We start from the raw sequence: 72,089 nt of genomic DNA, 5'->3' as shown, positions 1-72,089 counted from the left end.
ACTCCACTATTTAAATACCCTACCATCTAACCCTACACTAAACCCCACCACCCTACTCCACTATTTAAATACCCTACCATCTAACTCTACACTAAACCCCCCCACCCTACTCCACTATTTAAATACCCTACCATCTAACCCTACACTAAACCCCACCACCCTACTCCACTATTTAAATACCCTACCATCTAACCCTACACTAAACCCCACCACCCTACTCCACTATTTAAATACCCTACCATCTACCATCTAACCCTACACTAAACCCCACCACCCTACTCCACTATTTAAATACCCTACCATCTAACTCTACACTAAACCCCACCACCTTACTCCACTATTTAAATACTCTACCATCTACCATCTAACCCTACACTAAACCCCACCACCCTACTCCACTATTTAAATACCCTACCATCTAACCCTACACTAAACACCCCCACCCTACTCCACTATTTAAATACCCTACAATCTACCATCTAACCCTACACTAAACACCCCCACCCTACTCCACTATTTAAATACCCTACAATCTACCATCTAACTCTACACTCATTAACAACCCCCCACCCTACTCCACTATTTATATACCCTAACATCTACCATCTAACTCTACACTCATTAACAACCCACCACTCTAATCCACTATTTAAATACCCTACCATCTAACCCTACACTAAACCCCCCCACCCTACTCCACTATTTATAACCATCTAGTCGTACCTCAGGCCAACAGCCTGAAAAGACAGGACACCACCACCGCTCAACACACAGGCCTCTCCCATCTCCTGACGTCAAATCTCGTCCTCCCAAGTACCTCTCTGCAGCTGCCACCAGAACCTCTATTCTCTGTGACTTACGATCCCTCCCTGCAGTACAGTTGATAGCTATATATATATATATATAGATATATAGATATATATATAGATATATATATATAGATAGATAGAGCTATAAATATCTATCCATCTATTTATAGCTATATATATATATATATATATACAGTGGGGCAAAAAAGTATTTAGTCAGCCACCAATTGTGCAAGTTCTCCCACTTAAAAAGATGGGAGAGGCCTGTAATTTTCATCATCGGTACACTTCAACTATGACAGACAAAATGAGAAAAAAAATCCAGAAAATCACATTGTAGGATTTTTAATGAATTTATTTGCAAATTATGGTGGAGAATAAGTATACATTATAAAAGTCCAATCTTACTGAAACATATATATATATATATCACTTGTTGGTTTATCCCTCTGTACTGGTACAGATCTACTTCTCTTGACCCATCTTCCTCTACTTTCTCCACTGCCTCAACATATGACAACTTTGGGACGTCTCTGATCCTGGAAACCTCAACCTGTCTCTCTCTCACACGGGACGTCTCTGACCCTGGAAACCTCAACCTGTCTCTCTCTCTCACACGGGACGTCTCTGACCCTGGAAACCTCAACCTGTCTCTCTCTCTCACACGGGACGTCTCTGATCCTGGAAACCTCAACCTGTCTCTCTCTCTCTCACGGGACGTCTCTGATCCTGGAAACCTCAACCTGTCTCTCTCTCTCACACGGGACGTCTCTGATCCTGGAAACCTCAACCTGTCTCTCTCTCTCTCACGGGACGTCTCTGATCCTGGAAACCTCAACCTGTCTCTCTCTCACACGGGACGTCTCTGATCCTGGAAACCTCAACCTGTCTCTCTCTCTCACACGGGACGTCTCTGATCCTGGAAACCTCAACCTGTCTCTCTCTCTCACACGGGACGTCTCTGACCCTGGAAACCTCAACCTGTCTCTCTCTCACACGGGACGTCTCTGATCCTGGAAACCTCAACCTGTCTCTCTCTCTCTCTCTCTCTCTCTCTCACGGGACGTCTCTGATCCTGGAAACCTCAACCTGTCTCTCTCTCTCTCTCTCTCTCTCTCTCACACGGGACGTCTCTGATCCTGGAAACCTCAACCTGTCTCTCTCTCACACGGGACGTCTCTGACCCTGGAAACCTCAATCTGTCTCTCTCTCACACGGGACGTCTCTGACCCTGGAAACCTCAACCTGCCTCTCTCTCTCTCTCTCACACGGGACGTCTCTGATCCTGGAAACCTCAACCTGCCTCTCTCTCTCTCTCACACGGGACGTCTCTGACCCTGGAAACCTCAACCTGCCTCTCTCTCTCTCTCACACGGGACGTCTCTGACCCTGGAAACCTCAACCTGTCTCTCTCTCACACGGGACGTCTCTGATCCTGGAAACCTCAACCTGTCTCTCTCTCTCTCTCTCTCTCTCACGGGACGTCTCTGACCCTGGAAACCTCAACCTGTCTCTCTCTCTCTCTCTCACACGGGACGTCTCTGACCCTGGAAACCTCAACCTGTCTCTCTCTCTCTCACACGGGACGTCTCTGATCCTGGAAACCTCAACCTGTCTCTCTCTCTCTCACACGGGACGTCTCTGATCCTGGAAACCTCAACCTGTCTCTCTCTCTCTCTCACACGGGACGTCTCTGACCCTGGAAACCTCAACCTGTCTCTCTCTCACACGGGACGTCTCTGATCCTGGAAACCTCAACCTGTCTCTCTCTCTCTCTCACTCTCACGGGACGTCTCTGACCCTGGAAACCTCAACCTGTCTCTCTCTCTCTCTCTCACACGGGACGTCTCTGACCCTGGAAACCTCAACCTGTCTCTCTCTCACACGGGACGTCTCTGATCCTGGAAACCTCAACCTGTCTCTCTCTCTCTCTCTCTCTCACGGGACGTCTCTGACCCTGGAAACCTCAACCTGTCTCTCTCTCTCTCTCTCTCACACGGGACGTCTCTGACCCTGGAAACCTCAACCTGTCTCTCTCTCTCTCTCACACGGGACGTCTCTGACCCTGGAAACCTCAACCTGTCTCTCTCTCTCACGGGACGTCTCTGACCCTGGAAACCTCAACCTGTCTCTCTCTCTCACGGGACGTCTCTGATCCTGGAAACCTCAACCTGTCTCTCTCTCTCACGGGACGTCTCTGACAGTCATGTCTCTGGTTCTTATACTAGGTCGAGGAATTTTATTTTATTTAAACCTTTATTTGAACTAGGCAAGTCAGTTAAGAACAAATTCTTATTTACAATGACGGTGAATGTGTTCTTAACTGACTTGCCTAGTTCAAATAAAGGTTTAAATAAAATAAAATTCTGAGTCCCTCTAGCCTCTCTGAGTCCCTCTAGCCTCTCTGAGCCTCTCTATCCTCTCTGAGCCTCTATCCTCTCTGAGTCCCTCTATCCTCTCTGAGTCCCTCTATCCTCTCTGAGTCCCTCTAGCCTCTCTGAGTCCCTCTAGCCTCTCTGAGCCTCTCTATCCTCTCTGAGTCCCTCTATCCTCTCTGAGTCCCTCTATCCTCTGAGCCTCTCTATCCTCTCTGAGTCCCTCTATCCTCTCTGAGTCCCTCTATCCTCTCTGAGTCCCTCTATCCTCTCTGAGTCCCTCTATCCTCTCTGAGTCCCTCTATCCTCTCTGAGTCCCTCTATCCTCTCTGAGCCCCTCTATCCTCTCTGAGCCCCTCTATCCTCTCTGAGACCCTCTATCCTCTCTGAGCCCCTCTATCCTCTCTGAGCCCCTCTATCCTCTCTGAGCCCCTCTATCCTCTCTGAGCCCCTCTATCCTCTCTGAGCCCCTCTATCCTCTCTGAGTCCCTCTATCCTCTCTGAGTCCCCTCTATCCTCTCTGAGCCCCTCTATCCTCTCTGAGCCCCTCTATCCTCTCTGAGCCCCTCTATCCTCTGTGAGCCTCTCAAGCCTCTCTCTGTACCTGGCATCCACCAAATACTGCATTGTGTTCTTCCCCCACAATTACAGCACTTAACCTTCCCATGCTTCCTCATTCACTGTAACCACGTGTTCCTCCACACTTGGCACATCTTTTCATTTCCTTTCCACTGAGCAGCTACACGTCCCATTCTTTAGCATTTAAAACGCTGCAGTGCATTATGGGACAAATTCTCTTGAACATTGAAAGCTAAGGAATCCTTTCTGTTGAGGCAAAAAAAAAAACTCAGCTTTCACTGACAGGTTTTCACTTCCTTGTGACCTTCGTTCGTACCGATCAATCTGTTGGTTTCCGTCACTCGGCTTCCCTTCACATTGGTCTTTAATATCACACATCACGGCTGTGATTGGGTGTCCCCTAGGGTGGCGCGCAATTGGCCCAGCGTCGTCCTGGTTTGGCACGGGGGGGCAAGGCCGTCATTGTAAATAAGAATTTGTTCTTAACTGACTTGCCTAGTTTAAATAAAGGTTTAAATAAAATAAAAATCCTCTACCTAGTATAAGAACCAGAGACAGGACTGTTAACGTGTTGACTCTCTCCTCTACCTAGTATAAGAACCAGAGACATGACTGTTGACTCTCTCCTCTACCTAGTATAAGAACCAGAGACATGACTGTTGACTCTCTCCTCTACCTAGTATAAGAACCAGAGACATGACTGTTGACTCTCTCCTCTACCTAGTATAAGAACCAGAGACATGACTGTTAACGTGTTGACTCTCTCCTCTACCTAGTATAAGAACCAGAGACATGACTGTTGACTCTCTCCTCTACCTAGTATAAGAACCAGAGACATGACTGTTAACTCTCTCCTCTACCTAGTATAAGAACCAGAGACATGACTGTTGACTCTCTCTCTCTACCTAGTATAAGAACTAGGGACATGACTGTTGACTCTCTCCTCTACCTAGTATAAGAACCAGAGACATGACTGTTAACGTGTTGACTCTCTCCTCTACCTAGTATAAGAACCAGAGACATGACTGTTACTCTCTCCTCTACCTAGTATAAGAACCAGAGACATGACTGTTGACTCTCTCCTCTACCCAGTATAAGAACCAGAGACATGGCTGTTGACTCTCTCCTCTACCTAGTATAAGAACCAGAGACATGACTGTTACTCTCTCCTCTACCCAGTATAAGAACCAGAGACATGGCTGACTCTCTCCTCTACCTAGTATAAGAACCAGAGACATGACTGTTGACTCTCTCCTCTACCTAGTATAAGAACCAGAGACATGACTGTTGACTCTCTCCTCTACCTAGTATAAGAACCAGAGACATGACTGTTGACTCTCTCCTCTACCTAGTATAAGAACCAGAGACATGACTGTTGACTCTCTCCTCTACCTAGTATAAGAACCAGAGACATGACTGTTGACTCTCTCCTCTACCTAGTATAAGAACCAGAGACATGACTGTTAACGTGTTGACTCTCTCCTCTACCTAGTATAAGAACCAGAGACATGACTGTTGACTCTCTCCTCTACCTAGTATAAGAACCAGAGACATGACTGTTGACTCTCTCCTCTACCTAGTATAAGAACCAGAGACAGGACTGTTGACTCTCTCCTCTACCTAGTATAAGAACCAGAGACATGACTGTTGACTCTCTCCTCTACCTAGTATAAGAACCAGAGACATGACTGTTGACTCTCTCCTCTACCTAGTATAAGAACCAGAGACATGACTGTGTTGACTCTCTCCTCTACCTAGTATAAGAACCAGAGACATGACTGTTGACTCTCTCCTCTACCTAGTATAAGAACCAGAGACAGGACTGTTGACTCTCTCCTCTACCTAGTATAAGAACCAGAGACATGACTGTTAACGTGTTGACTCTCTCCTCTACCTAGTATAAGAACCAGAGACATGACTGTTGACTCTCTCCTCTACCTAGTATAAGAACCAGAGACAGGACTGTTGACTCTCTCCTCTACCTAGTATAAGAACCAGAGACATGACTGTTAACTGTTGACTCTCTCCTCTACCTAGTATAAGAACCAGAGACATGACTGTTGACTCTCTCCTCTACCTAGTATAAGAACCAGAGACATGACTGTTGACTCTCTCCTCTACCTAGTATAAGAACCAGAGACATGACTGTGTTGACTCTCTCCTCTACCTAGTATAAGAACCAGAGACATGACTGTTGACTCTCTCCTCTACCTAGTATAAGAACCAGAGACAGGACTGTTGACTCTCTCCTCTACCTAGTATAAGAACCAGAGACATGACTGTTAACATGTTGACTCTCTCCTCTACCTAGTATAAGAACCAGAGACATGACTGTTGACTCTCTCCTCTACCTAGTATAAGAACCAGAGACATGACTGTTGACTCTCTCTCTACCTAGTATAAGAACCAGGGACATGACTGTTAACGTGTTGACTCTCTCCTCTACCTAGTATAAGAACCAGAGACAGGACTGTTGACTCTCTCCTCTACCTAGTATAAGAACCAGAGACATGACTGTTGACTCTCTCCTCTACCTAGTATAAGAATAAGAACCAGAGACAGGACTGTTAACGTGTTGACTCTCTCCTCTACCTAGTATAAGAACCAGAGACATGACTGTTGACTCTCTCCTCTACCTAGTATAAGAACCAGAGACATGACTGTTGACTCTCTCCTCTACCTAGTATAAGAACCAGAGACATGACTGTTAACGTGACTCTCTCCTCTACCTAGTATAAGAACCAGAGACAGGACTGTTGACTCTCTCCTCTACCTAGTATAAGAACCAGAGACATGACTGTTGACTCTCTCCTCTACCTAGTATAAGAATAAGAACCAGAGACAGGACTGTTAACGTGTTGACTCTCTCCTCTACCTAGTATAAGAACCAGAGACATGGCTGTTAACGTGTTGACTCTCTCCTCTACCTAGTATAAGAACCAGAGACATGACTGTTGACTCTCTCCTCTACCTAGTATAAGAACCAGAGACATGACTGTTGACTCTCTCCTCTACCTAGTATAAGAACCAGAGACATGACTGTTAACGTGTTGACTCTCTCCTCTACCTAGTATAAGAACCAGAGACATGACTGTTGACTCTCTCCTCTACCTAGTATAAGAACCAGAGACATGACTGTTGACTCTCTCCTCTACCTAGTATAAGAACCAGGGACATGACTGTTGACTCTCTCCTCTACCTAGTATAAGAACCAGAGACAGGACTGTTAACTCTCTCCTCTACCTAGTATAAGAACCAGGGACATGACTGTTGACTCTCTCCTCTACCTAGTATAAGAACCAGGGACATGACTGTTGACTCTCTCCTCTACCTAGTATAAGAACCAGGGACATGACTGTTGACTCTCTCCTCTACCTAGTATAAGAACCAGGGACATGACTGTTGACTCTCTCCTCTACCTAGTATAAGAACCAGGGACATGACTGTTGACTCTCTCCTCTACCTAGTATAAGAACCAGGGACATGACTGTTGACTCTCTCCTCTACCTAGTATAAGAACCAGGGACATGACTGTTGACTCTCTCCTCTACCTAGTATAAGAACCAGGGACATGACTGTTGACTCTCTCCTCTACCTAGTATAAGAACCAGAGACAGGACTGTTGACTCTCTCCTCTACCTAGTATAAGAACCAGAGACAGGACTGTTGACTCTCTCCTCTACCTAGTATAAGAACCAGAGACAGGACTGTTGACTCTCTCCTCTACCTAGTATAAGAACCAGGGACATGACTGTTAACATGTTGACTCTCTCTCTACCTAGTATAAGAACCAGAGACATGACTGTTGACTCTCTCCTCTACCTAGTATAAGAACCAGAGACATGACTGTTAACATGTTGACTCTCCTCTACCTAGTATAAGAACCAGGGACATGACTGTTGACTCTCTCCTCTACCTAGTATAAGAACCAGAGACATGACTGTTGACTCTCTCCTCTACCTAGTATAAGAACCAGAGACATGACTGTTAACATGACTCTCCTCTACCTAGTATAAGAACCAGGGACATGACTGTTGACTCTCTCCTCTACCTAGTATAAGAACCAGAGACATGACTGTTAACGTGTTGACTCTCTCCTCTACCTAGTATAAGAACCAGAGACATGACTGTTGACTCTCTCCTCTACCTAGTATAAGAACCAGAGACATGACTGTTAACGTGTTGACTCTCTCCTCTACCTAGTATAAGAACCAGAGACAGGACTGTTGACTCTCTCCTCTACCTAGTATAAGAACCAGAGACATGACTGTTGACTCTCTCCTCTACCTAGTATAAGAACCAGGGACATGACTGTTGACTCTCTCCTCTACCTAGTATAAGAACCAGAGACATGACTGTTGACTCTCTCCTCTACCTAGTATAAGAACCAGGGACATGACTGTTAACGTGTTGACTCTCTCCTCTACCTAGTATAAGAACCAGAGACATGGCTGTTAACGTGTTGACTCTACCTAGTATAAGAACCAGGATGGATGCTCGTATTAGTGTCTGTGGTATTTATAGTAGCTAATAGTTATCTTTGATTAAAAGGCTACAGACCCGCGATAACAGACCCGCTATAACAGAACCAGTAGACCCGGTATAACAGACCCGCTATAACAGACCCACTATAATAGACCCACTATAACAGACCCTCTATAACAGAACCAGTAGACCCACTATAACAGAACCTGTAGACCCACTATAACAGAACTTGTAGACCGGCTATAATAGACCCTCTATAACAGAACCAGTAGACCCGCGATAACAGACCCACTATAACAGACCCAGTAGACCCGCTATAACAGACCCAGTAGACCCACTATAACAGACCCGCTATAACAGAACCAGTAGACCCGCGCTAACAGACCCGCTATAACAGACCCAGTAGACCCTCTATAACAGACCCAGTAGACCCTCTATAACAGAACCAGTAGACCCTCTATAACAGACCCAGTAGATCCTCTATAACAGAACCTGTAGACCCGCTATAACAGACCCAGTAGACCCTCTATAACAGACCCAGTAGACCCTCTATAACAGACCCAGTAGACCCGCTATAACAGACCCGCTATAACAGACCCAGTAGACCCTCTATAACAGACCCGCTATACCAGAACCAGTAGACCTGCTATAACAGAACCGCTATAACAGACCCAGTAGACCCGCTATAACAGACCAAGTAGACCCGCTATAACAGACCCGCTATAACAGACCAAGTAGACCCTCTATAACAGAACCAGTAGACTCGCTATAACAGAACCAGTAGACCCGCTATAACAGACCAAGTAGACCCACTATAACAGACCCGCTATAACAGACCCAGTAGACCCGCTATAACAGACCAAGTAGACCCACTATAACAGACCCGCTATAACAAAACCAGTAGACCCACTATAACAGACCCGTTATAACAGAACCAGTAGACCCGCTATAACAGACCCACTATAACAGACCCAGTAGACCCTCTATAACAGACTCGCTATAACAGAACCAGTAGACCCGCTATAACAAAACCAGCAGACACGCTATAACAGACCCGCTATAACAGAACCAGTAGACCCACTATAACAGACCCGTTATAACAGAACCAGTAGACCCACTATAACAGACCCGTTATAACATAACCAGTAGACCCACTATAACAGACCCGTTATAACAGAACCAGTAGACCCGGGATAACAGACCCGCTATAACAGAACCAGTAGACCCGCTATAACAGACCCGCTATAACAGAACCAGTAGACACGCTATAACAGACCCGTTATAACAGAACCAGTAGACACGCTATAACAGAACCAGTAGACCCGCTATAACAGACCCGCTATAACAAAACCAGTAGACCCGCTATAACAGACCCGCTATAACAGAACAAGTAGACCCGCTATAACAGAACCAGTAGACCCTCTATAACGGAACCTGTAGACCTGCTATAACAGACCCAGTAGACCCGCTATAACAGAACCTATTGAAGTACCATACTAGTTATGGTGTGTTTTGACATGGTGTGTGTGTGTGTGTGTGTGTGTGTGTGTGTGTGTGTGTGTGTGTGTGTGTGTGTGTGTGTGTGTGTGTGTGTGTGTGTGTGTGTGTGTGTCTGTGTGTGTGTGTGTGTGTGTGTGTTTCCCAGGAGGGCTTCGACAAGGCCCTGGAGGAGGCAGGAGATAAGCTGGTGGTGGTGGACTTCACAGCCACGTGGTGCGGCCCCTGTCAGAGCATCGCTCCTTTCTTCAAGGTGACCTTCTAATCCACCTTGTATTTCAATAGGAGATACTTACTGCACTTTCTACTGGGTGTTGGTTTCTACTGGGTGTTGGGGTGTTGGTCCGTTTTGGAACGGGATGTGGAGGAACGGGATGTGGAGTTAAAATTATCTGACCTCATTTCCCTCTTCTTCTCTAAATCCTCCTTTCTCTTCATCTCTCCTCCGGTCTTCCTCCCCTCTTCTCTCGATCCTCATCCTCTGTGCCTGTCTCTGTCTCTCTCTCTCTCTCTCTCTCTCTCTGTGTCTCTCTCTCTCTGTCTCTCTCTGTCTCTCTCTCTCTCTCTCTCTCTGTCTCTGTCTCTCTCTGTCTCTCTCTCTCTCTCTCTCTCTCTCTCTCTCTCTGTCTCTCTCTCTCTGTCTCTCTCTCTGTCTCTCTCTCTCTCTCTCTCTCTCTCTCTCTCTCTCTCTCTCTCTCTCTCTCTCTCTCTCTCTCTGTCTCTCGGTCTCTCTGTCTCTCTCTCTGTCTCCAGGGTCTGTCTGAGAATTATCAGAGTGTGGTCTTCCTGAAGGTTGACGTGGACGACGCACCGGTGAGCAACAGATCTGGGATCAGCCATCTGCCCATGATCCAGCCTTTATCCATACAGCAACATTATTAATAGATCTGGGATCAGCCATCTGCCCTTAATCACAGCCTTTACAGCAACACTGGTCTGATGTAACCAACTTGTCTCTGTCCTTTCTCTCTCTTTTTCTCTGTTGCTCTTGGTCCTCTGTCCCTTCCTTCTCTCTCTCCTCCCTCGCTCTCCTTCCATCTCTGTCCCTCTGTCTCTCTCTCTCTCGTTCTGTTTCTCTCTCTCCTCCCTCTCTGTCCTTGTCTCTGTCTCCCCCTCCTCCCTCTCTGTCCTTGTCTCTGTCTCCCCCTCCTCCCTCTCTGTCTCCCCCTCCTCCCTCTCTGTCTCCCCCTCCTCCCTTTCTCCAGGATGTGGCCAGTTTCTGTGACATCAAGTGTATGCCAACATTCCACTTCTACAAGAACCAGAAGAAGGTAGGAGGAGTCTGCTGGTAGTCTTAAAGAGACAGTTCCCAATTTTAACTGGAAGGTAGGAGTCTGCTGGTAGTAAGGTAGGAGGAGTCTGCTGGTAGTAAGGTAGGAGTCTGCTGGTAGTAAGGTAGGAGGAGTCTGCTGGTAGTAAGGTAGGAGGAGTCTGCTGGTAGTAAGGTAGGAGGAGTCTGCTGGTAGTCTTAAAGAGACAGTTCCTAATTTTAACTAGAAGGTAGGAGGAGTCTGCTGGTAGTAAGGTAGGAGGAGTCTGTTGGTAGTCTTAAAGAGACAGTTCCTAATTTTAACTAGAAGGTAGGAGGAGTCTGATGGTAGTAAGGTAGGAGGAGTCTGCTGGTAGTAAGGTAGGAGGAGTCTGCTGGTAGTCTTAAAGAGACAGTTCCTAATTTTAACTGGAAGAAGGTAGGAAGGAGTCTGCTGGTAGTCTTAAAGAGACAGTTCCTAATTTTAGGAAGAAGGTAGGAAGGAGTCTGCTGGTAGTCTTAAATAGACAGTTCCTAATTTTAACTAGAAGAAGGTAGGAGTCTGCTGGTAGTAAGGTAGGAGGAGTCTGCTGGTAGTAAGGTAGGAGGAGTCTGCTGGTAGTCTTAAAGAGACAGTTCCTAATTTTAACTAGAAGGTAGGAGGAGTCTGATGGTAGTACGGCAGGAGGAGTCTGCTGGTAGTAAGGTAGGAGGAGTCTGCTGGTAGTCTTAAAGAGACAGTTCCTAATTTTAACTAGAAGGTAGGAGGAGTCAGATGGTAGTCTTAAAGAGACAGATCCTAATTCTAACTAGAAGGTAGGAGGAGTGTGCTGGTAGTCTTAAAGAGAGTGCCTAATTTAAACCAGAAGAAGGTAGGAGGAGTCTGCTGGCAGTCTTAAAGAGACAGTTCCTAATTTTAACTAGAAGGTAGGTAGGAAGGAGTCTGCTGGTAGTCTTAAAGAGACAGTTCCTAATTTTAACTGGAAGAAGGTAGGAGGAGTCTGCTGGTAGTAAGGTAGGAGGAGTCTGCTGGTAGTCTTAAAGAGACAGTTCCTAATTTTAACTGGAAGAAGGTAGGAGGAGTCTGCTGGTAGTCTTAAAGAGACAGTTCCTAATTTTAACTAGAAGGTAGGAGGAGTCTGATGGTAGTCTTAAAGGACAGGAAGGTAGGAGTCTGCTGGTAGTAAGGTAGGAGGAGTCTGCTGGTAGTCTTAAAGAGACAGTTCCTAATTTTAACTAGAAGGTAGGAGGAGTCAGATGGTAGTCTTAAAGAGACAGATCCTAATTCTAACTAGAAGGTAGGAGGAGTGTGCTGGTAGTCTTAAAGAGAGTGCCTAATTTAAACCAGAAGAAGGTAGGAGGAGTCTGCTGGTAGTCTTAAAGAGACAGTTCCTCATTTTAACTAGAAGGTAGGAGAAGTCTGCTGGTAGTAAGGTAGGAGGAGTCTGCTGGTAGTAAGGTAGGAGGAGTCTGCTGGTAGTCTTAAAGAGACAGTTCCTAATTTTAACTGGAAGAAGGTAGGAACGAGTCTGCTGGTAGTCTTAGAGACAGTTCCTCATTTTAACTAGAAGGTAGGAGGAGTCTGCTGGTAGTAAGGTAGGAGGAGTCTGCTGGTAGTAAGGTAGGAGGAGTCTGCTGGTAGTCTTAAAGAGACAGTTCCTAATTTTAACTGGAAGAAGGTAGGAAGGAGTCTGCTGGTAGTCTTAAAGAGACAGTTCCTAATTTAAACCAGAAGGTAGGAGGAGTCTGCTGGCAGTCTTAAAGAGACAGTCAGCAGTTCCTAATCTTAAACCACGTTGTGACACATTCTGCTGTAAGAAGCTCTATTTAAACTGAGACTCGGAGATATGAGGTTGAGCTACGGGACAGGAAACGGCAGAGAAGTTTCCTGGCGCTTCAAATCTCTTCGTTTGTTGTGGAAACGGACCCCATATTCCCATACTGTTTGTTTACTTCGTGCATCGCTGACTCTACTTATACATACAATTGGTTGATTCATTGGTTGATTCATTGGTTGATTCTTTGGTTGATTCTTTGGTTGATTCATTGGTTGATTCATTGGTTGATTCATTGGTTGATTCATTGGTTGATTCTTTGGTTGATTCTTTGGTTGATTCATTGGTTGATTCATTGGTTGATTCATTGGTTGATTCATTTATTTGTTGGTTGTTTGATTTGATGAATAACTGATTTGATTCATTGATTGGTTAGGTGGTTGATTGATAAATGTATTTGTTGAATAACTGATTTGATTCATTGATTGGTTAGGTGGTTGATTCATTTAGTTGCTGATTGGTTGATTTGTTGAATAACTGATTTGATTGGTTGTTGTGTTCCAGGTGGAGGAGTTCTCAGGGTCCAATCAGGCCAAACTGGAGGAGCTGGTCAACACTCACAAATAAACACACACCCGTCTGTCTCCTCTCCTCTCTCTCACCTGTCTGAGGACAGTTGTCTCCTCTCCAGCTCTCCTCTGTCTCAATTCACCTGAGGACGCCCCAAAGCCTTCCACCCTCTCCTCAACTGATTTGACAGGATGCCTGAATGCCTTCCACCCAATCCTCCCTAGAATATGCCTTTCACCTTCCTCTGTTATCACCGGTTTCTCTCTCTCCCCATCTCCCTCCTTTCTCCCCCCGTCTCTCTCTCTCTCCCCCCGTCTCCCTCCTTTCTCCCCCCCCACTCTCTCTCTCTCCCCCCTGTCTCCCTCTCTCTCCCCCCGTCTCTCTCTCTCTCCCCCCCCCCGTCTCTCTCTCTCCCCCCGTCTCCCTCTCTCTCCCCCCGTCTCCCTCTCTCTCTCCCCCCCTCTCCCTCTCTCTCTCCCCCCCCTGTCTCTCTCTCTCACCCCCTGTCTCCCTCTCTCTCTCCCCCTGTCTCCCTCTCTCTCTCTCTCTCTCTCTCCCCCCCGTCTCCCTCTCTCTCTCTCCCCCCCCCGTCTCCCTCTCTCTCTCTCCCCCCGTCTCCCTCTCCCTCTCTCTCTCTCTCCCCCCCCCATCTCCCTCTCTCTCTCTCCCCCCCGTCTCCCTCTCTCTCTCTCTCTCCCCCCCTCCCTCTCCCTCTCTCTCTCTCCCCCCGTCTCCCTCTCCCTCTCTCTCTCTCTCCCCCATCTCCCTCTCTCTCTCTCCCCCCCCGTCTCCCTCTCTCTCTCTCTCCCCCCCTGTCTCCCTCTCTCTCTCTCTCCCCCTGTCTCCCCCTCTCTCTCTCTCCCCCTGTCTCCCTCTCTCTCTCTCTCCCCCTGTCTCCCTCTCTCTCTCTCCCCCCCTGTCTCCCTCTCTCTCTCTCTCCCCCCTGTCTCCCTCTCTCTCTCTCTCCCCCCAAAATGTCTCCCTCTCTCTCTCTCTCCCCCTGTCTCCCTCTCTCTCTCTCCCCCCTGTCTCCCTCTCTCTCTCTCTCCCCCCTCTCCCTCTCCCTCTGTCTCCCTCTCTCTCTCTCCCCCTGTCTCCCTCTCCCCCTGTCTCCCTCTCTCTCTCTCTCTCTCTCCCCCCCTGTCTCCCTCTCTCTCTCTCTCCTCTCTCCCCCTGTCTCCCTCTCTCTCTCTCTCTCCCCCCTGTCTCCCTCTCTCTCTCTCTCCTCTCCCCTGTCTCCCTCTCTCTCTCTCTCTCTCCCCCTGTCTCCCTCTCTCTCTCTCTCCCCCCTGTCTCCCTCTCTCTCTCTCCCCCCTGTCTCCCTCTCTCTCTCTCTCCCCCTGTCTCTCTCTCTCTCCCCCTGTCTCCCTCTCTCTCTCTTTCCCCCTGTCTCTCTCTCTCCTTCCGGTCTCTCTCTCCCCCCGGTCTCCCTCTCTCCCACCCCGGTTTCTCTCTCCCCGTCTCTCCCCCCATCTCCCCATCTCTCTCCCCCATCTCCCTCTCTCCCACCCCGGTTTCTCTCTCCCCGTCTCTCTCCTACCCAGGGATGGATCAATAATGTATAATAATAAACCATTTGTATTAAAATGCTTTTTCTCTTTCCTTAAACTTATATTTTCATGAATGTACATCGTGCTATAAATGTATAATTCGTCTGTTTTAAAAAAAAAATTTGCCAAATCATTATGGGTTACATTCTACTATGTTATTACCACAGATACAGATATGACCGTCTAGAGTCCTTCTGCCTAACTGATTGTTGTTGTCACACTGCCCTCTGCTGGTAGCACTGCAAAACATCACTCAATCAAATCAAGAATATAATTATTTATTTTTAATCATGGTTTTGCAAAATAGAATGTAGATTTTTACTTACTTGAATGAATCTGATGAATGTGAAGCCTGCGTGTAACGGGTATGAAATGGCTAGCTAGTTAGCGGGGCGGGGCGCTAATAGCGTTTCAATCGGTGACGTCACTCTGAAACCTGTACCTAGTTGTTAGTTTCCGGTCCTCTCTCCTCCTCGCGTCAACCTTGGCCACATCGACAACAGCCACCGTTCGAAGCAGCCGTTACGCATCGCTCCACAAACGCCGCGGGCGGAGCAACAACTACAAGGTCTCGGAGCGAGGGACGTCACTGATTTTGAAACGCTGTTTAGCGTGCACCACCCGCTAACTAGCTAGCCTTTTCATACCAGTTACATTACAGTATAAACTTACAAAGATTTTAAAACTTGTTTTCAATTGAACCTTTATTTAACTAGTCAGTTAAAAACAAAGTCTTTAACGGGGAACAGTGGGTTAACTGTCTTGTTCAGGGTACTTGTCCGCTCGGGATTCGACCCAGCAACCTTTCGGTTACTGACCCAACACACACTAGCCACTAGGCAACCAAGCCTCACCGTTCATACACAGTTCATATGAGGAAATCAGTCAATTTAAATAAATTCATTAGACCCCTAATCTGTGTGAAATGGAACAGAACTGTGGTACACGCCGATCCAGAGCATCCCAAACATGCTCGATGGGTGACATGTCTGGTGAGTACGCGGGCCATGGAAGAACTGGGACGTTTTCAGCTTCCGGGAATTCTGTCCAGATCCTTGTGACATGGGGCTGTGCATTATCAGTGTGAAACATGAGGTGATGGATCTCGTCACGGTGTCTCTGTGTGTTCAAATTGCCATCGATAAACGCAATTGTGTTTGTTGTCCGTAGGTTATGCTCAGTGGTGTAAAAATCCTTAAAAGTACTAAAGTTGTTTTTTGGGGGTATCTTTACTTTAACTATATTTTTTACAACTTTTACTTCACGACATTACTAAAGAAAATAATGTACTTTTTTACTCCATACATTTTTCCTGACATCCAAAAAGGACTCGTCGCATTACAACGGGACAGGAAAATGGTCTAATTCACACACTTATCAAGAGAACATCCCTGGTCATCCCTACTGCCTCTGATCTGGAGGACTCACTAAACAGAGAACATCCCTGGTCATCCCTACTGCCTCTGATCTGGAGGACTCACTAAACAGAGAACATCCCTGGTCATCCCTACTGCCTCTGATCTGGAGGACTCACTAAACAGAGAACATCCCTGGTCATCCCTACTGCCTCTGATCTGGAGGACTCACTAAACAGAGAACATCCCTGGTCATCCCTACTGCCTCTGATCTGGAGGACTCACTAAACAGAGAACATCCCTGGTCATCCCTACTGCCTCTGATCTGGAGGACTCACTAAACAGAGAACATCCCTGGTCATCCCTACTGCCTCTGATCTGGAGGACTCACTAAACAGAGAACATCCCTGGTCATCCCTACTGCCTCTGATCTGGAGGACTCACTAAACAGAGAACATCCCTGGTCATCCCTACTGCCTCTGATCTGGAGGACTCACTAAACAGAGAACATCCCTGGTCATCCCTACTGCCTCTGATCTGGAGGACTCACTAAACAGAGAACATCCCTGGTCATCCCTACTGCCTCTGATCTGGAGGACTCACTAAACAGAGAACATCCCTGGTCATCCCTACTGCCTCTGATCTGGAGGACTCACTAAACAGAGAACATCCCTGGTCATCCCTACTGCCTCTGATCTGGAGGACTCACTAAACAGAGAACATCCCTGGTCATCCCTACTGCCTCTGATCTGGAGGACTCACTAAACAGAGAACATCCCTGGTCATCCCTACTGCCTCTGATCTGGAGGACTCACTAAACAGAGAACATCCCTGGTCATCCCTACTGCCTCTGATCTGGAGGACTCACTAAACAGAGAACATCCCTGGTCATCCCTACTGCCTCTGATCTGGAGGACTCACTAAACAGAGAACATCCCTGGTCATCCCTACTGCCTCTGATCTGGAGGACTCACTAAACAGAGAACATCCCTGGTCATCCCTACTGCCTCTGATCTGGAGGACTCACTAAACAGAGAACATCCCTGGTCATCCCTACTGCCTCTGATCTGGAGGACTCACTAAACAGAGAACATCCCTGGTCATCCCTACTGCCTCTGATCTGGAGGACTCACTAAACAGAGAACATCCCTGGTCATCCCTACTGCTCTGATCTGGAGGACTCACTAAACAGAGAACATCCCTGGTCATCTGCCTCTGACTGGAGGACAGCACTTGGTGAACATCCTGGTCATCACTAATGACAGCCTTGGTGTTCCTGTTCAGGACACTAAACAGACATCCTTGGTGTTCCTGTTCAACACTAATGACAGCCTTGGTGTTCCTGTTCAACACTGATGACAGCCTTGGTGTTCCTGTTCATCACTACAGCCTTGGTGTTCCTGTTCAACACTAGATGAACACTCCTTGGTGTTCCTGTTCAACACTAATGACAGCCTTGGTGTTCCTGTTCAAACTAATGACATCCCTTGGTGTTCCTGTTCAACACTAATGACAGCCTTGGTGTTCCTGTTCAACACTGATGACAGCCTTGGTGTTCCTGTTCAACACTGATGACAGCCTTGGTGTTCCTGTTCAACACTAATGACAGCCTTGGTGTTCCTGTTCAACACTAATGACAGCCTTGGTGTTCCTGTTCAACACTAGATGACATCCTTGGTGTTCCTGTTCAACACTAATGACAGCCTTGGTGTTCCTGTTCAACACTCAGCCTTGTTTCCTGTTCAACACTGATGACAGCCTTGGTGTTCCTGTTCAACACTGATGACAGCCTTGGTGTTCCTGTTCAACACTAATGACAGCCTTGGTGTTCCTGTTCAACACTAATGACAGCCTTGGTGTTCCTGTTTAATACTAATGACAGCCTTGGTGTTCCTGTTCAACACTAATGACAGCCTTGGTGTTCCTGTTCAACACTAATGACAGCCTTGGTGTTCCTGTTCAACACTAATGACAGCCTTGGTGTTCCTGTTCAACACTAATGACAGCCTTGGTGTTCCTGTTCAACACTGATGACAGCCTTGGTGTTCCTGTTCAACACTAATGACAGCCTTGGTGTTCCTGTTCAACACTGATGACAGCCTTGGTGTTCCTGTTCAACACTAATGACAGCCTTGGTGTTCCTGTTCAACACTAATGACAGCCTTGTTCCTGTTCCTGACAGCCTTGGTTCAATGACAGCCTTGGTGTTCCTGTTCACAGCCTTGGTGTTCCTGTTCAACACTAATGACAGCCTTGGTGTTCCTGTTCAACACTGATGACAGCCTTGGTGTTCCTGTTCAACACTAATGACAGCCTTGGTGTTCCTGTTCAACACTAATGACAGCCTTGGTGTTCCTGTTCAACACTAATGACAGCCTTGGTGTTCCTGTTCAACACTAATGACAGCCTTGGTGTTCCTGTTCAACACTAATGACAGCCTTGGTGTTCCTGTTCAACACTAATGACAGCCTTGGTGTTCCTGTTCAACACTAATGACAGCCTTGGTGTTCCTGTTCAACACTGATGACAGCCTTGGTGTTCCTGTTCAACACTAATGACAGCCTTGGTGTTCCTGTTCAACACTAATGACAGCCTTGGTGTTCCTGTTCAACACTGATGACAGCCTTCCAGATGAGCTAAATGCCTTCTATGCTCGCGTCGAGGCTAGCAACATTGAACCATTCATAAGAGCACCAGCTGTTCCGGCTGGTGTAAGACCATTTTAAACAGGTTTACAACATTTGCAAAGCCACTGGGCCAGATGGATTACCAGGACGTGTAGTTAGGGCATGTGCAGACCAGTGTCTTCACTGACATGTATCAACCTCCCCCCTGACCCAGTCTGTAATACCTACATGTCTCAACCTGACCCAGTCTGTAATACCTACATGTATCAACCTCCCCCTGACCCAGTCTGTAATACCTACATGTATCAACCTCCCTCTGACCCAGTCTGTAATACCTACATGTCTCAACCTAACCCAGTCTGTAATACATACATGTCTCAACCTCCATGTCTCAACCTGACCCAGTCTGTAATACCTACATGTATCAACCTCCCAACCTGACCCAGTCTGTAATACCTACATGTCTCATGTCTCAATGTCTCTGAACCCCCCTGACCCAGTCTGTAATACCTACATGTCTCCCAGTCTGTAATACCTCCCCCTGACCCAGTCTGTAATACCTACATGTCTCAACCTCCCCTGACCCAGTCTGTAATACCTACATGTCTCAACCTGACCCAGTCTGTAATACCTACATGTCTCAACCTGACCCAGTCTGTAATACCTACATGTCTCAACCTCCCCTGACCCAGTCTGTAATACCTACATGTCTCAACCTGACCCAGTCTGTAATACCTACATGTCTCAACCTGACATGTCTCAACCCCTGACCCAGTCTGTAATACCTGTCTCATGTCTCAATGTCCTGACCCAGTCTGTAATACCTACATGTAAACCTGACCCAGTCTGTAATACCTACATGTCTCAACCTGACCCAGTCTGTAATACCTACATGTCTCAACCTGACCCAGTCTGTAATACCTACATGTCTCAACCTGACCCAGTCTGTAATACCTACATGTCTCAACCTCCCCTGACCCAGTCTGTAATACCTACATGTCTCAACCTGACCCAGTCTGTAATACCTACATGTCTCAACCTGACCCAGTCTGTAATACCTACATGTCTCAACCTGTAATACCTACATGACCCAGTCTGTAATACCTACATGTCTCAACCTCCCCTGACCCAGTCTGTAATACCTACATGTAATCAATGTCCAACCCCCTGACCCAGTCTGTAATACCTACATGTCTGTAATACCTCAACCTCCCCTGACCCAGTCTGTAATACCTACATGTCTCAACCTGACCCAGTCTGTAATACCTACATGTCTCAACCTGACCCAGTCTGTAATACCTACATGTCTCAACCTGACCCAGTCTGTAATACCTACATGTCTCAACCTCCCCTGACCCAGTCTGTACCCAGTCTGTAATACCTACATGTCTCAACCTGACCCAGTCTGTAATACCTACATGTCTCAACCTGACCCAGTCTGTAAGTCTGTAATACCTACATGTCTCAACCTGACCCAGTCTGTAATACCTACATGTCTCAACCTGTCTCAACCCCCAGTCTGTAATACCTACATGTCTCAACCTGACCCAGTCTGTAATACCTACATGTCTCAACCTGACCCAGTCTGTAATACCTACATGTCTCAACCTGACCCAGTCTGTAATACCCATGTCTCAACCTGACCCAGTCTGTAATACCTACATGTCTCAACCTCCCCTGACCCAGTCTGTAATACCTACATGTCTCAACCTGACCCAGTCTGTAATACCTACATGTCTCAACCTGACCCAGTCTGTAATACCTACATGTCTCAACCTGACCCAGTCTGTAATACCTACATGTACCTACCCAGTCTGTAATACCTACATGTCTCAACCTGACCCAGTCTGTAATACCTACATGTCTCAACCTGACCCAGTCTGTAATACCTACATGTCTCAACCTCCCCCCAGTCTGTAATACCAGTCTGTAATACCTACATGTCTCAACCTCCCATGTCTCAACCTGACCCAGTCTGTAATACCTACATGTCTCAACCTGACCCAGTCTGTAATACCTACATGTCTCAACCTGACCCAGTCTGTAATACCTACATGTCAACCTCAACCTCCAACCTCCCCTGACCCAGTCTGACCCATGTCTGTCTGTAATACCTACATGTCTCAACCTCACCCAGTCTGTAATACTACATGTCTCAACCTGACCCAGTCTGTAATACCTACATGTCTCAACCTGACCCAGTCTGTAATGTCTCACCTGAGTCTGTAATACCTACATGTCTCAACCTGACCCAGTCTGTAATACCTACATGTCTCAACCATGTCTCAACCTGACCCAGTCTGTAATACCTACATGTCTCAACCCCAGTCTGTAATACCTACATGACCCAGTCTGTAATACCTACATGTCTCAACCTCCCAGTCTGTAACCTACCCCTGACCCAGTCTGTAATACCTACATGTATCAACCTCCCCCTGACCCAGTCTGTAATACCTACATGTCTCAACCTCCCCCTGACCCAGTCTGTAATACCTACATGTCTCAACCTGACCCAGTCTGTAATACCTACATGTCTCAACCTGACCCAGTCTGTAATACCTACATGTCTCAACCTGACCCAGTCTGTAATACCTACATGTCTCAACCTCCCCCTGACCCAGTCTGTAATACCTACATGTCTCAACCTGACCCAGTCTGTAATACCTACATGTCTCAACCTCCCTGACCCAGTCTGACCCAGTCTGTAGTCTGTAATACCTACATGTCTCAACCTGACCCAGTCTGTAATACCTACATGTCTCAACCTGACCCAGTCTGTAATACCTACATGACCCAGTCTGTAATACCTACATGTCTCAACCTCCCCCCTGACCCAGTCTGTAATACCTACATGTCTCAACCTCCCCTGAACCCAGTCTGTAATACCTACATGTCTCAACCTCTGTAATACCTACATGTCTCAACCTGACCCTGACCCAGTCTGTAATACCTACATGTCTCCCAGTCTGTAATACCTGACCCAGTCTGTAATACCTACATGTCTCAACCTCCCCCTGACCCAGTCTGTAATACCTACATGTCTCAACCTCCCCCTGACCCAGTCTGTAATACCTACATGTATCAACCTCCCCCTGACCCAGTCTGTAATACCTACATGTCTCAACCTGACCCAGTCTGTAATACCTACATGTTTCAAGCAGACCAACATATTTACCTTGGCATTCTTGGGCACCTGCCAAGGTAACCTGTCTCAGTGACTATCGCCCCGTAGCGCTCACATCTGTAGCCATTAAATGCTTTGAAAAGGCTGGCCATGGCTCACATCAACACCATTATCCCAGACACACTAGACCCACTCCAATTCACATACTGCCCCAACAGATCCACAGATGATGCAATCTCTAGTGCACCCCACACTGCCCCTTCCCAACCTGGACAAAAGGAAAACCTATTTGAGAATGCTAGTCATTGACTACAGCTCAGCGTTCAATACCATAGTGCCTTCAAAGCTCATCACTAAGCTAAGGATCCTGGGACTAAATGACTCCCTCTGCAACTGGATCCTGGACTTCCTGACGGGCCGCCCCCAGGGTAGACAACAACACATCCGCAACGCTGTCCCTCAACACGGAGCTCCTCAGAGGTGTGTGCTTAGTCCCCTCATGTACTCCCTGTTCACCCACAACTGTGTTGGCCGCGCACGACTCCCAACACCATCATTAATGATGATGAGACAGCCTACAGGGAGGAGGTCAGAAACTTGGCAGTGTGGTGCCAGGACAACGACTTCTCCCTCCAATGTGAGCAAGACAAAAGGAGCTGATCGTGCACTACAGGAAACAGAAGGCCCAGCACTTCCCCCATCCACATCGACAGGGATGTAGTGGAGCGGGGTCATGAGCTTCAAAGTTCCTCGGTGTCCACATCACTGAGGAATTATCATGGTCCAACACACACCAACACAGTCGTCGTCAACAACAACAACAACAACGCGACTTCACCCTCGGAAGGGCGAAAAAAAGATTCTGCATTGGGCCCTCTGATCCTCAAAACAAAAAAGGTTCTACAGCTGCACCATCGAGAGCATCCTGACCGGCTGCGTCACCACCTGGTGCAGGGGCAACGATAGCTTAGCTTGAGTCTCTATTGTAGACACCTATCACTCTCTGGTTGAATGTACAGACAACAGAAACAAAACTGTGTGTGTGTGTGTGTCTCAGAGACTTTGACCTATAGTTTCTGTTGACATTCAACCATAGAATTAGAATGTGTAGAAGGGACTCATTCTCTACGGTTTCTATTTCTTTGCGACGCAGTTCCTTGTGTAGCACAAGGTCCTAGAATTCAATCAGTGCTGCTTTACACCGACGATAAACAGCAACTGCTTAGCAGATCATTGTGTAGCACAAGGTCCACCATCCAGACTATAACCACCATCCAGACTATAACCACCATCCAGACTGTTATCTGACCCAGACTATAACCACCATCCAGACTATAACCACCATCCAGACTATAACCACCATCCAGACTGTTATCTGACCCAGACTATAACCACCATCCAGACTATAACCACCATCCAGACTATAACCACCATCCAGACTAATCACCCAGACTGTTACCATCCAGACTATAACCACCATCCAGACTATAACCACCATCCAGACTATAACCACCACCCAGACTGTTATCTGACCCAGACTATAACCACCATCCAGACTGTTATCACCCAGACTATAACCACCATCCAGACTGTTATCTGACCCAGACTATAACCACCATCCAGACTATAACCACCATCAGACTATAACCACCATCCAGACTATAACCACCATCCAGACTTATCTGACCCAGACTATAACCACCATCCAGACTGTTATCTATAACCACCATCCAGACCCAGACTATAACCACCATCCAGACTGTTAGACTCTGACCCAGACTATAACCACCACCAGACTGTTATCTGACCCAGACTATAACCACCATCCAGACTGTTATCTGAACCACCATCCAGACTATAACCACCATCCAGACTATAACCACCATCCAGACTGTAACCACCATCCAGACTATAACCACCATCCAGACTGTTATCTGACCCAGACTATAACCACCATCCAGACTATAACCACCATCCAGACTATAACCACCTGTTATCCACCATCCAGACTATAACCACCACCATAACTGACCCAGACTATAACCACCATCCAGACTGTTATCTGACCAGACTATAACCACCACCATCCAGACTATAACCACCATCCAGACTATAACCACCATCCAGACTATAACCACCATCCAGACTATAACCACCATCCAGACTATAACCACCTATCAGACTATAACCACCATCCAGACTGTTATCTGACCCAGACTATAACCACCATCCAGACTGTTATCTGACCCAGACTATAACCACCATCCAGACTGTTATCTGACCCAGACTATAACCACCATCCAGACTGTTATCTGACCCAGACTATAACCACCATCCAGACTGTTATCTGACCCAGACTATAACCACCACCCAGACTATAACCACCACCCAGACTATAACCACCATCCAGACTATAACCACCACCATCCAGACTATAACCACCACCCAGACTATAACCACCATCCAGACTGTTATCTGACCCAGACTATAACCACCATCCAGACTGTTATCTGAACCACCATCAGACCATAACCACCATCCAGACTGTTATCTGACCCAGACTATAACCACCATCCAGACTGTTATCTGACCCAGACTATAACCACCATCCAGACTGTTATCTGACCCAGACTATAACCACCATCCAGACTGTTATCTGACCCAGACTATAACCACCATCCAGACTGTTATCTGACCCAGACTATAACCACCATCCAGACTGTTATCTGACCCAGACTATAACCACCATCCAGACTGTTATCTGACCCAGACTATAACCACCATCCAGACTGTTATCTGACCCAGACTATAACCACCATCCAGACTATAACCACCATCCAGACTGTTATCTGACCCAGACTATAACCACCATCCAGACTGTTATCTGACCCAGACTATAACCACCATCCAGACTGTTATCTGACCCAGACTATAACCACCACCCAGACTATAACCACCAGGACATATAAGGAGCTGTTAACCTGTCACCCCTTTACCAATGACTTGAGAGTGTCTGAAGGACATATAAGGAGCTGTTCAACCTACATTGATCTACCTGCCCAGGGACTACAGTTAAACTAGCTAGCTGGCTAAATCTGTCACATTTACAGAAATGATGATTGATGTGAAGTACCTCTGTCAAATACATTTTCAATAAATGACAGGAAAAGGAATGGAATGTATTTGTCTGTCAGTCTATCGTTGATAAGTGTGATTAGTTCAATGTCACTTTTACCTGCTGGGCATCAAGGAATGTTTGAACATCTTATAGAACAATCTGGCCTTAAAAGGTCATGTACTCTTATAATCTCCACCCGGCACAGCCAGAAGAGGACTGGCCCACCTCTCAGAGCCTGGTTCCTCTCTAGGTTTTTAATCTCCACCCGACACAGCCAGAAGAGGACTGGCCCACCTCTCAGAGCCTGGTTCCTCTCTAGGTTTTTAATCTCCACCCGACACAGCCAGAAGAGGACTGGCCCACCTCTCAGAGCCTGGTTCCTCTCTAGGTTTCTAATCTCCACCCGGCACAGCCAGAAGAGGACTGGCCCACCCCTCAGAGCCTGGTTCCTCTCTACCTGGCACAGCAAGAAGAGGACTGGCCCACCTCTCAGAGCCTGGTTCCTCTCTAGGTTTCTAATCTCCACCCGGCACAGCCAGAAGAGGACTGGCCCACCTCTCAGAGCCTGGTTCCTCTCTAGGTTTCTTCCTAGGTTTTGGCCTTTCTAGGGAGTTTTTCCTAGCCACCGTGCTTCTACACCTGCATCGCTTGCTGTTTGGGGTTTCTGTACGGGTTTCTGTACAGCACTTTGTGACATCGGCTGATGTAAAAAGGTCTTTATAAATAAGTCTAATTGATTGATTGTTTGATTGATTGACCATAACAACACAGATATGACCGTCTATTGTATTTTCTGCCAAACATTGTTGTTATCACACTGCCCTCTTCTGGTAGCACTGCAAAACATCACTAAATGATATCATGAAATAAAATAAAAAACATTCTTACCAGAAAGAATATGAATTTATGGGCTGAATACTTGCATTAAGTGTATTAGGCCTTTACAGGACATAAATATAAACATATACTATAAACTTATACCTGTTGAACCCGCCCACTGTGTTGAAACAGGAAATACATTTATACGGAAGTAGAGGAAGAAATGGACACGGATCAGTCGAATAAAAATGTTTCTAAGGTTTGTAGCGTTCTTTTACAATTTAATATAGATAAGTTAAGACTATTCAAGAGAAAGGTGTTTTAGGTGGTAAAACATCCGCAGAATTGGAAAGTTATTACAATACTGATTTCAACTTTCAATAATGATCGTTTTAGGCTTCTGCTGATTCCTTAATGAAGTCAAGCAAGTACAAGTGACATGCAACAAAAGGAAAAGGAACTACCGATAGTTAAATATTAAAATATAATATCGGGCTAAATGACGTATTAAAAGTTTAAGATTGGGAGCGTTCTGGTTACACAGATCAGAAAGGCGGTGGTCCCGTTCTGCTCACTTCAGGTGCACTCGATTTAACGTGAGCTGATGTGTTCAATGATTGTGACTAGAGCGTTGGACTAGTAAAACCGGAAGGTTGCAAGTTCAAACCCCGGAGCTGCCAAGGTTCACATCTGTCGTTCTGCCCTCTGAACAAGGTAGTTAATTGAAAATACGAATTTCTTCTTGACTGACTTGCTTTGTAAAAATAAATAAAAAATGATTGTCAGCGAACGCACCATTCGTCTTTAGCTACGTTGGGTAATGGCGAGGGGACGGTCTAAAGTTATACTGTTACATAAACATCCCGCAAAATAAAGCCTCATGGATGTCTGATGGACATCGGGCATTATGCTGCGTTCATAACCAAGTGGTTATAACCAGTTGTGTTTGCAAATAAATAGTGTTCAAAAACCATATATTGCTTTTAATAAATAGTATGACATAACAAAGATGGCCAGCGTTTCAAGCCCCCGCCTCCTCCTCCAGCCTCCTCTCACTCTTTCCCCCACACGCTAAATGTCAGTCTCAACTTGCGCCCTTACAAGTCCAAATGCATTTAAATATCTCCTTAGCAAGCTGCTCTGTCAGCACTGATTGGTGAAGTTATTTAATGTAGAGATAAATAAAATAAAAATAGATTTTCAGAGGTTTAAAAAAGGAACGATATATTCAATTAATATTTGTTGGTTTGAATCGGTTCAGAACTACATTCTGCTGGTCTAAACAGTGGAACGGAACCAAAACAATAAGGTTCTGTTCAGAACTACATTCTGCTGGTCTAAACAGTGGAACAGAACCAAAACAATAAGGTTCTGTTCAGAACTACATTCTGCTGGTCTAAACAGTGGAACAGAATGAAAACAATAATGGTTCTGTTCAGAACTAAACAATTGAAAAATAATTTCAGTTCCAACCCCGGATTGTTACATTTTAACTGACAAATGCTGTTAGGAAGGTAATTTAATTTAGCAGGTGACGTCGTTGTGTGAACTCTGTGACCAGGGACGGTTAAAGTCATGTCATTGTTAATGGTACTTCCAACAATGTTCAGAAATATTGACTGTTAATCTCTTCTTTCATATTGTAGCTGAGTGAGCTGTGACTTATATCGAAAACAAGTTTCTCTGGGGAGAGAGAGAGAGGGACCACTGCCTCTAAAACAAGTCACATCTGGGGAGAGAGAGAGGGACCACTGCCTCTAAAATGAGTCTGTCTGGGGAGAGCGAGGAGAGAGGCACTGCCTCTAAGAGGAAGTATTCTGAGAGTGAAGAGAGGGCCAATGCCTCTAAAAATAGTTTGCCTCAAGACACCAGTTCTACGAGGTAAGAGTTCAATAAATCCATGTAATATAGTCTACACCATCACAATAAATCCATGTAATATAGTCTACACCATCACAATAAATCCATGTAATATAGTCTACCTACACCATCACAATAAATCCATGTAATATAGTCTACACCATCACAATAAATCCATGTAATATAGTCTACCTACACCATCACAATAAATCCATGTAATATAGTCTACACCTTCACAATAAATCCATGTAATATAGTCTACACCTTCACAATAAATCCATGTAATATAGTCTACACCATCACAATAAATCCATGTAATATAGTCTACACCATCACAATAAATCCATGTAATATAGTCTACACCATCACAATAAATCCATGTAATATAGTCTACACCATCACAATAAATCCATGTAATATAGTCTACACCTTCACAATAAATCCATGTAATATAGTCTACCTACACCATCACAATAAATCCATGTGATATAGTCTACCTACACCATCAGAATAAATCCATGTAATATAGTCTACCTACACCATCACAATAAATCCATGTAATATAGTCTACCTACACCATCACAATAAATCCATGTAATATAGTCTACCTACACCATCACAATAAATCCATGTAATATAGTCTACCTACACCATCACAATAAATCCATGTAATATAGTCTACACCATCACAATAAATCCATGTAATATAGTCTACACCATCACAATAAATCCATGTAATATAGTCTACCTACACCATCAATAAATCCATGTAATATAGTCTACACCATCACAATAAATCCATGTAATATAGTCTACCTACACCATCACAATAAATCCATGTAATATAGTCTACACCATCACAATAAATCCATGTAATATAGTCTACCTACACCATCACAATAAATCCATGTAATATAGTCTACACCATCACAATAAATCCATGTAATATAGTCTACCTACACCATCACAATAAATCCATGTAATATAGCCTACACCATCACAATAGATCCATGTAATATAGTCTACACCATCACAATAAATCCATTTAATATAGTCTACACCATCACAATAAATCCATGTGATATAGTCTATACCTTCACAATAAATCCATGTAATATAGTCTACCTACACCATCACAATAAATGTATGTAATATAGTCTACCTACACCATCACAATAAATCCATGTAATATAGCCTACACATCACAATAAATCCATGTAATATAGTCTACCTACACCATCACAATAAATCCATGTAATATAGTCTACACCATCACAATAAATCCATGTAATATAGTCTACACCATCACAATAAATCCATGTAATATAGTCTACCTACACCATCAATAAATCCATGTAATATAGTCTACACCATCACAATAAATCCATGTAATATAGTCTACACCATCACAATAAATCCATGTAATATAGTCTACCTACACCATCACAATAAATGTATGTAATATAGTCTACCTACACCATCACAATAAATCCATGTAATATAGTCTACCTACACTATCACAATAAATCCATGTAATATAGCCTACACCATCACAATAAATCCATGTAATATAGTCTACACCATCACAATAAATCCATTTAATATAGTCTACACCATCACAATAAATCCATGTGATATAGTCTATACCTTCACAATAAATCCATGTAATATAGTCTACCTACACCATCACAATAAATGTATGTAATATAGTCTACCTACACCATCACAATAAATCCATGTAATATAGCCTACACATCACAATAAATCCATGTAATATAGTCTACCTACACCATCACAATAAATCCATGTAATATAGTCTACACCATCACAATAAATCCATGTAATATAGTCTACACCATCACAATAAATCCATGTAATATAGTCTACCTACACCATCAATAAATCCATGTAATATAGTCTACACCATCACAATAAATCCATGTAATATAGTCTACACCATCACAATAAATCCATGTAATATAGTCTACCTACACCATCACAATAAATCCATGTGATATAGTCTATACCTTCACAATAAATCCATGTAATATAGTCTACCTACACCATCACAATAAATCCATGTAATATAGCCTACACCATCACAATAAATCCATGTAATATAGCCTACACCATCACAATAAATCCATGTAATATAGTCTACACCATCACAATAAATCCATGTAATATAGTCTACACCATCACAATAAATCCATGTAATATAGTCTACACCATCACAATAAATCCATGTAATATAGTCTACCTACACCATCACAATAAATCCATGTAATATAGTCTACCTACACCATCACAATAAATCCATGTAATGTAGCCTACACCATCACAATAAATCCGTGTAATATAGTCTACACCTTCACAATAAATCCATGCAATATAGTCTATCTACACCATCACAATAAATCCATGTAATATAGTCTACCTACACCATCACAATAAATCCATGTAATATAGTCTACACCATCACAATAAATCCATGTAATATAGTCTACACCATCACAATAAATCCATGTGATATAGTCTACACCTTCACAATAAATCCATGTGATATAGTCTACACCATCACAATAAATCCATGTGATATAGTCTACACCATCACAATAAATCCATGTAATATAGTCAACACCATCACAATAAATCCATGTAATATAGTCTACACCTTCACAATAAATCCATGTAATATAGTCTACACCATCACAATAAATCCATGTAATATAGTCTACACCTTCACAATAAATCCATGTGATATAGTCTACACCATCACAATAAATCCATGTAATATAGTCTACCTACACCATCACAATAAATCCATGTGATATAGTCTACCTACACCATCAGAATAAATCCATGTAATATAGTCTACCTACACCATCACAATAAATCCATGTAATATAGTCTACCTACACCATCACAATAAATCCATGTAATATAGTCTACCTACACCATCACAATAAATCCATGTAATATAGTCTACCTACACCATCACAATAAATCCATGTGATATAGTCTATACCTTCACAATAAATCCATGTAATATAGTCTACCTACACCATCACAATAAATGTATGTAATATAGTCTACCTACACCATCACAATAAATCCATGTAATATAGCCTACACATCACAATAAATCCATGTAATATAGTCTACCTACACCATCACAATAAATCCATGTAATATAGTCTACACCATCACAATAAATCCATGTAATATAGTCTACACCATCACAATAAATCCATGTAATATAGTCTACCTACACCATCACAATAAATGTATGTAATATAGTCTACCTACACCATCACAATAAATCCATGTAATATAGCCTACACATCACAATAAATCCATGTAATATAGTCTACCTACACCATCACAATAAATCCATGTAATATAGTCTACACCATCACAATAAATCCATGTAATATAGTCTACACCATCACAATAAATCCATGTAATATAGTCTACCTACACCATCAATAAATCCATATAATATAGTCTACACCATCACAATAAATCCATGTAATATAGTCTACACCATCACAATAAATCCATGTAATATAGTCTACCTACACCATCACAATAAATCCATGTGATATAGTCTATACCTTCACAATAAATCCATGTAATATAGTCTACCTACACCATCACAATAAATCCATGTAATATAGCCTACACCATCACAATAAATCCATGTAATATAGCCTACACCATCACAATAAATCCATGTAATATAGTCTACACCATCACAATAAATCCATGTAATATAGTCTACCTACACCATCAATAAATCCATGTAATATAGTCTACACCATCACAATAAATCCATGTAATATAGTCTACACCATCACAATAAATCCATGTAATATAGTCTACCTACACCATCACAATAAATCCATGTGATATAGTCTACACCTTCACAATATATCCATGTAATATAGTCTACACCATCACAATAAATACATGTAATATAGCCTACACCATCACAATAAATCCATGTAATATAGCCTACACCATCACAATAAATCCATGTAATATAGTCTACACCATCACAATAAATCCATGTAATATAGTCTACACCATCACAATAAATCCATGTAATATAGTCTACACCTTCACAATAAATCCATGTAATATAGCCTACACCATCACAATAAATCCATATAATATAGTCTACCTACACCATCACAATAAATCCATGTAATATAGTCTACCTACACCATCACAATAAATCCATGTAATGTAGCCTACACCATCACAATACATTTGTGTAATATAGTCTACACCTTCACAATAAATCCATGTAATATAGCCTACACCATCACAATAAATCCATGTAATATAGTCTACCTACACCATCACAATAAATGTATGTAATATAGTCTACCTACACCATCACAATAAATCCATGTAATATAGTCTACCTACACCATCACAATAAATCCATGTAATATAGTCTACCTACACCATCACAATAAATCCATGTAATATAGTCTACACCATCACAATAAATCCATGTAATATAGTCTACACCATCACAATAAATCCATGTAATATCGTCTACACCATCACAATAAATCCATGTAATATAGTCTACACCATCACAATAAATCCATGTAATATATTCTACACCATCACAATAAATCCATGTAATATAGTCTACACCTTCACAATAAATCTATGTAATATAGTCTACCTACACCATCACAATAAATGTATGTAATATAGTCTACCTACACCATCACAATAAATCCATGTAATATAGTCTACCTACCCCATCACAATAAATCCATGTAATATAGTCTACACCATCACAATAAATCCATGTAATATAGTCTACCTACACCATCAATAAATCCATGTAATATAGTCTACACCATCACAATAAATCCATGTAATATAGTCTACCTACACCATCACAATAAATCCATGTAATATAGTCTACACCATCACAATAAATCCATGTAATATAGTCTACCTACACCATCACAATAAATGTATGTAATATAGTCTACCTACACCATCACAAATCCATGTAATATAGTCTACCTACACCATCACAATAAATCCATGTAATATAGTCTACCTACACCATCACAATAAATCCATGTAATATAGTCTACACCATCACAATAAATCCATGTAATATAGTCTACACCATCACAATAAATCCATGTAATATCGTCTACACCATCACAATAAATCCATGTAATATAGTCTACACCATCACAATAAATCCATGTAATATATTCTACACCATCACAATAAATCCATGTAATATAGTCTACACCATCACAATAAATCCATGTAATATAGTCTACCTACACCATCACAATAAATGTATGTAATATAGTCTACCTACACCATCACAATAAATCCATGTAATATAGTCTACCTACACCATCACAATAAATCCATGTAATATAGTCTACCTACACCATCACAATAAATCCATGTAATATAGTCTACACCATCACAATAAATCCATGTAATATAGTCTACACCATCACAATAAATCCATGTAATATCGTCTACACCATCACAATAAATCCATGTAATATAGTCTACACCATCACAATAAATCCATGTAATATATTCTACACCATCACAATAAATCCATGTAATATAGTCTACACCTTCACAATAAATCTATGTAATATAGTCTACCTACACCATCACAATAAATCCATGTAATATAGTCTACCTACACCATCAATAAATCCATGTAATATAGTCTACACCATCACAATAAATCCATGTAATATAGCCTACACCATCCCAACAAATCCATGTAATATAGTCTACCTACACCATCACAATAAATCCATGTAATATAGCCTACACCATCACAATATATCCATGTAATATAGTCTACACCATCACAATAAATCCATGTAATATAGCCTACACCATCACAATAAATCCATGTAATATAGTCTACACCATCACAATAAATCCATGTAATATAGTCTACCTACACCATCACAATAAATCCATGTAATATAGTCTACCTACACCATCACAATAAATCCATGTAATATAGTCTACCTACACCTTTATAATAAATCCATGTATATAGTCTACACCTTCATAATATATCCATGTAATATAGTCTACACCATCACAATAAATCCATGTAATATAGCCTACACCATCACAATAAATCCATGTAATATAGCCTACACCATCACAATAAATCCATGTAATATAGTCTACCTACACCTTCACAATAAATCCATGTAATATAGTCTACCTACACTATCACAACAAATCCATGTAATATAGCCTACACCATCACAATAAATCCATTATTTATTTTAGACAGGTCTGAAGAAACATGATATGAAGAAAATGTAGTCTATTTCAGAAGAACAGAATAACATACTCTGAGTTGTCGTTATGTTAGGGTCCTGATCTGACTGTGCCATATGGCTGTGGGCTACACTAGTTCATTTAGCAGACAAGATTTGCTTAGAATTCCGTTGTCATTATTTTATATTTTATGGAATGAAATTGAAAATAGCTGAATAAAATATTAGAAAGGATATATTATCTAAATAACAAAGAAACAGGAAGTCCTATTCTGTGTTGAGCGGTTAACAAAGAAACAGGAAGTCCTATTCTGTGTTGAGCGGTTAACAAAGAAACAGGAAGTCCTATTCTGTGTTGAGCGGTTAACAAAGAAACAGGAAGTCCTATTCTGTGTTGAGCGGTTAACAAAGAAACAGGAAGTCCTATTCTGTGTTGAGCGGTTAACAAAGAAACAGGAAGTCCTATTCTGTGTTGAGCGGTTAACAAAGAAACAGGAAGTCCTATTCTGTGTTGAGCGGTTAACAAAGAAACAGGAAGTCCTATTCTGTGTTGAGCGGTTAACAAAGAAACAGGAAGTCCTATTCTGTGTTGAGCGGTTAACAAAGAAACAGGAAGTCCTATTCTGTGTTGAGCGGTTAACAAAGAAACAGGAAGTCCTATTCTGTGTTGAGCGGTTAACAAAGAAACAGGAAGTCCTATTCTGTGTTGAGCGGTTAACAAAGAAACAGGAAGTCCTATTTGTGTTGAGCGGTTACCAAACAAACAGGAAGTCCTATTCTGTGTTGAGCGGTTAACAAAGAAACAGGAAGTCCTATTCTGTGTTGAGCGGTTAACAAAGAAACAGGAAGTCCTATTCTGTGTTGAGCGGTTAACAAAGAAACAGGAAGTCCTATTTGTGTTGAGCGGTTACCAAACAAACAGGAAGTCCTATTCTGTGTTGAGGGGTTAACAAAGAAACAGGAAGTCCTATTCTGTGTTGAGCGGTTAACAAAGAAACAGGAAGTCGTATTTGCTTAATTTACATATTATTATTATTATTATTATTAATATATTTATTCTACTTTTTGTTGTGATACAAACGTTGGGCTGTATGTTTAGATTGTTAATACATTCTAAGGCTGCATGATGCGACTCTATTGATGACTTGAAAACATTTTCTCATGTGCTGACACACTTCATCAGTTTCTCATTCACAAATTGACAAGCACTTGATAATTTCTCGAATTTCCCGGGTAATGCGCCCAAAAAAAACATCCATGCCTTTTTGTCGGCCAGTGGCCGTTGTGCCCTTGGGTGAGTATTATAATTATAATTCAATTCTCCCGGCTACGTACAGAACTACCTCTCACTCACATGACCCTCAGTCATGTGATCGGGTCTTTCTCACAGGCTACAAGTGAAGACCGACACATCGGGGACGCAACTGCGCGTGTCCTTATCCAATTCCGAGGCGCATATTGAAGATATATTTAGTGACACATCTAGCACTGACATGCAGTACCTTAAACAGCTGTGTCACTACAGACCCGGGTTAGATCCCGGGCTTTATCACAATTAGTCCAGTGTCGTCCGGGTTAGGCCGGTGTAGGCCATCATTGTAAACAATAATTTTTTTCTGAACTGACTTGCCTAATTAAATGTCACCTGTAATGTCACCATCATCACCTTATGGAAGGTGACATAGTGGGTTATGTCACATTTAGGCAATGCACCCTACATAGGGAGCTGTTCTGTCCCCCTTTCTACACTCTTTATAGTTCTTATGACTATGTATACTATATAAAGCCTTTTATAAGTCGTATTTAGTTTATTCACAGTCTATCTTTTTGCTTTACAAACACCAGAGACCATGGTGGAGAGTGTTGTATCAAACCTGGACCTGAGAACACCAGAAACCATGGTGGAGAGAGTTGTATCAAGCCTGGACCTGAGGACACCAGAGACCGTGGAGGAGAGAGTTGTATCAAGCCTGGACCTGAGGACACCAGAGACCATGGTGGAGAGAGTTGTATCAAGCCTGGACCTGAGGACACCAGAGACCATGGTGGAGAGAGTTGTATCAAGCCTGGACCTGAGAAATGTGAGTTAACTGATAATTGTTTTAAAGCGTTCATTACAGTTGATTTCAAGGCAAGGAACACAATCATGATCTATTTGGTGAAAACAAACTTAAAGGTAGAGTCAGCGATATGACGTAGATGCACAAAGTAAACAGCATAGTGGGTCAATTTCTCCAACAACTAAGAACATTGGAGAGCAAGGCTAAACTTCTCTGCTGTTTTGGTCCCGTGACAAACATTCTGTAAGAGAGTGAAGAGAATCCTTGCACATGGGCAGATACTGTGTGTGACTGTATGAGAGAGAAGTCAGGCATCTTGCTCATCATAATATCTGTGGTGCTGCTCGTACATCATCATTTATCTGACTCTACCTTTAAGCTCTCATCCTAGGATCTACCAGAAATCAGGCCCCCAACATCTACAAAACATGGACCAGAACGATGTTGTTTCCTGCTTCCACAAACATTAATTAATGTGACACTAATGTCAGATTATTGTATGCTAATTTGTTCCGTGTTTCATCCAATGGCGTTGAGTACTACACCACATCAGTCACTGGCTTTATCAATAAGTGCATTGAGGACGTCATCCCCACAGTGACTGTACGTACATACCCCAACCAGAAGCCATGGATTACAGGCAACATCCGCACCGAGCTAAAGGCTAGAGCTGCCGCTTTCAAGGAGCAGGACACTAACCCGGGAAGTTTATAAGAAATCCCGCTATGGCCTCAGACTAACCATCAAACAGGCAAAGCCTCAATACAGGACTAAGATTGAATCCTACTACACCTCTGACGTTCGTTGTATGTGACAGGGCTTGCAAACTTTTACGGACTACAAAGGGAAACCCAGCTGCGAGCTGCCCAGTGACGCAAGCCTACCAGACGAGCTTACATGCCTTTTATGCTCGCTTCGAGGCAAGCAACACTGAAGCATGCATGAGAGCACCAGCTGTTCCGGATGACTGTGTGATCACGCTCTCCGTAGCCGACGTGAGCAAGACCTTTAAACAGGTCAACATTCACAAGGCCACGGTGCCAGACGAATTACCAGAGCGTCTACTCAGCATGTGCAGACCAACTGGCAAATGTCTGCACTGACATTTTCAACCTCTCCCTGACCGAGTCTGTAATACCCACATGTTTCAAGCAGACCACCATTGTCCCTGTGCCCAAGAAGGTGAAGGTAACCTGCCTAAATGACTACTGTCCCTTAGCATTCATGTCGGTGTCCATGAAGTGCTTTGAAAGGCTGGTCATGGCTCACATCAACACCATTATCCCAGAAACCCTAGACCCACTCCAGTCTGCACAACGCCCCAGCAGATCCACAGATGATGCAATCTCTATTGCACTCCACACTGCCTTTTCCCACCTGGACAAAAGGAAAACCTATGTGAGAATGCTATTCATTAACTACAGCTCAGCGTTTAACACCATAGTGCCCTCAAAGCTCATCACTAAGTTATGGACTAAATGCCTCCCTCCGCAACTGGATGCTGGACTTCCTGACGGCCTCCCGCAGGTGGTGAGGGTAGACAACAACACATCCAACCCGCTGATCCTTAACACCGGTTCCCCTAAGGGGTGCGTGCTTATTCCCCTCCTGTACTCCCTGTTCACCCACGACTGCGTGGCCAAGCACAACTCCAACACCATCATTAAGTTTGCTGACGATACAACAGTGGTAGGCCTGATCTGAGACAACGATGAGACAGCCTATAAAGGAGGAGGTCAAAGACCTGTCAGTGTGGTGCCAGGCCAACAACCTCTCCCTCAACGTGATCAAGACAAAGGAGATGATTGTGGACTACAGGAAAAAGAGGACCGAGCACACCTCCATTCTCATCGACAGGGCTGTAGTGGAGCAGGTTGAGAGAGTTTCTTGGTGTCCACATCACCAACAAACTATCATGGTCCAAACACACCAAGACAGTCGTGAAGAGGGCACGACAACACCTTTCCCCTCTCAGGAGACTGAAACGATTTGGCGTGGGTCTTCAGATCCTCAAAAAGTTTTACAGCTGCACCATCGAGCATCCTGATCGGTTGCATCACCGCCTGATATGGCAACTGCTCGGTGTCTGACCACAAGGCGCTACAGAGGGTTGTGCGTACGGCCCAGTACATCACTGGGGCCAAGTTTCCTGCCATCCAGGACCTCTATACAAGGCGGTGTCAGAGGAAGGCCCCAAAAATGTTCAGACTCAAGTCACCCAAGTCATAGACTCTTCTCTCTGCTACCGCACGGCAAGCGGTACCGGAGCACCAAGTATAGGTCCAAAAGGCTCCTTAACAGCTTCTACCCCCAAGCTATAAGACTGCTGAACAATTAATCAAATGGCCGCCCGGACTATTTACATTGAACCCCCTCCCCTGTTTTTTTTACACTGCTGCTACTCTCTATTCATTGTCTATGCATAGTCACTTTACATGCACATGTGACCTTGACTAACCTGTACCGGGCCTCGTTATTGTTATGTTATTTTATTTTTACTTAAGAAAATATTTACTAAATATACTAAACTCTATTTCCTTAAACTGCACTGTTGGTTTCAGGGCTTGTAAGTAGGCATTTCACAGTAAGGTGAAATACCTGTTGTATTCGGGTGCAGATACAATTTGATTTAATGAGTGTACATTCTGAGACTTTTGCTCACTTATATTCATTTTTATTACAAGTCTATTTAATCATTATTAATTCATTATTACATGAGATTGTCCATTTTAAATAACTACTTTTGACTTCAGGGATTCCTCAGAGCTGTAAGACTTGTGACCATGTTGAGGTAAGTCATAATGTCAATTCTTACTTTTACATACCTGCAGGAGTCAGGTACAGTCTCAAAGCCAGGTGTGTACTGACCAACCATTCATACTGGGATATAGACAGTCCTGTGTTCTGCTTTAGTAATATAAACACAGTCTCAAAGCCAGGTGTGTACTGACCAAACATTCATACTGGGATATAGACAGTCCTGTGTTCTGCTTTAGTAATATAAACACAGTCTCAAAGCCAGGTGTGTACTGACCAACCATTCATACTGGGATATAGACAGTCCTGTGTTCTGTTTTAGTAATATAAACAGTCTCAAAGCCAGGTGTGTACTGACCAAACATTCATGCTGGGATATAGACAGTCCTGTGTTCTGCTTTAGTAATATAAACACAGTCTCAAAGCCAGGTGTGTACTGACCAACCATTCATACTGGGATATAGACAGTCCTGTGTTCTGCTTTAGTAATATAAACAGTCTCAAAGCCAGGTGTGTACTGACCAACCATTCATACTGGGATATAGACAGTCCTGTGTTCTGCTTTAGTAATATAAACACAGTCTCATAGCCAGGTGTGTACTGACCAACCATTCATACTGGGATATAGACAGTCCTGTGTTCTGCTTTAGTAGTATAAACACAGTCTCAAAGCCAGGTGTGTACCTTCAGTAAAACTTTTATGGGCAGGTAGGACGGTTGTGTCCCACCTGGCCAACAGCCGGTGAAATTTCAGAGCGCGAAATTCAAACTACAGAATTATAAATATTTAACTTTCATAAAATCACAAGTGTAACACATCAAAATAAAGCTTAACTTCTTGTTAATTGTCAAACACAAAACATATTTCAACCAGGTGTGACACGAAAGTCACAAATAGCGATATAAAAATGATCTTCGATGATCTTCTTCTGTTGGCACTCCAAAAGGTCCCAGTTACATCACAAATGGTCCTTTTATTCGATAAAGTCCTTCTTTATATCCATAAAAACTCAGTTTAGCTGGTCGAGCTTCAGTCAATAATCCACCCAGTTAAAGCGATATAAAAATGCCTTACCTTTGATGATCTTCTTCTGTTGACACTCCACAAGGTCCCAGTTACATCACAAATGGTCCTTTTGTTTGATAAAGTCCTTCTTTTATATCTATAACTCAGTTTATAATCCACCCAGTTTCCCTCCATCAAAATGCATACAAAAATGAATCCCAAACGTTACTAATAAACTTATCCAAACAAGTCTAACAAAGTTTATAATCAAACCTTAGGTACCCGTATACGTAAATAAATGATACAATTTAAGACGGAGAATCGTTATTGTCTTTACCGAAGAAAAATACCAAAGAACGCTCTTCTTCTGCTTGGAAACACTACAGCCAAAATGGGAACCACCTAGAAAAACTACAATTTCTGGCTAATTTTTCCAAAACACAAAATGGAAGCCACAAACTACGACTTCTCCCTCATTTGCCTGAAACTCTTTCTGAAGACTGTTGAAATCTAGTGGAAGCCCTAGGAACTGCTATCTGGGAGGACTTGGCCTTAGAATAAAAGTGATAGCCATTGAAAATAGGGGTAGGCTGATTTAAAAAAATATCTTAAAAAAATTAATACATTTAGGTTTGTCCTCGGGATTTCGCCATATCAGTTCTGTTATACTCAGACATTTAACAGTTTTAGAAACGTTAGTGTTTTCTTTCCAAATCTACAAATTATATGCATATCCTAGCTTCTGGACCTCAGTAACAGGCAGTTTACTTTGGGCAAGCTTTTCATCTGGATGTCAAAATACCGCCCCCTAGAGGTTAATTGATAAATCACCAGCATTCCATGTAACGTTGAATAAATACATTATATTAGTTACTTTGGTTAATGGGCCAGTTTCCCAGACACAGATTAAGTCTAGTCCTGGACCTTAAAGAACTTTCTATTGAAACTTCCATTGAGCATGCTTTTTAGTCCGGCACTAGACTCAATCTGTGTCCAGGAAACAGGCTCCATGTGTATTACTGACATGCTTGTCCTTGTTCAGGACTCCACACACTGGCTTCAGATTGAACCCTTGACTTCCACTGTCCAGGGAGTGACAATGTTCAGGTAAAATAACTACTTTTAACATTTCATTCCACTTGCTAGTGTATTTCCCCATTACCTTTGGGAATAGTCTTCTAATCCAACCTCTCCATTTTACCATTGACCTTCTCTACCATATCTTGTTGTTGCCCTCAGGCACAGGACACCCAAAGGGAGTTATGAGTGCACAGTGTCTGGGCTCCGCTGGCTGTGTGAGAGAGATGTCATTCTGAAGTATCACTTCAGGAACTGGGAACCCTACAGTCAACTTCTGAAAGACATGCAGTACACACAAGGTGGTCCATTGCTGGACATCACTATGGAGTTAGGTGAACTGGAGGAAGTTCATCTGCCACACTTTGTCTGTTTAGGTAAAACCATGTAGAAATAGTATTCAGAAAGACATTTCCATGTAACTGAGTTTCACTTCCTGAATTAATGAATTCATTATTCTGGGAGTTTGAGTTTACTGTGATCTGGTACTGCATATTCTTTGTGTTTTAGTTGGATGAATAATACAATATTTTCTCTTTCTGTCTCCTTTGTATTGTGTTGTTCAGGGACCAACCCTTCCCTGAGGAATGAGATGAAGATTCTTCATGTAGAGGAACATGGAGTGTCTTTAGAGGAAGTGCATGAGGTCACCAGATTCCATGTTAAGATTCTCCATCCCAAGTCCTCATCGGTCTCTGTTGTACTGAACAAAATCGCCTGTTGGAACGTAGATGTCCACTGTGACGTGATCCTCTATTTGGCAGTAAAAGGTCAACAGTAATTTCAAGGCTGTACCTGCTCCTCAGAAACTCCAGTCAGAAAGAGGTGAGGCACTAACATTAAAATGTGTAATACAATAGAAACTATGACCAACATTTATCTCAGTGAGCTGCATGTTGTGTGAATTACGAGACTACATTGTTCTGACTGACTACTACATTGCTCATTTTGTAGGCTGTTCAGGACCGGGAGAAAAATCAGCTGTCCCAAGGATATTCTGAATTTCTCCTGTCAAGTCCAAACGGGTCCTTAAAGCTGAACAATTGGTTTGCACTCAAGAATCCCCTCTCCACCTCCATCAATCCAGAGGTACAGCAGGCTGAGGACATGAATCTGTCATTTTGTATATGTCATGGTGTGACATCATCATTAATGTGATGACTGTTATTTATTGAATCAACTATGTTTATTTGTTACCCGATAAAAAAGAAAAAAAAGAAGATGAATCATGTAGCAATTAACTCATTAGGAAATTTTTGTTTAACGAGTTACCATCTCCTGAATTAAACTCGAGAAGATATATGTCTCTCGATAAGTCACTTATCAATCATTACCTCATATCAGTCTCATTCTGAACGTCGCAGACCTCTTGAATCTGCAAGAACCCTTTCTGCTCATTCACCAATTTATTTAATTTATTTTACGAACTAACTAAATAATAACACAGAATACACCTACACGCTTACATGAGATGAAAGCCCCCTAGTGGACTGAAACGATATGACGGCTTTTTACACAATGGAAAGGGGATGGAGAAAGATAGAGGGAGAGACAAAAGAGAGTCAACACCTGGATACATTTGGAAACTACGCTCACAGTAATCAGAGTATGTAGCACCCCAAGCAATGTAATGCAATGTATATATTTAGGTGTAGATGTCTTTGTTTGTCGTCTCTCTGTTTTAACCAATCAACTCTATAGGGGCGGGGTCGTTGTAGTTCACGCTTCAGTGTAAGGCTCAGCTTGTCCACCAGAGGTCACAATGTCCTTCTTAGTTGTAGAACTTCTCTGGTAGTGGAGGGTTCAAATAGAGCAGACTGAGATGCACCAGTGATTGTCTGAGATGGGATTTCTTCCTTCACACCTCGTGTCTTTTAGTCAAAGTTCTAGGACCACATGTTACAGCTGCAGACTGAATGTTTCTGGACTCGTAGTGGAGGTTATCTTCTCACCTCGTGTTGATTTTTTAGAGTTTCCAACCATTTTCGGGAACGTTCAGCTCACGCTGTCCGTCTGCTGGTCCCATATGTTAATTCTTAGTCAGTCCTTTTAAGCTCTCTGGCCAGAAAGGGGCGGTTCCATCACAATGACACACTCTTCTGACCTCATTTGGGGGCGTCGCTTAGTTTTATGTGCAACGGACACGAAAAACTATGATCTCCTTAGAAAACTAAACTAATACATTCCTATCTTAACAAAAATAGTTTCATTGTTCTTCATATTTCCTACACAACGTAAGGATGTAAACCTGACAGTGTGAAAGATAATGAAGTTTTTATTGACATCACAAAATAATAAACAATATGACATGATTATTCTTTAGATCCCCGCCGACCATTCCTCACATTTCTATCGTTTAAATATTGTTCCAATAAGTCACTCTTTTTCGACAAAGATAAAGATATTCCTTTGTTTGTTAATGAAGAGCGGGAGATTTCCCTCCTGACTAATTCATGACCGGGTGTTAAGGTGTCAAACCCCGGCCTTCGTCTGGGAAAGAGGTCTGGCTATCTGTCAGCCATTTGCCAAGCTGATCTGAGGCCTTGGATCCTCAGCCAGGAGAGTCATGACAATGTGAATAACTGGAATATCATTCTATTTCCCTCTGTTGTCTCAATCGTTGCACCATATGGCCTCCTACAGAAGATTCAGCTGTTACCTGCAGACACCACACCAAGCTGTTGTAAGATGATAATGGGAAACACAGGGGTGGACATTGAGATGGAGTTAATCGGGGATGATGAGAAGACAGCGTGGAGAGATATGCTACAAGCAGGTAGGAGAATATGTCAATCATAACTGTTATTTTCTGACCGATGCTATTTAGAGTGATATAACCTATTTCTGTTTCTTTCAGATCAATACATCACTGACACCCATTCAACTAGTAAGTAAACATGAGAGTTACAAACCAATGACTTGAGGGTCAGTCAACATGGTTTACTGTAGGACCTGGACTAGTCCTGATTATAAAAGACTGTCTTCAAGAACAATGACATCTCCTCCAGGACTTGATGTAGATTAGCTTGGTTCTGAATACCCCAATGGCATCTCCTCCAGGACCTGATGTAGATTAACCTGGTTCTGAATGCCCCAATGACATCTCCAGGACCTGATGTAGATTAGCCTGGTTCTGAATGCCCCAATGACATCTCCAGGACCTGATGTAGATTAGCTTGGTTCTGAATGCCCCAATGACATCTCCTCCAGGACCTGATGTAGATTAGCCTGGTTCTGAATGCCCCAATGACATCTCCTCCAGGACCTGATGTAGATTAGCCTGGTTCTGAATGCCCCAATGACATCTCCTCCAGGACCTGATGTAGATTAGCCTGGTTCTGAATGCCCCAGCCTCTTTGTCTATGTCTGTGGAACCTAATATGATTGAAACAGTAGTGGTGTGATGTGTTCATTGATGCAGGTCGTTATTGTTCGAGAATAGGTTCTCAATGCAAAGATTCAATAATATAATTTAGGCTTTTATTGTAGGTCACTTTGAATGAAGTCTGTTTCTAAATGATTGAAATGTGAATGAACAAATGTAGTTATTTTGTAACCTGACTCTCTCAGGTGCTGTGTTGGGGGCAGGGCGTCCGCCTGAGAGAAGTCTGACTGGTTCTGCAGAGCAGCAGCTGCGTTCTGTACGGACGGAGTTTGTAAAACGAGTGTCAAGACCTGTCCTGGATGGTCTTCTGGAAAGACTCCTGCAACACACAGTCATCAACCAGGAGGAAACGGAGTCAGTGAAGGTGATCGCTGAGAGGGCAGAGAAGGCACGTGACATCATCGACATGGTGTTGAGAAAAGGAACTGAGTCGTGTTCCAGGATGATCAACCTTCTTGGGGAGATGGACCCCTGTCTTTGTTCACAGCTTCAGATCAGTGTTGGAGTACCAACCTAATGGTAGAATGGATAGTAACAGTGTTGGGGTACCAACCTAATGGTAGAATGGATAGTAACAGTGTTGGGGTACCAACCTAATGGTAGAATGGATAGTAACAGTGTTGGGGTACCAACCTAATGGTAGAATGGATAGTAACAGTGTTGGGGTACAAAATACAAAAATAACTGTACAAATGTTATGGAGACACAGTGTTGTTTAAAAACATTGAATATAAGAATAATAATTGGAATCATTTGGACTGGGGAGACCTGCTCCTAGATCAACATGCCTATTCAATGTTTAGGATTACCCTGAATGCTTTCCCCCCCAAAACAGGGTAGGGACCTACCTGAATTTGTCCAAAATAAACCATTTTGAAACTATTTGCAACAACTATTTTGTTTTCAAAACATTGTGCTACTGTGGGTGACTAATGAATACACCCCTGATCTGACTGGGCTGTAAATCTTTGTCAAAAAAAGCAGCAACCTCCACCACCCTCTTCAGAGGACACATCTCTTAGTTTTTTCCACAGCTTTTTTACTACACATACATACATATACATGTATACACACACATTTACATGTGCCATATATATTTTTTATTGTGCTGTGATGTTTTACTCAATGTTTGAATCTTTCTAATCGTATAGTATCCACATATTGTGAGCTGCAGATGAAAACCTTTCCTGCTGTCACGCCCTGGTCAAAGTATTTTGTGTTTATCTTTATGTATTTGGTCAGGCCAGGGTGTGGCATGGGGTTTTTGTAATTGTGGTGTGTTTGTCTTGGGGTTTTGGTGGTGGTATTGGGATTGTAGCTTAGTGGGTTGTCTAGCAAGGTCTATGGCTGTCTGGAGTGGTTCTCAATCAGAGGCAGGTGCTTATCGTTGTCTCTGATTGGGAACCATATTTAGGCAGCCATATTCTTTGAGTTTGTCGTGGGTGATTGTCCTTAGTGTCTTACTTGTACTCTCTGTTAGTTTGCACTAGATAGGCTGTTTTCGGTTTTCCTTATGTTTATTGTTTTGTAGTGTTTAGTGTTTAGTCGTGTTTACGTTTTTGTTTAATAAATATGGATCGCAATCGACACGCTGCAGTTTGGTCCGACTCTCCTTCATCACCACTAGAAAACCGTTACAGAATCACCCACCACCAACGGACCAAGCGGCGTGTCAACAGGCAGGAGAAGCCGAAAAGGAGATGCTTAATAAGGATTTCTGGACATGGGAGGAAATCCTCGACGGGAGAGGACCCTGGGCTAAACCAGGGGAGTGTAGCCGCCCAAAGGTGCAACAGGAGAAGCGAAAGGAGGACGTTATGGACAGCAATGGCATGGAGTATACGACGTGGGAAGAGATCGACAGGTGGGCGGCCGACCCAGAGAGAGTGCAGGAGCCCGCATGGGATTCGCTTGAGCAGTGCGAAGAAGGCTATAGGCGAATGGAGTCGAAAAGGAAAACACGGCGGCGCAGAGCGAAGCCCGAGAGTCAGCCCCAAAATTTCTTGGGGGGCTTACAGGGAGTATGGCTATGCCAGGTAGGAGACCTGCGCAAACTCCCTGTGCTTACCGGGGGCTGGAGAGACCGGGCAGGCACCGTGTTATGCTGTGGAGCGCACGGTGTCTCCAGTGCAGGTGCACAGCCCGGTTCGGTATATTCCAGCTCCGCGTATCGGCCGGGCTAGATTGAGCGTCGAGCCAAATGCCATGAAGCCGGCTCTACGCATCTGGTCCCCAGTGCGTCTCCTTGGGCCGGCTTACATGGCACCAGCCTTGCGCTCGGTGTCTCCGGTTCGCCTGCATAGCCCAGTGCGGGCTATTCCACCTCGCCACACTGGCAGGGCAACCGAGAGCATTCAGCCAGGTAAGGTTGGGCAGGCTCGGTGCTCAAGAGCTCCAGTGCGCCTGCACGGTCCGGTCTATCCAGTACCACCTCCACACCCCAGCCTTCCGGTAGCAGCTCCCCGCACCAGGCTTCCTGTGCGTGTCCTCGATCCAGTACCACCAGTTCCAGCACCACGCACCAGGCCTTCAGTGTGCCTCGCCTGTTCAGCGCAGCCAGAGCCTTCCTCCTCTACAGCGCCGCCGGAGCCTCCCGCCTGTTTAGCGCAGCCAGAGCCTTTCTCCTCTCCTGCGCTGCCGGAGTCTCCCGCCTATCTAGCGCTGTTAGAGCCTTCCTCATCTCCAGCGCTGCCGGAGTCTCCCGCCTGTTTAGCGCAGCCAGAGCCTTCCTCCTCTACAGCGCTGCCGGAGCCTCCCGCCTGTTTAGCGCAGCCAGAGCCTTTCTCCTCTCCTGCGCTGCCGGAGTCTCCCGCCTATCTAGCGCTGTTAGAGCCTTCCTCATCTCCAGCGCTGCCGGAGTCTCCCGCCTGTTTAGCGCAGCCAGAGCCTTCCTCCTCTACAGCGCTGCCGGAGCCTCCCGCCTGTTTAGCGCAGCCAGAGCCTTTCTCCTCTCCTACGCTGCCGGAGTCTCCCGCCTGTTCAGCGCAGCCAGAGCTGCCAGTCTGCAAGGAGCAGCCAGAGCTGTCAGTCTGCATGGAGCTGTCAGTCTGCATGGAGCAGCCAGAGCTGCCAGTCTGCATGAAGCAGCCAGTCTACATGGAGCAGCCAGAGCTGCCAGTCTGCAAGGAGCAGCCAGAGCTGTCAGTCTGCATGGAGCAGCCAGAGCTGTCAGTCTGCATGGAGCAGCCAGAGCTGCCAGTCTGCATGGAGCAGCCAGAGCTGCCAGTCTGCATGATGCAGCCAGAGCTGCCAGTCTGCATGAAGCAGCCAGAGCTGTCAGTCTGCCTGGTGCAGTCAGAGCTGTCAGTCTACATGAAGCAGCCCGAGCTGCCAGTCTGCATGAAGCAGCCAGTCTACATGGAGCAGCCAGAGCTGTCAGTCCGCATGGAGGAGTCAGAGCTGTCAGTCTACATGAAGCAGCCCGAGCTGCCAGTCTGCATGAAGCAGCCAGTCTACATGGAGCAGCCAGAGCTGCCAGTCTGCATGAAGCAGCCAGAGCTGTCAGTCTGCATGGAACAGTCAGAGCTGTCAGTCTGCATGGAGCAGCCAGAGCTGTCAGTCTACATGAAGCAGCCCGAGCTGTCAGTCTGCATGAAGCAGTCAGTCTACATGGAGCAGCCAGAGCTGTCAGTCCGCATGGAGCAGCCAGAGCTGTCAGTCTACATGAAGCAGCCCGAGCTGCCAGTCTGCATGAAGCAGCCAGTCTACATGGAGCAGCCAGAGATGTCAGTCTGCATGAAGCAGCCAGAGCTGTCAGTCTGCATAGAGCAGTCAGTCTGCATGGAGCTGCCAGTCTGCATGGAGCTGCCAGTCTGCATGGAGCTGCCAGTCTGCAAGGAGCTGTCAGTCTGCACGGAGCTGTCAGTCTGCACGGAGCTGTCAGTCTGTAAGGAGCTGCCAGTCTGCAAGGAGCTGCCAGTCAGCACGGAGCCGCCAGAGCGGTCAGTCTGTAAGAAGCCGCCAGAGCTGTCAGCCTATATGGAGCTGCTAGTGCCGCCAGTCTGCCCAGCGCCGCCAGTGCCCCCAGTCTGCCCAGCGTCGCCAGTCTGCCCAGCGCCGCCAGTCTGCCCAGCATCGCCAGTCTGCCCAGCACCGCCAGTCTGCCCAGCGTCGTCAGTCTGCCCAGCGTCGTCAGTCTGCCCAGCGTCGTCAGTCTGCCCAGCGCCGCCAGTCTGCCCAGCGCCGCCAGTCTGCCCAGCGTCGTCAGTCTGCCCAGCGCCGCCAGTCTGCCCAGCGCCGCCAGTCTGCCCAGCGCCGCCAGATCTGCCAGTCAGCCAGACTCTTCCAGATCTGCCAGTCAGCCAGACTCTTCCAGATCTGCCAGTCAGCCAGACTCTTCCAGATCTGCCAGTCAGCCAGACTCTTCCAGATCTGCCAGTCAGCCAGACTCTTCCAGATCTGCCAGTCAGCCAGACTCTTCCAGATCTGCCAGTCAGCCAGACTCTTCCAGATCTGCCAGTCAACCAGACTCTTCCAGATCTGCCAGTCAACCAGACTCTTCCAGATCTGCCAGTCAGCCAGGATCTGCCAGTCAGCCAGGATCTGCTGAAACCACCAGCCAGCCAGGAGCCGTTAGATCTATCTACCTGCCTGAGCTTCCTCTCACTCCTGAGCTTCCTCTCACTCCTGAGCTTCCTCTCACTCCTGAGCTTCCTCTCACTCCTGAGCTTCCTCTCACTCCTGAGCTTCCTCTCACTCCTGAGCTTTCTCTCACTCCCGAGCTTCCCCTCAGTCCCGAGCTGTCCTTCAGTCCCGATCTGCTCCTCAGTCCAGTGGGGTTCTGGGTGGGGACTACTAGGCCATGGTCGGCGGCGAGGGTGGACTATCCAGGGACGAAGGGAGAGGGGACTAAGACATTAAAGGAGTGGGGTCCACGTCCCGCGCCGGAGCCGCCACCATGGACAGACGCCCACCCGGACCCTCCCTATTGTTTTGAGGTGCGTTCGGGAGTCCGCACCTTAGGGGGGGGGTTCTGTCACGCCCTGGTCAAAGTATTTTGTGTTTATCTTTATGTATTTGGTCAGGCCAGGGTGTGGCATGGGGTTTTTGTAATTGTGGTGTGTTTGTCTTGGGGTTTTGGTGGTGGTATTGGGATTGTAGCTTAGTGGGTTGTCTAGCAAGGTCTATGGCTGTCTGGAGTGGTTCTCAATCAGAGGCAGGTGCTTATCGTTGTCTCTGATTGGGAACCATATTTAGGCAGCCATATTCTTTGAGTTTGTCGTGGGTGATTGTCCTTAGTGTCTTACTTGTACTCTCTGTTAGTTTGCACTAGATAGGCTGTTTTCGGTTTTCCTTATGTTTATTGTTTTGTAGTGTTTAGTGTTTAGTCGTGTTTACGTTTTTGTTTAATAAATATGGATCGCAATCGACACGCTGCAGTTTGGTCCGACTCTCCTTCATCACCACTAGAAAACCGTTACACCTGCGAGTATTATTATATATTATATATTATTATATAGTATATGTTATATAGTATATATTATATAGTATTATTATATATTATATTATATATTATTATATAGTATATGTTATATAGTATATATTATATAGTATTATTATATATTATCATATATTATATAGTATTATTATATATTATATAGTATATATTATATGGTATTATTATATTGTTATATTATATAGTATTATTATATAGTATATATTATATAGTATTATTATATAGTATATATTATATAGTATTATTATATATTATATAGAATATATTATATAGTATTATTATATTATTATATTATTTATTGACTGACTATGGTTTGCCAGATCGCCCAACACTGCTATTTGTAAGGTTCATTTTAAGTGCATGTGATTTTCTAACCATTCCTAAACCTATGACCAGAAACTAGCTACATCAGTGCAATACCAGAATAAATTATCTATTTATTCTGTCTCTTCGCAACAATATCTACAGAGCTGAGATTGTTGTATTGTTGCCCCATATATATAGCATTCTGTTGGCGGCAATAATTTTATATAATCATTTAAATTAAAAACTTGTTGAATCAAGTGTTTTTTTTGTACCAGTTCATAAATGCCATGGAATTGGTAAATCGAAAATCTCCTCCCATTTATTTTTTGTCGCAGCTGTCAACATGTTTGCCCTCAGATGAAACTGGTATATTTTTCCATTTATGCCAGTTCCTTTCAGCCAATTTGTATCTTTAACAAAAGGCTAAGCTTGAGAGCTAGCATATTTATTTCATTTCATTTGCGATTTTCATGAATAGTTAACGTTGCGTTATGGTAATGAGCTTGAGGCTGTATTCACGATCCCGGATCCGGGATGGCTAGAATCAAGAGGTTAAAACCTGTTAAGCTTCCCCCCTACTTTTTCGGAAATTCTGTTAAAAATCGCGCAACATTTTGGCGTCCTGCTACTCAGGCCAGGAATATAGTATATGCATATGATTAGTATGTGTGGATAGAAAACACTCAGACGTTTCCAAAACTGTTTAAATCACGGCTGTGACTATAACAGAACGTCTGTTTCATCGAAAAGCGCAGGAAAATCTGATCACTGGAGATGGGAAAAAATATCCATGCGCCACTCCCATGAATTGTTGAAGGTGAACCGTATTAAATGAGGCCAAGCTTGCAGTACCTACAGCTTCCACAGGATGTATAGAGTCTCCTCATTTGAATCTGAATTGATTCTTGGTAGATCCGACCAAAGGGAACCGATTCTCTCCGACCACCAACCCGAGGCATTGTCTGCCTTTTTTCCGGACATTTTCCACACGGCAGGCTATCGAATTTACATCGCCTCCTGATGATTTTTATAGCTTATTAACGTGTAGTTATACCTAAAGTTGCATTAGAAAGGTATTTCGAAGTGTTTTGTGAAAGTTTATCGTCGAATTTTTAACTTTTAAAAAATGACGTTACGTTATGAAACGCTCTTTTTTTTTCGTTTATCACACAGTCTTCATAGATCGATATCTAGGCTATATATGGACCGATTTAATCCAAAAAAGACCCAGTATTGATTATGGGACATCAAGGTGTGCAAAGAAAGAAGATGGTCAAAGGTAATTAATGTTTTATATTTTATTGTGCGGTTTGTGTAGCGCCGACTATGCTAATTCTTTTGTTTACATCCCCTACGGGTCTTTTGGGGTGTTGCATGCTATCAGATAATAGCTTCTCATGCTTTCGCCGAAAAGCATTTTAAAAATCTGACACGGTGGCTAGATTCACAATGACTGTAGCTTTATTTCAATACCAAACATGTGTATTTTAATGAACGTTTGCGTTTTAACTAATACTATTAGCGTGTAGCGTCGCGCATGTGCATTTCTAGAGCTCTAGGTGGGACGTCTGCGTCTCAAGTAAGCTCAAGAGGTTAACAAATATTAATATGGATAATTATAATATTAATTATAACAATATTAATTGTGAATAATTATAAAATGAATTATAATAATATGGATAATTATAATATAAATTATAACAATATTAATACGAATAATTATAATATTAATGATAATATGGATAATTATAATATTAATTATAATACTATGGATAATTATAATACTATGGATAATTATAATAATATTAATATGGATAATTATAATATTAATTATAATAATATGGATAATTATAATATTAATTTGTAGTAAAAAACAGCTGTACCATGTCAGATATATACAGAAAATATTCATACGTTTCCACCCATGAGGACAAAGACGTTTGGTCATTGACTGCAGGAAGATATACAGCTGTAAGAAAGCTTGTCATCCAGATGGGACACCATCAATATGGACACCAGCCAAAGTACATGTTTAAAATCAGAGTTATTTTTATGCAGTGGTGGAGAAAGTACTCAATTGTCATACTTAAGTAAAATAACAGATACCTTAATAGAAAATGAATCAAGTAAAAGTGTAAGTCACCCAGTAAAATACTAATTGAGTAAAAGTCTAAAAGTATTTGGTTTTAAATATAATTAAGTATCAAAAGTAAATGGAATTCATGAAATGTACTTAGGTATTAAAAGTTTAAATCATTTCAAGTTCCTGATATTAAACAAACCACACAATTTTATAGTTTTTTTATTGATGGATAGTCAGCGACACACTCCAACACTCAGACATTAAAACCTCTTAGGGATAGTGAGACGCTAGCGTCTCAAGTGGCCAATAGCCTCGGGAAATGCATAGCGCCAAATTCAAATAAAACGCGATAAAACTCAAACTTTCATTAAATCACACATGCAGGGTATTCAATTAAAGCTACATTCATTAAATCACACATGCAGGGTACTCAATTAAAGCTACACTCATTAAATCACACATGCAGGGTACTCAATTAAAGCTACACTCATTAAATCACACATGCAGGGTACTCAATTAAAGCTACATTCATTAAATCACACATGCAGGGTACTCAATTAAAATCACACATGCTACACTCATTAAATCACACATGCAGGGTACTCAATTAAAGCTACACTCGTTGTGAATCCAGCCAACATGTCAGATTTAAAAAATTATTTTCGGCGAAAGCAGGAGAAGCTATTATCTGATAGCATGCACCCCCTGAACCACCTGAACGAGTTGTATAAACAAAATAATTAGCGTAGCCGGCGCTACACAAAACGCTGAAATAAAATATAAAACATGCATTAACTTAGATGAGCTTCTTTGTTGGCACTCCAATATGTCCCATAAACATCACAATTGGTCATTTTTTCCCCGATTAAATCCGTCCATGTATACCCAAAATGTCCATTTATAATTTATAGGTTTGATCCGGAAAAAAAACAGCTTTCCAAAACACAACGTCACTCCAAAACATTTCAAAAGTTGCCTATACACTTTGCCAAAATATTTCAAACTACTTTTGTTATACAACTTTAGGGATTTTTAAACGTTAATAATCGATCAAATTGTAGACGGGGCAAACTGTATTCGATAGAGAAAGTAAACAAAACATGCACCATTTTCCCTCTTGCGTAACTATCAACAGTGTAACGTTGTTCCAGGATGTGCCTCTTCTTCGTTTCACCAATGATTAACTTCAACCTAATTCCAAAGACTGGTGACATCCTGTGGAAGTCGTAGGAACTATAAAATGGGTGCTATCTAATTTCCCTTGGCAAAGACAACCGAGGGAAGTGTCAGAGGGAAGAAAAAATATTCTGAACAGTTTTTCCTTGGGGTTTTGCCTGCTACATAAGTTCTGTTATAGTCATGATTGAACCAGTTTTAGAAACTTCAGAGTGTTTTCTATCCACACCTACTAATCATATGCATATAATATATTCCTGGCATGAGCAGCAGGAAGTTGAAATTGTTCATGCTATTTATCCAAAAGTGGAAATGCTGCCCCTACCTCTAAGAAGTTAATTTACAAACAAAGTGTTTGTGTTTAGTGAGTCCTCCAGATCAGAGGCAGTAGGGATGAACAGGGATGTTCCCTTGATAAGTGTATGAATTGGACCATTTTCCTGTCAAAATGTAATGAGTACTTTTGGGTGTCGGGGAAAATGTATGGAGGTAAAAGTGTTTTATTTTCTTTAGGAATGTAGTGAAGTAAAAGTAGCCAAAAATATAAATAGTAAAGTAAAGTACAGATACCCCAAAAAACTACTTAAAACTTCTTGCGTCGAGCCATCCCGTATCCGGGATCGTGACTACAGCCTCAAGCCCATTACCATAACGCAACGTTAACTATTCATGAAAATCGCAAATGAAATAAATATGCTAGCTTTCAAGCTTAGCCTTTTGTTAACAACACTGTCGTCTCAGATTTTCAAAATATGCTTCTCAACCATAGCTATCAAAACTGTTACACAAATGCTTGTTTTGCTAGCATAGCATTTAGCGTTAGCATTCAGCGGGCAACATTTTCACAAAAACCAGAAAAGCATTCAAATAAAATCATTTACCTTTGAAGAACTTCGGATGTTTTCAATGAGGAGACTCAGATAGCAAATGTTCAGTTTTTCCTGAAAGATTATTTGTTTAGGAGAAATCGCTCCGTTTGGTGCGTCAAGTTTGGCTACCAAAAACCCCGAAAATTCAGTCATCAACACGCCGAACTTTTTCCAAATTAACTCCATAATATCAACTGAAACATGGTAAACGTTGTTTAGAATCAATCCTCAAGGTGTTTTTCACATATCTCTTCGATGATATATCGTTCGTGGAAGTCTCCTCTCTCCTCTGAATCACATGGCTGAATGCGTGCAGCTTGGGGATTACGCAGCAATTTCGACAAAGGACACTGGGCGGACACCTGGTAAATGTAGTCTCTTATGGCCAATCTTCCAATGATATGCCTACAAATACGTCACAATGCTGCAGACACCTTGGGAAACGGCAGAAAGTGTAGGCTCGTTCATGGCACATTCACAGCCATATAAGGAGACAATGGAAAACAGAGCCTCAAAAATTCTGCTAATTTCCTGTTTGAAGTTTCATCTTGGTTTCGCCTGTAGCATGAGTTCTGTGGCACTCACAGATAATATCTTTGCAGTTTTGGAAACGTCAGAGTGTTTTCTTTCCAAAGCTGTCAATTATATGCATAGTCGAGCATCTTTTTGTGACAAAATATTGCGCTTAAAACGGGCACGTTTTTTTATCCAATAATGAAATAGCGCCCCCATAGCTTCAAGAGGTAGTAATTTAAAGTATTTTTTCGTCAGTACTTTACACCACTGTTATTTATACGCTTAACAACATCAACAGAACAACATACTTTATTTTAGCTGCATTTAATACTAATTTCAGGTCAATTCAGTTTTTCTGTAATACAATAAAGGCAGACTGTAGTTCAGATAGAACCTGGTCAACCATGGGGGCAATAGCATACAAGTATGTATTTATTTAACTTGGCAAGTCAGTTGAGAACAAATTCTTATTTACAATGACGGTCTACTTGTAAAGTCCCCCCGACCAAAACCTCACCTAACCCGGACGACGCCAATTGTGCACTGCCCTATGGGACTCCCGATCACGGCAGGTTGTGATACAGCCCGGCATCGAACCCGGGTCTGTAGTGACACCTCTAGCACTGCAATGCAGTGCCTTAGACCGCTGCGCCACTCAGGAGGTTCATCGGCATAAAAGTGAAATTTACAGGGTTTTTTTTACAGGAAAGTCGATGTTGTTAATGTAAACAGTAAAAAGTACAGGACTCAGAATTGACCCCTGCGGGACACCTTTTGTAATTTCCATGAAACCTTTTAACACCATCAGTAGATACACATTGAGTTAAGTCATTTTTAAACCAGTTACATGCAGCCAGGTCTTGGCCAATTGAGGAAATCCTCTGAATTAGCAGTGAGTGATCAACAGAATTGAAAGCCTTTGACAGGTCAATGAAGATGGCACCATGTTTCCTTTTATCCACACAGACAACCACATGATTTACAGTAAAATTAGGGATGCAGCAGAGATAGTCCTGGTCTAAACCTTACTGATGTATATTTACAATACATTGCAAAGACAAGAAAGATCTTAGCTGAGAATTCATCAAGGATTATAATATTTTAGCTAGGCAAGACAGTTGAGAAATAGGGCTGATTTAGGTCACAAGGGTCAGCACCTTAGTGAAGGGAGAGTACATGGGCCACCTTCCAAACCTTGGGTGTACAAAACTCTATGGAGGATTGATATTAGTTCATCATGGGAGAGCCGTAGCACCACCAACCGGTGATGTGGAGCAGAGCATGCTGGGCAATCTCCAACTGAGGAGAAGGAAGTAACTAGAGAAAGTACAAGTTCCAGCCATCAACTTTGTTTAGCTTTAGTTCCAGCCATCTCCTGTAATTACCTTTAGTTAGCGTTATTTGTTTAAGCCAAGGCCAGTGTGAGTCCTTTACTAATAACCACACACACTCTTGGTTAAAACAAGCCATACCTTAAAGTCACGGCTGGAAAAGGCTGCTCTTCCGCTGTCAAAATCCATGCCACGACAGAGGCCTCCCAGGTGGCCCAGCGGTCTAAGACACTGCATGCAGTGATGAGGTGCCACGACAGAGGCCTCCCAGGTGGCCCAGCGGTCTAAGACACTGCATTCAGTGCTGAGGTGCCACTACAGCCTGGGGTGTGATCCAAGGCTGTGTACAGCCGGCCTTCAGCTCCAAAGGGCTGGGGGCTTTTTTTTTAACATAGCATAGGTTAGGAGAATTTACATAGCAGGTTAGGAGAATTAACACAACATGTTTGGAGAATTAACATATCATGTTTGGAGAATTAACACAGCATGTTTGGAGAATTAACATAGCAGGTTAGGAGAATTAACATAGCAGGTTAGGAGAATTAACATAGCAGGTTAGGAGAATTAACATAGCAGGTTAGGAGAATTAACATAGCAGGTTAGGAGGATAATGAACATAGCAGGCTAGGAGAATTAACACAGCATGTGTAACGGTTTTCTAGTGGTGATGAAGGAGAGTCGGACCAAACTGCAGCGTGTCGATTGCGATCCATGTTTAATATAACAAAGAAACACGAACTTACAAAAAACAATAAACGAAACCGAAACAGCCTATCTGGTGCAAACTAACAAAGAGTACACATAGGACACTAGGACAATCACCCACGACAAACTCAAAGAATATGGCTGCCTAAATATGGTTCCCAATCAGAGACAACGATAAGCACCTGCCTCTGATTGAGAACCACTCCAGACAGCCATAGACCTTGCTAGACAACCCACTAAGCTACAATCCCAATACCACCACCAAAACCCCAAGACAAACACACCACAATTACAAAAACCCCATGCCACACCCTGGCCTGACCAAATACATAAAGATAAACACAAAATACTTTGACCAGGGCGTGACAGAACCCCCCTAAGGTGCGGACTCCCGAACGCACCTCAAAACAATAGGGAGGGTCCGGGTGGGAGTCTGTCCATGGTGGCGGCTCCGGCGCGGACGTGGACCCCACTCCTTTAATGTCTTAGTCCCCTCTCCCTTCGTCCCTGGATAGTCCACCCTCGCCGCCGACCATGGCCTAGTAGTCCCCACCCAGAACCCCACTGGACTGAGGAGCAGATCGGGACTGAAGGACAGCTCGGGACCGAGGCAGCTCGGGACTGAGGGAAGCTCGGGAGTGAGAGAAAGCTCGGGAGTGAGAGAAAGCTCGGGAGTGAGAGAAAGCTCGGGAGTGAGAGAAAGCTCGGGAGTGAGTGAGAAAGCTCGGGAGTGAGAGGAAGCTCGGGAGTGAGAGGAAGCTCGGGAGTGAGAGGAAGCTCGGGAGTGAGAGGAAGCTCGGGAGTGAGAGGAAGCTCGGGAGTGAGAGGAAGCTCGGGAGTGAGAGGAAGCTCAGGAGTGAGAGGAAGCTCAGGAGTGAGAGGAAGCTCAGGCAGGTAGATAGATCTACCAGCTCCTGGCTGGCTGGTGGTTTCAGCAGATCCTGGCTGACTGGCAGATCCTGGCTGACTGGCAGATCCTGGCTGACTGGCAGATCTGGAAGAGTCTGGTTGACTGGCAGATCTGGAAGAGTCTGGTTGACTGGCAGATCTGGAAGAGTCTGGTTGACTGGCAGATCTGGAAGAGTCTGGCTGACTGGCAGATCTGGAAGAGTCTGGCTGACTGGCAGATCTGGAAGAGTCTGGCTGACTGGCAGATCTGGAAGAGTCTGGCTGACTGGCAGATCTGGAAGAGTCTGGCTGACTGGCAGATCTGGAAGAGTCTGGCTGACTGGCAGATCTGGCGGCGCTGGGCAGACTGGCGGCGCTGGGCAGACTGGCGGCGCTGGGCAGACTGGCGGCGCTGGGCAGACTGGCGGCGCTGGGCAGACTGGCGATGCTGGGCAGACTGGCGGCGCTGGGCAGACTGGCGGCGCTGGGCAGACTGGCGGTGCTGGGCAGACTGACGCTGGGCAGACTGACGACGCTGGGCAGACTGGCGGTGCTGGGCAGACTGGCGGTGCTGGGCCGACTGGCGGCGCTGGGTAGACTGGCGATGCTGGGCAGACTGACGGCGCTGGGCAGACTGGCGACGCTGGGTAGACTGGGGGCACTGGCGGCGCTGGGCAGACTGGCGGCACTAGCTGCTCCATATAGGCTGACAGCTCTGGCGGCTTCTTACAGACTGACCGCTCTGGCGGCTCCGTGCTGACTGGCAGCTCCTTGCAGACTGGCAGCTACTTACAGACTGACAGCTCCGTGCAGACTGACAGCTCCGTGCAGACTGGCAGCTCCTTGCAGACTGGCAGCTCCATGCAGACTGGCAGCTCCATGCAGACTGGCAGCTCCATGCAGACTGGCTGCTCTATGCAGACTGACAGCTCTGGCTGCTTCATGCAGACTGACAGCTCTGGCTGCTCCATGTAGACTGGCTGCTTCATGCAGACTGGCAGCTCGGGCTGCTTCATGTAGACTGACAGCTCTGGCTGCTCCATGCGGACTGACAGCTCTGGCTGCTCCATGTAGACTGACTGCTTCATGCAGACTGGCAGCTCGGGCTGCTTCATGTAGACTGACAGCTCTGGCTGCTCCATGCAGACTGACAGCTCTGACTGCTCCATGCAGACTGGCAGCTCTGGCTGCGCTGAACAGGCGGGAGACTCCTGCAGCGCTGTGTCGGAGGAAGGCTCTAGCTGCGCTGAACAGGCGGGAGACTCCGGCAGCGCTGGAGATGAGGAAAGCTCTAACAGCGCTAGATAGGCGGGAGACTCCGGCAGCGCAGGAGAGGAGAAAAGCGCTGGCTGCGCTGAACAGGCGAGGCACACTGAAGGCTTGGTGCGTGGTGCTGGAACTGGTGGTACTGGATCGAGGACACGCACAGGAAGCCTGGTGCGGGGAGCTGCTACCGGAGGGCTGGGGTGTGGAGGTGGTACTGGATAGACCGGACCGTGCAGGCGCACTGGAGCTCTTGAGCACCGAGCCTGCCCAACCTTACCTGGCTCGATGCCCACTCTAGCCCGGCCGATACGAGGAGCTGGAATATACCGAACCGGGCTGTGCACCCGCACTGGAGACACCGTGCGCTCCACAGCATAACACGGTGCCTGCCCGGTCTCTCCAGCCCCCCGGTAAGCACAGGGAGTTTGCGCAGGTCTCCTACCTGGCATAGCCATACTCCCTGTGAGTCGCCCCCCCAAGAAATTTTTGGGGCTGACTCTCGGGCTTCCATCCGCTCTGCCGTGCTAGCTCCTCATAATGCCGCCTCTCTGCTTTTGCTGCCTCCAGCTCGGCTTTGGGGCGACAATAATCTCCAGGCTCATTCCAGGGTCCTTTACCGTCCAATTCCTCCTCCCATGTCCATATCTCCAGGTGGTGCAACCTCTCCCACTGTAGCTGCTGCTGCTCCTGCTGCTGCTGCCTCTGTTGCCTCTTCTCCTGTTGCTCCTTTGGGCGGCTACACTCCCCTGGTTTAGCCCAGGGTCCTCTCCCGTCGAAGATCTCCTCCCATGACCAGAAATCCTTGTTGAGCATCTCCTTTTCGGCTGCTCCTGCCTGTTGACACGCCGCTTGGTCCGTTGGTGGTGGGTGATTCTGTAACGGTTTTCTAGTGGTGATGAAGGAGAGTCGGACCAAACTGCAGCGTGTCGATTGCGATCCATGTTTAATATAACAAAGAAACACGAACTTACAAAAAACGAAACCGAAACAGCCTATCTGGTGCAAACTAACAAAGAGTACACATAGGACACTAAGGACAATCACCCACCACAAACTCAAAGAATATGGCTGCCTAAATATGGTTCCCAATCAGAGACAACGATAAGCACCTGCCTCTGATTGAGAACCACTCCAGACAGCCATAGACCTTGCTAGACAACCCACTAAGCTACAATCCCAATACCACCACCAAAACCCCAAGACAAACACACCACAATTACAAAAACCCCATGCCACACCCTGGCCTGACCAAATACATAAAGATAAACACAAAATACTTTGACCAGGGCGTGACAGCATGTTTGGAGAATTAACATAGCAGGTTAGGAGAACAAACGTAGCAGGTTAGGAGAATTAACATAGCAGGTCAGGAGAATTAACATATCAGGTTAGGAGAATTAACATAGCAGGTTAGGAGAATTAACATTGCATGTTTGGAGAATTAACACAGCATGTTTGGAGAATTAACATAGCATGTTTGGAGAATTAACATAGTAGGTTAGGAGAACTAACATATCAGGTTAGGATAATTAACATAGCAGTTAGAAGTTCAGAAAAGGGTTAGCTAAAATGCAACAAATGTCAACTCTTGACATTAATCGGACAAATGCTGGATCCCTTCTAGCCATGACCTGTTTCCTCCAACACATTGATATGGCTGACTTCCTGATTAAGTGAGTAGTGTGTTAAGAAGTAGTCAGCTTAGCGGGTCATGTTTCAGAGGACACGTCACCACCAAATTATAGTGATCAGACTGCATAGTAACCATAGACGTTATCTCACACACACACACACACACACACATACACACACACACACACACACACACACACACACACACAGAGGGGTGCAGAGGGGGGAAGTGGCAGTCACATGCGTCATAGGGTGGTTCCTACAGGAGGAGGTGTTTCAGCTTAATAGTTGGTAATTCGACTCTCCCTTCAGTATCAGTGCTGATTCTCCCTTCTGGTTCCTACAGGGAGGAAGTGTTTCAGCGACGTACTTTGTAACTTGACTCTCCCTTCAGTATCATTGATAATTCGACTCTCCCTTCAGTAACAGTGTTGACTCTCTCTTCAGGTCACCAGACAGCAGGATGGAGAGCAGAGATCAACACAGAGGTGAGAAATAGATTACTACTGTACATTGATGTTGTGTGTGTGTGTGGGTGTGTGTGTGGGTTTGTATGTTTGTTTGTCCCAATCATCTCTCCTTCCTCTGTGTGTGTGTCAGTGTGTGTGTGGGTGGGTTTGTATGTTTGTTTGTCCCAATCATCTCTCCTTCCTCCAAAAATGTGCGCTTGTTCACTTATTTTCACTGATTATAAATAGTCCAGACAATATGTGAAAATGATGTTCACTTTTTATAAAAGCATGAAACTTGGTACAGTTGTACAGTTTGGGACCCTGACCAAAATGGCCACCAGGAAGTGTTTTGTGATGGCTCCATATCGGGAAAATGGCCACCGGTAAGTGTTTTTGTGATGGCTCCATATCGGGAAAATGGCCACCAGTAAGTGTTTTTGTGATGGCTCCATATCGGGAAAATGGCCACCGGTAAGTGTTTATGTGATGGCTCCGTATCTGGAAAATGGCCACCGGTAAGTGTTTATGTGATGGCTCCATATCGGGAAAATGGCCACCGGTAAGTGTTTATGTGATGGCTCCATATCTGAAAATGGCCACCGGTAAGTGTTTATGTGATGGCTCCGTATCTGGAAATGGCCACCGGTAAGTGTTTATGTGATGGCTCCATATCGGGAAAATGGCCACCGGTAAGTGTTTTTGTGATGGCTCCATATCGGGAAAATGGCCACCAGTAAGTGTTTTTGTGATGGCTCCATATCGGGAAAATGGCCACCGGTAAGTGTTTTTGTGATGGCTCCATATCTGGAAAATGGCCACCGGTAAGTGTTTATGTGATGGCTCTGTATCTGGAAATGGCCACCGGTAAGTGTTTATGTGATGGCTCCATATCGGGAAAATGGCCACCGGTAAGTGTTTATGTGATGGCTCCATATCTGGAAAATGGCCACCGGTAAGTGTTTATGTGATGGCTCCATATCGGGAAAATGGCCACCGGTAAGTGTTTATGTGATGGCTCCATATCTGGAAAATGGCCACCGGTAAGTGTTTATGTGATGGCTCCATATCGGGAAAATGGCCACCGGTAAGTGTTTATGTGATGGCTCCATGTCTGAAAAATGTTCAGGGCTCCAAACTGTACAAGTATACCAAGTTTCATGCTATGTAAAAAAAACTTTGACAGAAAATGAGACAGAAAATGAGCTAAAAGGAAACAAACATATGTAACTCACCATTTCGGTCTTAAATTGTGTTTAAATTTTTTTTTTTTAAAGTAGAGACTCAAAGCTCTAAATTGAAATCTCATACACTGCATTTGAGGAATAATGGAAAGTTGATCAACTTGTAAACTCACTTTTGAGAAATTGACCTTGAATGTTTTGGTATCTAGTGAAGAGCTCTTCTGGGTCTACACCCATTCAGCATCGTTCACACCTTCTTAAACTTTAGCCCCACCCATCTTGGAGAGCTCTGGAAGTGCACACTTGACCCTCTGGCCGATGATTTGTTTACCTCTGGATAACATGAAAACAGCCTAACCAGCTCAGCTGGCACAATTTCATTACACTTTTTTGCAGACGTTCACTGACACCTGCCATATTGTACACACGTCACGTAACATTAGCTAACGAGCTCTAACTAGAACAGCATACGGCTCTGGGAAATGAATAATAATGTTGGCTAGTGAGCCAGCCAGCTAATGTTAGGAAGCTAGCTAACGTTAGCAAGCTAGCTAACTATACTTTAGCATAAGACATATAACTATCTAGGTATACAATTAACCTAGCTAGGTAAACAAAGTGTAAGTTCACACACGTCACATAACGTTAGCTAAAGAGCCAGAAAGCTAAAGTTAGCTAGTTAAACAACAATGAACACAGTGTCAAATCATGTTATTACTACCCTGCATGAATATGGCTTTGGGATACGAATTCAGCTATGGAGCCAGACAGCTAACGTTAGCTGGCTAGCTAACAGTACACTTTGTCTTGAAAGGAAACCACTTCTGTCCAAATTAGAAATGTGTAATATATGAAAATGTAGATAGCTAGACTATCTTACCTGTATACATCATTTTGCATGATGGAACAGTTTCCCTGTCACGGTTGCCCTTAGTTTGAAGATGTAATCCGGAGACAGGTGTTTCCTCCATCTCTTTAGCGATCATACTCTAATTCCACTGATTTCAAAACTCGATCCTCCAGAAAGTGGAGAGCAACACTTTTGCAGCTCCACCACACGATAAATTATTTTAAAGCAGCGTTGGATGGGATTACCAACACAGTCTGACTAACTCAAATAGACAGAAGCCTTCTATAGCAGACCAATCCGAACTCACATTGGCATGTACAGCCCACTCATTATCTCAGCCAATCATGGCTTGTGGGAAGGTTGCTAACTTTTTCTGTGGCTTAACCAACAAGGCTCCTAATTTAACAATTGTATTCGTATTTACAGATGGCGTACGAGTTTGTTTTTAAGGCACATCAAAGTTCACATGTTCACGAAGACATTTCTGCCGAAAAAAAAAAAGCATTTTGATAAAAAAACATTTTTATGTTCCAAAGGCTCTCCTGTGAAGTCGTGATTTGCGACATATGTCTGTTTCCTGAATCGGGTCAGATGTTAGTGTTTGACAAGGAGTGGCATGATGACAGGCTAGGGAGCTGGGCCTTCTGCCAGGGAACTCGCAATCCTTCAGAAAGTAAACAAGCAGACCGGCTTCAGCTGTGGGCGTGGCGGTACAGACAAGTTTGCTAGAATTTAAAAAAATATATATATTTTTTTATCCTTTATTTAACCAGGCAAGTCAGTTAAGAACAAATTCTTATTTTCAATGACGGCCTAGGAACAGTGGGTTAACTGCCTGTTCAGGGGCAGAACGACAGATTTGTACCTTGTCAACTCGGGGTTTGAATTTGCAACCTTCCGGTTACTAGTCCAACGTTCTAACCACTAGGCTACGCTGCCGCCCCAGGGTAGCCTAGTGGGGAACTGGGGAACTGCTGGCCAATGGGGTGGAACTTTGGCTTGGAACCGTGACGCTTAAACCAGAGTAATTGACCCATGTGTTGTATTGACATAAAATGAAGAGGTCTGGTTCATGACACATGAGTTAAGGTTAGACGGACAACCTGGCAGGGTTGGTCAATAACATCACCTATTCTATGGAAACATACAGACAATCACATTGGATAATGTTTCCTCCACATAAGAAACACCTAACAGAAAGTCTTAGTTTCTCAGTAACTGTCTGAATGGAGGAGTAGGTAAAGACATGACAGATTATAGACTGTCTGAATGGAGGAGTAGGTAAAAACATGACAGATTATAGACTGTCTGAATGGAGGAGTAGGTAAAGACATGACAGATTATAGACTGTCTGAATGGAGGAGTAGGTAAAGACATGGCAGATTATAGACTGTCTGAATGGAGGAGTAGGTAAAGACATGGCAGATTATAGACTGTCTGAATGGAGGAGTAGGTAAAGACATGGCAGATTATAGACTGTCTGAATGGAGGAGTAGGTAAAGACATGACAGATTATAGACTGTCTGAATGGAGGAGTAGGTAAAGACATGACAGATTATAGACTGTCTGAATGGAGGAGTAGGTAAAGACATGGCAGATTATAGACTGTCTGAATGGAGGAGTAGGTAAAGACATGACAGATTATAGACTGTCTGAATGGAGGAGTAGGTAAAGACATGGCAGATTATAGACTGTCTGAATGGAGGAGTAGGTAAAGACATGGCAGATTATAGACTGTCTGAATGGAGGAGTAGGTAAAGACATGACAGATTATAGACTGTCTGAATGGAGGAGTAGGTAAAGACATGACAGATTATAGACTGTCTGAATGGAGGAGTAGGTAAAGACATGACAGATTATAGACTGTCTGAATGGAGGAGTAGGTAAAGACATGACAGATTATAGAAAGTGGACTGAGGATATTTTTATGATTGTTTGACTACAATTCTTTATTACTGTTATTTTACTCTGTAACAGCTGACCTTTCTAACTCTGTAGAGGCCATAACACCTCCCTAGAAGCCTCTAGGGTTAACGTTTACAGAACATTTATTGCTGTTTTATCAGGGTATAAAGGTCTGCTTATCTCACACAGGATACTAGCCTGTCAGTTAGACATGTTCTCTGCGTGTGCTGGGTGGTACTAACAATGTTCAGACAAATGTACAGTTTGGTTATTTCTTATTGTAGCTAAGTAAACTGTGATTTACATCTGAAACGAGTCTCTCTGGAGAGAGAGAGGACGGGACCACTGCCTCTAAAATGAGTCTCTCTGGGGAGAGAGAGGAGGGGACCACTGCCTCTAAAATGAGTCTCTCTGGGGAGAGAAAGGAGGGGACCACTGCCTCTAAAATGAGTCTCTCTGGAGAGAAAGGGAGGGGACCACCGTCTCTAAAGTGAATCAAGACACCAGTTCTGAGAGGTAAGAGATGAATGTAAAATGTACAGTTCTCTTAAAGATATAAAACACATTTTTTAGAAAAGTGTTGCCAAGATCATTTAAGTCTGAAAATCTAATGACCAAATTTAAAAAGAACCTATAGGACTTGTAGAAGTTCCATTATACAGTTGTTAAAAGGAAGTAGATGAGCTATTAATGTGATATTGATGAGGTCATCTGTCTCCTGTTTTGTTCAGTGTCCAGAAGCCCAGAGCAGAGTCACCTACAACCAGCCTGCTATCAATGAAGTGTGATCGGCCACCTGCTTTCAGCCAGGAACCATTACCAGATGACAATAAGGAAGTGGAGAGTTTGGACAGTGAGGATGTATTAAAGATCACACACAACCTTTTGGACAGAAGAAGTAAGACTGTGTTTCATATAATATTACCAAGAACGGTACAAACACCCCTATAAAACACACACACAACACTAACTTATGAGTCCCAACTCTCATTGTTTTCCTACAGGTCAAACTCTGCTGACAGTCCAACAAGACATTAAGGCTAAACTGAAACACAAGTATCAACACATATCTGAAGGAATTGGACACCATGGAAACCAGAGTCTGTTCAAGGACATCTACACAGAGCTCTACATCACAGAGGGTGGAAGTGGAGGGCTCAATAATGAACATGAGGTTAGACAGATAGAGATGGCATCCAAGAAACGAACCACACAAGAGACACCAATCAAATGCAACGACATCTTCAAGCCTTTACCTGGACAAGACAAACCTATCAGAACTGTGCTGACAAAAGGAATCGCAGGCATTGGAAAAACAGTCTCTGTGCAGAAGGTCATCCTTGACTGGGCAGAGGGAAAAGCAAATCAGGATGTTCATTTCATGTTTCCTCTTCCTTTCCGTGATCTGAACCTGAAAAAGGACCAATACAGTCTGATGCAACTTCTTTCCCACTACTTCTCAGAGCTGAAAGAGATTGACAGCATTGAAGATGGTGAAACCAAAACTGTTTTCATTTTTGATGGTCTGGATGAGTGTCGACTTCCTCTAGACTTCAAAAACAATGAGAAGTGCTGTGATGTCACGAAGCCAACCTCAGTGGACGTGCTGCTGATAAACCTCATCAAGAGGAATCTGCTTCCCTCTGCTCTCCTCTGGGTAACCTCAAGGCCTGCAGCAGCCAATCAGATCCCTCCTGAGTGTGTTGACCAGGTGACAGAGGTACGAGGGTTCAATGATCCACAGAAGGAGGAGTATTTCAGGAAGAAAATCACAGATCAGAATCTGGCCAATGAAATCATCAAACACATGAAGACATCAAGGATCCTCCACATCATGTGCCACATGCCAGTCTTCTGTTGGATATCAGCCACGGTCCTTGAGATGATACTGAAAGAGGCATGGAAGGATGATGTCCCCAAAACTCTGACCCAGATGTACTCACACTTCATACTCATCCAAATCATCGTGAAGAACAGGAAGTACAACAAAGCCACAGAGACAAACCCAAAGGAACTGTCACAGTCAGACAAAGAGATGATCCTGAAACTGGCAAAGCTGGCTTTCCAACAGCTGCAGAAGGGCAACCTGATCTTCTATGAGGAGGACCTGAGAGAGTGTGGCCTTGATGTCACAGAGGCATCAGAGTACTCAGCATTGTGTACAGAGATCTTTAAAGAAGAATCTGGGCTGTACCAAGACAAGGTCTACAGCTTTGTGCATCTGAGCATTCAGGAGTTTCTAGCAGCAGTGCATGCTTTAGAATCATGTCTGGACAAGAAGGAAAATGTTTTCTCCTCCACTAGTGACGATGAGGAGAAGGAGTCAATCATAAAAGCAGTCACTAGTGATGATGAAGAAAAGGAGTCAATCATAAAAGCAGTCACTAGTTATGATGAAGAGAGGGAGTCAATCATGAAAATGCAGTCACTAGTTATGATGAAGAGAGGGAGTCAATCAGAAAAACAGTCACTAGTTATGATGAAGAGAGGGAGTCAATCAGAAAAACAGTCACTAGTGATGATGAAGAGAAGTCAATCAGAAAATCAGTCACAAGTTATGATCATGATGATTACTGTGATTATGGTGATGATGATTACAATCATGATGAAGATGAGAAGGATGATGAAGAGGAGTCAATCCAGTTGTCTGACTTACACAGGAGAGCAGTGGACCAGGCCTTGAAGAGTGAGAATGGACACCTGGACCTGTTCCTCCGCTTCCTTCTGGGTCTCTCACTGGAGTCCAATCAGAATCTGTTACGAGGCCTTCTGACACAGACAGGAAGTACAACACAGACCAATGAGGAAACAGTTGAGAGAACAGTCAGGTACCTTTCAGACAAGATCAAAGGAATCCTCACCAGAAAGGATCATCAACTTGTTCCACTGTCTGAATGAACTTGGTGCCAACTCTCTAGTTGAAGACATGCAGACCTCCCTGCGATCAGGAACTCTTTCAGAAACAAGACTAAAACCTGACCAATGTTCAGCCCTGGCCTACCTGTTACTGATGTCAGAGGAGGTGCTGGAGGAGTTTGACCTGAAGACATACAACACATCAGAGAAAGGTTATCAGAGGTTGCTGCCGGTAGTGAGAACCTGTAAGAGAGCACTGTAAGTTCTGTTATTGAGTTGATGTTGACAGTATCATTATAATGAAGGATTTGCATATCTAACAGATCATCTCCTCTCTCCAGACTGGATCGCTGTAAACTCACATATAAATCCTGTGAGACTCTGGCCTCAGCTCTGCAGACACCAAACTCCCCCCTGAGAGAACTGGACCTCAGCTACAATGACCTGGAAGACAGAGGAGTGGAGCTGCTCTGTGTTGGACTAACCAGTCCACTCTGCAACATACAGACACTAGTGTGAGTTAACGTCCTTCAGTAGCCACTGTGGGTGTTTATATATTTTGTATATGGTTAGTATGTGTGTGTTTTTAACATTGTTAAATCATGTGCCCTTCTGTTTTTGTCTTAATGCATACAGTATATCACAACAGTGAGTACACCCCTTCAGTAAGTAGAAAATGTCCAAAACATACAGACACTGGGCCCAATTAGCCATTTTCCCATCCACTGTGTGTCATGTGACTCGTTAGTGTTACAAGGTCTCAGGTGTGAATGGGGAGCAGGTGTGTTAAATTTGGTGTCATTGCTCTCACACTCCCTCATACTGACTGGTCACTGGAAGTTCAACAGGGCACCTCATGGCAAACGAACTCTCTGAGTATCTGAAAAAAAGGTCTGAAATAATTGTTGCTCTACATAAAGATGGACTGGGCTATCTGAAAACAATTGAAGATGGCCTGCCAAGACCCTGAAACTGAGCTGCAGCACGGTGGCCAAGACCATACAGCGGTTTAACTGGACAGGTTCCACTCAGAACAGGCCTCACCATGGTCGACCAAAGAAGTTGAGTGCATGTGCTCAGCGTCATATCCAGAGGTTGTCTTTGGGAAATAGACGTATGATTGCTGCCAGCATTGCTGCAGAGGTTGAAGGGGTGGGGGTCAGCCTGTCAGTGCTCAGACCATACGCTGTACACCACATCAAATTGGTCTGCATGGCTGTCGTGCCAGAAGGAAGCCTCTTCTAAAGCTGATGCACAAGAAAGCCCGTAAACAGTTTGACAAGCAGACTAAGGACATGGATTACTGGAACCATGTCCTGTGGTCTGACGAGACCAAGATAAGTTTATTTATTTCAGATGGTGTCAAGTGTGTGTGGCGACAACCAGGTGAGGAGTACAAAGACAAGTGTCTTGCCTACCGTCAAGCATGGTGGTGGGAGTGTCATGGTCTGGGGCTGCATGAGTGCTGCCGGCACTGGGGAGCTACAGTTCATTGAGGGAACCATGAATGCCAACATGTACTGAAGCAGAGCATGATCCCCTCCCTTCGGAGACTAGGCCGCAGGGCAGTATTCCAACATGATAACGACCCCAAACACACCTCCAAGACGACCACTGCCTTGCTAAAGAAGCTGAGGGTAAAGGTGATGGCCTGGCCAAACATGTCTCCAGACCTAAACCCTATTGAGTATCTGTGGGGCATCCTCAAATGGAAGATGGAGGAGAGCAAGGTCTCTAACATCCACCAGGTCCGTGATGTCGTCATGGAGGAGTGGAAGAGGACTCCAGTGGCAACCTGTGAAGCTCTGGTGAACTCCAAGAGGGTTAAGGCAGTGCTGGAAAACGATGGTGGCCACCAAAATATTGACACTTTGGGCCCAATTTGGACATTCTCACTTAGGGGTGTACTCACCTTTGTTGCCAGCGGTTCAGACATTAATGGCTGTGTGTTGAGTTATGTTGAGGGGACAGCAAATTTACACTGTTATACAAACTGTACACTCACTACTTTACATTGTAGCAAAGTGTCATTTCTTCAGTGTTGTCACATGAAAAAAAAATATACTCAAATATTTACAAAAATGTGAGGTGTACTCACTTGTGATATACTGTGTCATTAAAGCTTTGTGTATTTCACTGTGTATCGACACATCTCTCTCCAGACTAGCTGGCTGTAAACTCACATATGAATCCTGTGAGACTCTGGCCTCAGCTCTGCAGACACCAAATTCCCCCCTGAGAGAACTGGACCTCAGCAACAATGACCTGGAAGACAGAGGAGTGGAGCTGCTCTGTGTTGGACTAACCAGTCCACTCTGCAACATGGAGAGACTAGTGTAAGCACATTTTCTTCAGTATCCACAGAGTACTGATATAGAATATTTTGAATCTAGTTAGTATGTTTGTCTTTAACATTGTTAAATCATGTGCCTTTCTGTTATTGTCTTAATGCATCTCATTATTCTTAAAGCTTTGCATATTTAACAGTGTCGACACATCTCCTCTCTCCAGACTGGATCACTGTGACCTCACATATGAATCCTGTGAGACTCTGGCCTCAGCTCTGCAGACACTAAACTCCCCCTGAGAGAACTGGACCTCAGCCACAACAATGACCTGGGAGACAGAGGAGTGGAGCTGCTCTGTGATGGACTAACCAGTCCACTCTGCAACATACAGACACTAGTGTGAGTTAAATATCTTCAGTATGAGTTATGTGGATGTTTTCAACATGTGCTCTTCTGCCCTCTAGTTTAGGTCACTGTGGTCTGACAGAGGGTTGCTGTTCAGCTCTGGCCTCAGTCCTGAGTTCACCCAACTCACAACTGAAACAACTGGAGCTGAGAGACAATGACCTTCAGGACTCAGGAGTTACACGGCTGTCTGCTGGACTGAAGGATCCAGACTGTAAACTACACACACTGGGGTGAGTGTTCGGTATCAGAATCCAGAATCACTGTTGTGGCTGAGGTCTAGTTAATTTGACTCTGGTTTTGAAATATGAACTCAAGTAGCAGATACCTACCCTCTCAAAGCCTGTTCCCTTTTTTTAGGACAGATTTTTAATTTTGGGGGTGGGGGTGTTAAATTCACACGTTTGAAGGGTTTTCCTACCTAATTTCCTCATCTGCTTGCATCTGCCTTCCCTATATCAAGGTGTTTTGGTACTTTTGAAATCCCCAATGGGGGAAAACGATTGGAACCATTTTCCTGTTTGACCGCTAGGTTTTATGGGTATTATGGCTCATACTGTGGTACTCTATGTTGAGTAGATGGGTGACACAAATCATACGTTTAATGAATTTTGAAATCGGGCTGTGACACACCAAAATATGGTATAAGTCAAGGAGGATGAATACTTTCTGAAGGCACTGTAGTCTACCAGTCTAACTGTATATCCTGTCCTCTATCCACCATAAATAATAGTCACTGTATAGTCTACCTAGCACACCCTGATCAGTTTCACCTGTCCTTGTTATTGTCTCCACCCCCTCCAGGTGTTGCTTGTTTCCTGTTTCCTGTTTCCTGTCTCGTCTATGTTCCAAATCAACCAGCGTGTTTCTCGTTCTCCTGCCTTTGCTTTTCTTTTTTTTTTTGACTTTGCCTGTTCTAGCCTGTACTTTTTGACCTCCTTTGATCTGGTTTTTGACCTTGTTCTAGACTCTGTACCCGCCTGCCTGACCACGAGCCTGTCTGCCACTCTGCACCTCCTGAACTCTGATCTGGTTTTGACCTTTGCCTGTTCTAGACTCTGTACCCGCCTGCCTGACCACGAGCCTGTCTGCCACTCTGCACCTCCTGAACTCTGATCTGGTTTTGACCTTTTGCCTGTCCACGACCATTCTCTTGCCTTCTCCTTTTGGATTATTAAACATTATTAGACTCCAACCATGTGCATCTGGGTCTCGCCTTCTGTCATGATACTACCAGTCTACCTGTTTATCCTGTCCTCTATCGACCATAAATAGTGACAATAGTGGATCGGTTGTCCAGATCTGCAATAGGACAACAAGCTAATATCAAACCACACATACAGTCATTTGAATATTTAATATAAGACCATGGTGCGTCACTGAAAGAACAGTGAAGACATGAGACACGCAGCTAAAAAAAAAACTCCCATATTGATCTTGTTTAGTGACAATACAATTATCTAGCCTACAACACCACATTGCAATGAATAATTGTCTTAGAAAATTCCACTCTAGGCTGTAAACTGCA

At 44.0% G+C, this 72,089-nt stretch overlaps 4 protein-coding genes across 6 annotated transcripts in view; all 4 read left to right on the top strand.

The window, feature by feature from the left end:
* Window positions 1-13,686, top strand: part of LOC121843767 (thioredoxin-like) — a 17,829-nt gene extending 4,143 nt beyond the window's left edge. Inside the window, exons 2-6 of one of the 2 annotated variants that reach the window (XM_042313585.1) lie at window positions 9,894-9,998; window positions 10,499-10,558; window positions 10,951-11,016; window positions 13,334-13,409; window positions 13,447-13,686. In XM_042313585.1, the coding sequence (XP_042169519.1) occupies window positions 9,894-9,998; window positions 10,499-10,558; window positions 10,951-11,016; window positions 13,334-13,396 (294 nt within the window). In that variant the 3' untranslated portion in view covers window positions 13,397-13,409; window positions 13,447-13,686. Of the gene's footprint in view, window positions 1-9,893; window positions 9,999-10,498; window positions 10,559-10,950; window positions 11,017-13,333 lie in introns of both variants that reach the window. The other variant, XM_042313584.1, reaches the window with a different exon arrangement.
* Window positions 13,687-26,117: 12,431 nt separating this feature from the next.
* On the top strand, window positions 26,118-42,101 carry LOC121843766 (NACHT, LRR and PYD domains-containing protein 1 homolog). 2 transcript variants are annotated; one of them, XM_042313583.1, is made up of 8 exons: window positions 26,118-26,191; window positions 27,579-27,813; window positions 36,102-36,193; window positions 38,926-38,963; window positions 40,978-41,042; window positions 41,175-41,389; window positions 41,579-41,837; window positions 41,967-42,101. In XM_042313583.1, the coding sequence occupies exons 2-7, from the start codon at window positions 27,695-27,697 to the stop codon at window positions 41,791-41,793; spliced, it is 744 nt and encodes a 247-aa protein (XP_042169517.1). In that variant the 5' UTR covers window positions 26,118-26,191; window positions 27,579-27,694; the 3' UTR covers window positions 41,794-41,837; window positions 41,967-42,101. The 2 variants fall into 2 exon arrangements, with proteins under 2 accessions (XP_042169517.1, XP_042169516.1); XM_042313582.1 differs by having other exon boundaries at window positions 35,958-36,193.
* On the top strand, window positions 41,878-45,279 carry LOC121843768. Its single transcript, XM_042313587.1, has 5 exons — window positions 41,878-41,910; window positions 41,967-42,101; window positions 43,656-43,788; window positions 43,870-43,899; window positions 44,583-45,279. Exons 1-5 carry the CDS (start codon window positions 41,878-41,880, stop codon window positions 44,912-44,914), a joined length of 663 nt encoding a protein of 220 aa, XP_042169521.1. The 3' UTR covers window positions 44,915-45,279.
* A 20,204-nt stretch (window positions 45,280-65,483) lies between these two features.
* On the top strand, window positions 65,484-71,567 carry LOC112241887 (NACHT, LRR and PYD domains-containing protein 3; the record flags this gene model as incomplete). Its single annotated transcript, XM_042313586.1, is given in 11 exon segments — window positions 65,484-65,528; window positions 65,744-65,910; window positions 66,017-67,429; window positions 67,432-67,858; window positions 67,860-68,126; window positions 68,210-68,383; window positions 70,031-70,204; window positions 70,380-70,447; window positions 70,450-70,555; window positions 70,621-70,794; window positions 71,529-71,567. Coding segments are annotated over 10 exon segments (2,963 nt in total), but the record flags the coding sequence as incomplete, so codon positions are not given.
* Window positions 71,568-72,089: the final 522 nt, after the last annotated feature.

Source organism: Oncorhynchus tshawytscha, unplaced genomic scaffold, assembly GCF_018296145.1.
Source record: "Oncorhynchus tshawytscha isolate Ot180627B unplaced genomic scaffold, Otsh_v2.0 Un_contig_409_pilon_pilon, whole genome shotgun sequence".
NCBI lineage: Eukaryota > Metazoa > Chordata > Actinopteri > Salmoniformes > Salmonidae > Oncorhynchus > Oncorhynchus tshawytscha.
The sequence above is the reverse complement of the archived record's forward strand: the minus strand, read 5'-3'. Positions and strand labels throughout refer to the sequence as shown.

Coding starts and splice junctions, on each gene's coding strand:
- LOC121843766 (XM_042313582.1), top strand. CDS start 27,695: ATGAGTCTGTCTGGGGAGAGCGAGGAGAGAGGCACTGCCTCTAAGAGG. Junction 41,043..41,174: donor CAGGGAGTGACAATGTTCAG/GTAAAATAACTA, acceptor TGTTGCCCTCAG/GCACAGGACACCCAAAGGGA. Junction 41,390..41,578: donor GCCACACTTTGTCTGTTTAG/GTAAAACCATGT, acceptor TGTGTTGTTCAG/GGACCAACCCTTCCCTGAGG.
- LOC121843768 (XM_042313587.1), top strand. CDS start 41,878: ATGACCAACATTTATCTCAGTGAGCTGCATGTT. Junction 41,911..41,966: donor ATCTCAGTGAGCTGCATGTT/GTGTGAATTACG, acceptor CTCATTTTGTAG/GCTGTTCAGGACCGGGAGAA. Junction 43,789..43,869: donor GAGAGATATGCTACAAGCAG/GTAGGAGAATAT, acceptor TGTTTCTTTCAG/ATCAATACATCACTGACACC.